Below are 72,089 nucleotides of genomic sequence, written 5' to 3' on the forward strand. Positions count from 1 at the left end.
CTAAGAAGTAGTTCATCCAAGGGCTCAAGGGTTGATTTCTCTCTATAAATTAGATATTTTACACGATCCAAACCAGTGCCTGGCTGTGTGGGGTATGTTAAGTTCAACATAGACCAGAGATCACCCCATGCACATAAATAAATAAAAACATAACATGCCCCAAAGTCAGATAAATTCCAAACATATAACAAGATAGCGTGTAATACTTGAGCAAATTTCAATACATGTCCATGAACAAATACCACCGCCCGGCTAAATAACAAACCGACACCACCCAATAACCACAGTAGTCCAAATAAAGCCTTTTAAACAATGATCTAGAACTGAATATCAATAAAGTATCGGGATATGCCCCCAGCAATAGCAAAAAATAAGTCTATACATAAGAGGAAATAAACATGAAATGTCAACTTACAAGCTGATCCTAAATCATAATCACTGAGTAAAATAAGTAGAAGTGTAACCAATTCCCGCATCATGTGGGGATACAATGCCCAAAGATGTTAAGTGGGGTAAACGCTAGCATGTAAATCAACGATAAAGATAACATAATAACATGATCAATAATTTAACATCATTCAAACCAATGCACATAATCAGATGCATATACATATATATCATATCCTAGATAGGGAATAAGGATTAACATGCACTTTTAAAAATTTATCCTGGATTGTGTAGCACAATCGTCATAACATATACCCACGGGCTATATGGGCCCTAATGCTTGTAGCTGTATGAATAAGAGATAATCTCATATATAGGCACACAGGGGACTCAAACCTCCAAACATATACTAAGGTGTCTTAAGAACCTAATCATGTAATGATTTACGGGGGACTCGAACTTCCTTAGTCATGAAATAACAATAATAAGGGGGATGAGAACCTCCCTGATCACTTTGAACCCCATGTCGGTAAATGTTATTTCCAGTGTCGGTCACCCAAACCTTTACTTTCACGACTCAGATACACAACCTTGATTAGAGCCCAATTAAAATATTTTTGACACAATCCCAATCATGAAATAAATTTCACATTAATGAATACATTAATGGTATCGTCATACTAACTACACTTACAAAGTAACATATCATGCCAAAATAATTTCCATTAAATTGGAGAAAACAACTCCCTTTGTTTATTATTACAAGGTGGGGGGATACAAGATCTCTTTGTTCATTAAATCATACCATTTTCTTTTAAATACCTCTTTATATAATGCAATACCACTAAGCCACTTAACCTATTATCCTTATGAATCAATGGCACCACTCGTAATAGGACCCTACGACTCGTAGGGTTCAGTCATAATAAATATTAAACCTAAATTGGCACATACATTATAAAATATCCTTACGACTCTTAGTGAGCCACTCATACACAGAGTTGAATCTAGCAAAAACCTTACTAGCTTGGTTAGGACTTATCCAAATGACTCGTTAGGACACCCTACGACTTAAAAGGTGAGTCATTACCAAGGCAGTGAGCTCAAAGCTTAAGAAATTTTGAAGGGCCAAAAATCTAGGGTGTTTCAATTCTTCCCTCTTGGATAATTCATCCTCAAATAATGGAAAAAGGCATTTATTAGCACGAATTAACTTCATATACATATGCTCTTACCTTTAATAAAGACAAAAAACAAATATGGTAAGAAAATCACTCTTTTCTTTAACAAAGTTAGAAAACAAAGATGTTAAGAAATACACATACCTTAAGAACGATTATCCAAAGCAGAAAACAAGAACGGATACTTGGACTTCATGTCTTCTTCAGTTTCCCGCATAGATTACTTTACCTTTTTGTTCATCCAAAGAACCTTTACCGAAGGCACGTCCTTCGTTCATTGCCGACAAACTTGTCGATCAAAGATTTCAACCAGGACTTCCTTATAAGATAAGGAATCCAAAATAACTACCTCATCTAAAGAAACAACTATTAAAAGATCACTCATGTACTTTGTCAGTATCAAAACATGTAACACTAAATGAATTGGGCTAAAACTAGATAGAAACTCTAATTCATATACAACATTACCAACCCTCTTCAACACCAAGTACAAACCAACTTATCGGGAGATGAGCTTCCCCTTCTTACCAAACGGCAATACTCTCTTCATGAGGGATACCTTTAAGAACACCCAATCACCAACATTAAAATCCAACTCTCTTTGCCTCACATCTGGATAGGACTTTTGGAGACTTTAGGCATCTTTAAGCATATCCTGAATCACCTTTACCTCCTTCATCTCTTGGTGAACCGAATCTATGCCAAACAACTCAGCCTCATCAACTTTAAACCACTATATGGGAGACCTACACCTCCTACCATACAAGGCCTAAAATGAAGCCATACCAATACTAGATTAGTAGTTATTACTATATGCAAACTCTCTTAGTGGAAAATTCTCAACCCAACTAAAACCATAGTCAATCACACAATCTCTAAGCATGTCTTCCAGTGTATGAATAGTACTTTCTGCTTACCCATCTGACAGTAGATGGAAAGAAGTACTAAGGCTCATCTTAGTTTCCAAACCTCTCTGAAATGAATTCCAAAATTGCAATAAAAACTGAGTACCATGATCTAACATGATAGAAAAAGGAGCCCTGTGCAAATTCATAATCTTTTGGAAGAACAACTTCCCATAGTCTTCTGCAAAAATATTTGTTCTCACTGGTAAGAACTGAGTAGACTTAGTCATCCTATCCACAAAGACAAAAGTCAAATCAAACTGATTTTGAGATAGAGGAAGATTAGTAATTAAATCTATATTATTCACTTCCCACTTCCACATAAGAAACTTAATTTCTTAATACAACCCTCTAGGCTATAAGTGCTCAACTTTCACTTGTTAAGATACTATACATTTAGCCACAAAATTGGCTATACCTCACTTCATATTGTTCCACCAATAAATCTCATTAAAATTGATAAATCTTCGTTGAACTATGATGAATGGAACAACATGACTTATGAACCTCAACCATGATCCTTTATCGCAACCAATGTACACCGGGAACACATAACTTGCCTTAGTACCTCAAAATACCATCACTACCAATCTCAAAAGGTACAACCTTTTCCTAAACCACATCTCCTTTAAGTTTGATTATGATAGGATCCAATACATGCTATTTCTTTATATCAATACCAAGAGATGACTATGCCACCTTTTTCACAAACACACCCCAATCCTCAGTGTCTAAGAGACGAACTTTATGGTTAGCTAAATGGTAAATATCTTACACCAATTCCTAGTTATCCTCATTCGTATGATCTAGACTCCCTATGGATAACCTGTTAAGATCTTCAACAACCACAGTAGCTTTACCTAGGTGGTAATGGAGACTCACATCGTAGTCCTTCGGTAACTCAAGCCAACTCTTCTGCTTGATATTTGACCCCGTCTAGGTGAACACATATTACAAGCTCTTATGATCAGAAAAGATATCTAAATGGAATCGATAAAAAAGTTGATGCCAAATATTCAATTGAACACCACAACTAATAACTCTAAGTCATGAGTTAGATAACTCCTCTCATGAACTTTCAACTAACTAGAAGCATAGGCCACCACCTGTAATGCCCCGAGATGTTACACGGTACTTTAGGCCACACGTGGCCTCAAGCTAACCCTCTAAGCCTGTCATTCCTTTCTGAACTCACTTTGATGGTAGTCATGGCAAAATAAGAAATGATATCATATAATGGACATATTCGAAAGCAAAGATATGCTGGCCTGTACAATCAAAATATTAACATTCTATACATACTGATACTCTAGTCCGACAAAGCCTCTATTATTTATCAAATCATAATCAATTTGTGGATTCCTAACTCGACTCAAATCAAATCAATCTTTCTGAATATCAAAATGTATCAATTCATTAAATCATGACAACCTCAATAACTTTGAGGAAATATCAAGAGTCATTGTAACAACTCAATCTCAAGAATCCATATACTCAAAAATCCAATTTGTCATAAGGAAACTTCAAGCTTGACACATATCTTGATATCACTTGAAATATCAAATCATGGTAGAAATATGAAATTCACAATATTAAATATCAAGTCATAACTTGGGAATAGCAAAATAATCATGTTTAACAAAGCTTGACCAATTTATATTCTCATAAACTCATGATGAAGTAATTTGGGTATAAACCCACTTGCAAAATCATATAAATCCATAATAGAAATCAAAGCTTTAGGCATAAGAATGAAATGATTTCTCTTGTTCAAAACCTCACATAACTAGGATTATACCTTTAAGATGAAAAGACTTGATTGGAAACTCTCCTTCACACTTTTGAGCTAAGTTTCTTGATATCTTTGACTTGGAGAACTTGATTCTTGAACAACTTGGTGAAATCTATGAAAAAATTATTGAATTTCTTACAGAAGATTTGATTTGAATTTGGAAGAGAGAAACCCTAGTTCTAGATATTCCTTGGAAGAGAAATAGAGAAGAATGGATTTCTCTTCTCTACTTGAATCTATATATAGAGAGCCAAACTAGGCGGAAAAACCAAAATTCCCTTGAGCAAATTCTAAAAATAAAGCTCGATTTTTGGTCCTGGCGCAACGTACCATGATCTCGTTCCTTCACTCGATTTTGGAAAACTAGGAAACTACTCAGTGGCGCGATGCGGTGAAATCGCATTTCCACCTTGGTTATGACTTGAAAGGGCACCGCAACACAATGAAATCACGTTGGTGCACTGGAATTTGACAATCCTGATATTGAGCCTTGGAGATATGTGGTAATATCGATGAGGCTCACTAGAAAGTGACAATTGTGATATTACTCATCTCTGCGATGCGCTGAGGGTCTAAATAACGATGTTTCATGACTGGAACTTCAGATAGTCATAACTTCTTCCTCTGATCTGTGATTTTGATGAAATTGGTATCGATGAAAATCTTATTTAAATCTCCACATGATAAACAGTAGAAATTGGGGAAATACACCACAGTTTAAGCATCATTCACTTTTGAAGTCTTTCCCATTCGTTCAAAAGATAAATTTAGGCTTACAAAATGGTCGGGGTATTACAATATCTCCCTTTAGAAACATTCATCCTCCAATGTTTCTAGTTAGACTCAAGGTCAAAGAGGACACTTGAAAATGCCCTACTGAAATAATCTATCCAACAGGCTTACTTTATGCTAGACTTTCAGATACTTCACCGAATGCACAAATCAAGATGGAAGACAACTATATAACTGAATACACTGGATAAGGAGGAAATTGAATTAAGCAAAAATAATACGTTTAGCTTGATTTGAACTTGCAGAGAAGAGATGGGTGTACTTAACTCGCATCTCTGTTTTTTCTTCCCAAGTAGCACTCTCAACTAATTGATCTCACCCTAGAACTTTAACCAAAGAAACTTCCTTGTTTATTAGTCTACAGAATTGATAATCTATGATTTCAACTGGAATCTCTTCATAAAAAAAGCTATCCCGAATGTCTAAGTTCTCCGATGGATAAACAACAATAGTAGAATCGCCAATGTGCTTCTTAAGCATAGAAACGTGAAAGACAGGGTGGACATCTGACAATTCCATAGGCAACTCAATCTCATAAGTTTCTTTCCCAACATGATTCAAAATTCTGTAAGGGCCAACATATCGGGGACTAAGCTTGCCTTTCTTACCAAATCTCTTGACCCCTTTCATGGGTAAAATTTTTAGGTATACTAAATCATCAACTTCAAACTCAAGAGCTCTTCTTCTCACATCTGCATATGACTTCAGACTACTCTGGGCTGTCTTCAACCTTTCTTGAATCAGCCTAACTTTCTCCATATCTTCAAATACAGCATCAGGTCCAATCATAATAGCTTTATCCACTTCAAACCAACCTATGGGTGATCTAATTCTCCTTTCATATAAACCCTCAAATGGATCCATTCCAATTCTAGCATGAAAACTTTTTTTATAAACAAATTCAATCACTGGAAAATAATCATCCCAACTTCCTTTGAAATCAAGAACACATGCCCTCAATATATCCTCCAAAGTTTGGATGGTCCTCTTAGCCTGATCGTCTGTCTGTGGATGAAAAGCAGAACTAAGATGAACCTGGGTGCCAAGACCCTTCTGAAAGGCTCTCCAAAACTAAGAAGAAAATTTAGTACCTCTATCGGAGATGATAGACAACGGAACTCTATGCAAGGTGACTAACTCTCTGATGTACAGCTTAGTATAGTCCTCAGCAGTGAAAGATGTATGAACTGGTAAGAAATATGCAGACTTAGTCAACCTATCTACAAGAACCCAAATCAAATCACGATAACGATGAGAGAGAGGTAAAACAGTCACGAAATCTATGTTCACCTCTTCCCACTTCCAAGTAGGAATGCTAAATTCTTGTATCATACCATCGAGTCTCTGGTGCTCTATCTTCAGCTGTTGGCAAGTTGCACACTTCTCTACAAATTTCGCTATATCCTTCTTCATACCATTCTACTAATAGATTTCCTGCAAATCACGGTACATCTTGGTAGCATCGAAATAAATAGAATATAGGGCACCATCCGCTTCAACCATAATTCTCTGTCTCAAATCATCAATGTCAGATGCACACAACCTATTCTGAAGCCTCTATACACCATCTACCCCTTGGGAGAAAACCTCCACCTTTTGGTCTTTAACTGACCCTTTTAGTTTGACCAAACGAGTCCATATCTTTCTTCTCTTTTACCTCCAAAACTAAAGAAGATTCAGAACTACTCTGGACCCAAACATTATCCTCAGCTGAATCAAGCAATCTAACGCCCAACCTCGCCAAACGATGCACTTCAGAAAATAACTCCTTCTTACCTTTCTTTACAAGCGCTACACTATCCATGGATGACCTATTAAGGGAATCTGCCACTATACTGTCCTTGCCCAGGTGGTACAATACGCTCATATCATAGTCCTTCAAGAATTCTACCCATCACCTCTGTCGAAGATTCAACTCTCTTTGAGTAAAAACATACTGCAAACTCTTATGATTCGTAAAGACATCAACACGAACACCATACAAGTAGTGTCACCAAATTTTTAAAGCAAAAGCCACTACAGCAAATTTGAGATCATGGGTCAAGTAATTCTTCTTATGCGGTTTCAACTTCCTGGAGTCATAGGCTATAAACATACCTTTCTGCATAAATAAGCAACCCAAACCAACTCTAGAGGCATCACAATACACTACAAAAAGATCTATACCATTAAGAAGGGTCAACACAAGGGCTGTAGTGAGTCGAGTCTTCAACTCGTGAAAACTTTTCTCGCAAGAATGTGACCACTGGAATTTAACTTTCTTTTGGGTTAATCGAGTCAAAGGAGATGCAATAGAAGAGAAGCCTTCAACAAAGCGACGTAGACCTAAGAAACTTCTAATATCTGATGGGAAAATAGGTCTAGGACAATTCCTCACAGCTTCTACCTTTTGAGGATCAACTCGAACACCTTTAGAAGAAATAATATGGCCCAGAAATAAAACTTTCCTTAGCAAAAATTCACACTTGCTAAACTTGGCAAATAACTAATATCCTCTAAGTGTTTGGAAAAACATTCGGAGATGATTTGCATGGTCATTCTTACTTTGGGAGTACACAAGAATATCATGTATGAACACAATAACAAACATATCTAAGTACTGTTTGAACACCCAATTTATGAGGTCCATAAAAGCTATTGGGGCATTAGTTAGCCTAAAATACATAACCCGAAACTCAAAATGACCATAATGGGTGCGGAGAGCCGTCTTTGGCATATCACACTCTCTAACCTTAAGTTGGTGATAATCGGATCTCAAATCTATTTTTGAGAAATAACTGGCACCTTACAACTGATCAAACAGGTCATCAATTCTAGAAAAAGGATATTTGTTTTTTACTGTGACCTTGTTGAGTTGGCGATAGTCAATGCACATATGCAATGAACCATCTTTATTTTGTATGAACAGAATGGGTGCGCCCTAAGGAGACACACTGGGCCTTATGAAACCCTTATCAAGAAGATCTTTGAGTTGCTCTTTCAACTCCTTAAGTTCTATGCGGGCCATACGATATGGAGGAATAGAAATAGGCTGTGTGTTGGGAAAAAGATCAATCTCAAATTCTATCTCTCTATTGGGAGGTACCCCTAGGAGATCTTTCGGGAAAACATCAAGAAACTCATTGACAACACTGATAGATAGAATAGTCGGAGTCTCAGAATTTGTGTCTTTAAGTTGAACCAAATAATAGATGAAACCCTTGGATATCAATTTTCTGTCTTTAAGGTAAGATATGAAATGACTCTTAGGGGATACAGAATTTTTGAACCACTCAAAGACTAGTTCATTGGGATATTGAAATTTGACTACACGGGTACGACAGTGTATAGATGCATAACAAGAGTGAAGCCAATTCATACCCAAAATAACATCAAAATCAAACATATGTAACTTAATCAAGTCTGCAAACATGACTCTGTGAAGGACAGTAATAGGACACTTCTTATACAGTTGTTTCGAAATAACTGATTCACCTACTAGGGTAGAAACTAGGATAGACTCAGGAACCTTTTTAGCACTGATCTGAAAATTCACAGCCACCAATGGAGTCACATAAGAAAAGCTTGAACCAGGGTCCATCAAAACATACACATCAAAATGAAAGACACAAAGCATACCAGTGATAACATCTGGAGAGTCCACCTACTCCTGGCGAGGTGGTATAGCATAGAAGTGATTATGGCGTGAACTGCCAACAGTACTAGAAGAGGCACCCTAAGGAAGAACTGGGTAGACTATGAGAGCGGGGGCCCTGGTAGCCTGACTCTGGGGATAAGCATCTCGACTCCCCTGTCTAGCATACGAACAATCTCTAAGTTAGTGGCCCAACATGCCACAACCAATGAAACCCCTCTGATCAACAAAACACTCGCCAAAATAATCTCTACCAACCTTGGCACATGAAGGAGAACGAGATTGGCTACCTATAATTTTCTGAGACCTGGATGGGATAGGCCTGTTCCCCTTCTCCTTCCTACTTTTAGGTGTAGGAGCACTAACCGAGGAAGGCGCGAGCACAAATGGACGTCCTTGGAATTGAAGGCGGTTCTCTCCATGGAATCTGGACTGGTCGGATCCCTGCTGCTCTGATCTAGCTTTTTTATTTTTTCTTACTCTCTCCCTCTCTTTTACCTTATTAGCTTCAATCTATTGGGCATGTATCATCAACCAAGAAAGGTCAATATCCCTATTTAGCGTAGCAGATCTACACTATTTCACAACATAAATCAACACACCAGTCAAAAACCTACTCATGATGGTCCTGGAGTCAGCCATCATACTCCTTAACAGTCATAGAGCCTTGTCTCAAATTCATGAATTCCTCTATCTTTGCTTCCCTCATTTAAAGAGGAAAGAATCTATCCAAGAACACATACTGGAATTACTGCCAAGTCATGCTCTTCCCCTACATCTCAACCCATTCATATGCAATATCTTTCATTCAATAGGCAGCCAATTCAACACTCTCCTCCTCAGTCACGTGCATAATTTGGGTGATCTTTCTCACTTCATCCAAGTACATCTATAGATTTTCATCTATCTTCGACCCATAGAACTCAGGCGGATTCATTCGTATAAAGTCATAAACTAGAGCTGTAGCAGAATTATTATCTTGCAGAGGTGGAATAGTAGGTTAGGCGTTAGCTTGAGCATTGGCGGTACTGAAATTCTGCACAAGACACATGCTTGTTCAAGGGATCAACAGGTTGAGGTTTCTCGTTGTTTCTTTAGGCTGGACGAGGAGGCATTTTCTGTTATAAGAGAGCACAGTTTAATTGTAGATAAAAAAATAGTTATAGGCGCGATAAACTTTAGAAAGAAAGAAATGACTTTTCCTAAAACATTTTGTAGCCTTTTGCTCGTAGATGTGGCACGCTACACACTGATGATCAAGACTCTAGGTAACGCAATTTATCAGACTCTCTAGGACTCTTTAAACCATAGGCTCTAATACCAAGCTTGTAATACCCCCAGAACCTATCTCGAGACGTGACACGGTACTTAAGGCCACACGTGGCCTCAAGATAATACTCTAAGCCTGTCATCCCTTTTTGAACTCACTTTGACGGTAGTCATGACAAAATAAGAAAGAATATCATATCATGGACATACTCGAAAGGAAAGATATACTGGCCTGTACAATCAAAATAATGACATTCTGTACATACAGTTACTCTAGGCTAACAAAGCCTCTACTATTCTAGACTAAAGAGCCATTGGGACAAACCTCCAACTAACTCAGACAGTACTAAAAGCCATAACAACAGAACGATATCACCAAACATATAGACATAGTCCTCAAACCATGAGGACTCACCATTGAGGAAAATGTAGTTGAGGCACTCAAATATCGCTAACGCGGCTGTGGCTGAGTTCTTGAACCTATATTAAAAGAAAATTTAGCCCATAGGAAAATATGTGGTTCAACACTTTGGAATGTACTGAGTATGTGGGGATGCATGCGACAATGTAAATATCATCATCAATTTCATGAAAATATGCATATGTACAATAATGGCTCACTTGTCTTGAGTTAGACATACTTTTCATGATTTTACAGTAAATAAATCATATGATAAAAACCTCATAAATCATCATAAACAACTCAACTCTTCAACTCAAGACTCGGAGTGACTCGGTAATTCAAGAAACTCAATTTTTATGGACATGGGAGGTTCTTATAACTGACATAAATCATGTGAGCTACATTGAGTCCAACATTTTGCCCTCCTAAGGAGAGAACCCCACATAGGTGAGAGCATCGTACTCTTGCTAGGGAGTACAACCACAATTTAGTGATCACAATCCCATACTCAGCCTCTAGCCCACAGATCGTAATACCAATCCTACGATGGTATGTATTTTCTGGGGAAATATAATATTTTTTGCTCGGTGCTAAATACTACTCCCAGACATAAGCACAGAACGCGTTATGAAATCCCCCACAAACATCACAAGGGTCTATCATAAAGGCCAAATCAAATCTCTTTCTCATTTATCAAATCATAATCAATTTGTGGATTCCTAGCTCGACTCAAATCAAATTTATCTTTCTCAGTATCAAAATATATCAATTCATTAAATCTTGAACACATCAATAACTTTGAGGAAATATCAAGACTCATTGTAACAACTCAATCTCATGAATCTATATACTCAATAATCAAATTTGTCATAAGGAAGCTTAAAGCTTGACACATATCTTGAAAGCATTTGAAATATCAACTTATGGTAGAAATATGAAATTCACAATATTAAATATTAGGTCATAACTAGGGAATAGCAAAATAATCATGTATAACAAAGCTTGAACAATTTATATTCTCATAATCTCATAATGAAGTAATTTGGGTATAAACCCACTTGCAAAATCATATAAATCCATAATAGAAATCAAAGCTTTGGGCATAAGAACGAAATGATTGCTCTTGTTCAAAACCACACATACCTAGGATTATAACTTTAAGATGAAAAGACTTGATTGGAAACTCTTCTTCACACTTTTGAGCTAACTTTCTTGATGCCTTTGACTTGGAGAACTTGATTCTTGAACAACTTGGTGAAATGTATGGAAAAATTCTTGAATTTCTTGGAGAAGATTTGATTTGGATTTGGAAGAGAGAAACCCTAATTCTAGATATTTCTTGGAAGAGAAATGGAGAAAAATATTTTTCTCTTCTCTACTTGAATCTATATATAGAGGGCTAAACAGGGCGGAAAGACCAAAATACCCTTGAGTAAATTCTAAAATTGGAGCCCAATTTTTTGTCTTGGCTTGACGTATCATGATAGCGGTCCTTCACTGGATTTTGGACAACTGGGAAACTGCTCAGTGACGCGACGCGATGAAATCGCGTTGCCACCTCGGTTATGACCTGGAAGGGCACCGCGACGCGGTGGAATCGTGTTGGTGCCCTGGAATTTGACAATCCTGATATTGAGCCTTGGTGCGATACAGTAATATTGTGGAGGCACTATAGAAAGTGACAATTGGGATATTACTCATCTCCGTGATGTGCTGAGGGTCTAAATAATGATGTTTCATTACTGGGACTTTAAATAGTTATAACTTCTTGCTCTGATCTCCGATTTTGATAAAATTGGTATTGACAGAAAGCTTATTCAAATTTCCACATGATAGAAAGTAGAAATTAGGAAAATACAACATGGTTTGAACATCATTCTCTTTTAAATTCTTTCCCATTTGCTTAAAAAATGAATTTAGGCTTATGAAACGGTCGGGGTATTACACTACCCTACCATGCTGCATCAAAACACAACCAAGTTCCACACGAGAAGCATTGCAATAAACCATGAATCCATTACTACCCTCAGGCAGGGTAAGAACTAGAGCTGAAGTCAACTTATCTTTCATCTTTGCAAAACTACCCTCACAAGCATCAAACCACAAGAACATCAACTTCTTCTGGGTCAACTTAGTCAGTGAGGTAACTATAGTCGAGAAACTCTCCACAAACCTCCCATAGTAAATGGCTAAACCTAAGAAGTTATGAAGATTAGTTGGAGTTGTGGGCCTAGGCCACTTCTTAACCACTTCAACCTTCAATGGATCCACCATGATCCCTTCCCTAGAAATGTCATGACCCAAAAAAGTATTGGCTTTCAACCAGAACTCGTACTTTGAAAACTTTGAGCACAAATGTTGAACTTTCAAGGTCTATAAAATAATACAGAGATGGTCAGCGTGATCCGCCTCACTCCTCAAGTACACCGGAATATCTTTAATGAACACTATGACAAATAAATCCAAGAATTAACGAAACACCCATTTTATGAGACCTATAAATGCCGCCAGGGCATTTATCAAACTAAAAGACATGACTAAGAACTCATAGTTACCATACTAGGTTCGGAAAGAAATCTTAGTGATATTACCTCCCTAATCTTTAGATGATGATAACCCGATCGAAGATCAATTTCAGAGAAACATCTAACACCCTAAAGCTGATTAAACAAATCATCAATCTGAGGAAGATGATACTTATTCTTCACTATAATATTTTTTAATTAACTATAATCAATGCATATCAAAAAGAAACTATCCTTCTTATGCAAGAATAAAATATGAGCACCCTACAGAGACACACTAGGATAGATAAAACCCTTTCTAAGGAGGTCTTTCAACTGCTCTTTAAGCTCTTTCAACTCAATAAGGGGGATAGAGGTAGGATGATTGTTCAAAACAAGGTCAATCCTAAAATTAATCTCCCTATCAGGAGGGTTACTAAGAAGATCATAAAGAAAGCCTAAGGGAATTCATTAACTATGGAAATAAATTAAAAGGAAGGACCTTCTGAGCTAGAATCTTTAACCCAAACTAAATGATAAAAACATCCCTTTTAAATCAACTTACGAGCTCTAAGATATTATATGAATCTTTCCTTAGGCACTAGAGAATCACTTTATTACTCAATAACCAACTCATTAGGGAATTAAAATATATCCTTACGAGTTTGACTATCTAAGAAGGTATAGCATGGGTGTTACCAGTCCATCCCCAATATGACATCAAAATCAACCATCTTTGATTCTATTAGATCTACTAGAGTTTCTCTACCACCAACAGATACCACACAATCCCTATAGACTGTTTTAGCAACCATAGAGTCGCCCACGAGGCAGAGATAGAAAAGAGATCAGGGATACACTCGGGACCAAAACCAATATACATAGCCACAAATAATCTTGATCAAGAAAGAAATACACATCATGATAAAATATTCATAACATGCCAATAATGACATCAGGAGATGCCTCAGAGTCCTAATGGGTAGCAAGCATTCAAGCGATTTTGGCCAGTGCCGGTACTAGAATAGAAGTAACACCATTTGGTGTAGGAGCTGATAAAGTGATAATAGGAATCTTATTTTCCCCTAAAGTAGCCTTAGAAGGACAATAACTCTGCAAATGACCAATCTAACCATATTTACAACACCTATTCCTCCCCTCTTCAAAAAAATTATGGTACACTTGGCCACAAAATATAAAAGAAGAATATGATGGAGCTGATTGAACCCCACTAGCCTGAGATTAAGCACCCTATGCCCTAAACACACTATCATACTGAGAATGATGATTACCCAATAACTTCTGATAAGGGAAAGTAGCCGTAGAGTAGGAACCAGAACTCTCTTATTTCTTCTTAGACTACTTTCTACAATCTCTACCATATTATTGCTAACCTCTACCTTGATAAAAAATCTAACCTTCTTATTCTACTTTTCCCCTATCTTCACCAGGTTTTTGTTCTCTTCCTTAACCTGTTGCACAAAAAGAACTAATATGGAGAGGTCCATATCCTTTTTTAACAACGCAGCCTTACTCTCTAGAATCAAATAATTAGATTACCTAGAAGCAAATTTTCTCATTATAGCCTTCATCTAGACACTAACTCCAGAGCATACCGAGACAACTAATGAAATTTCAAAGCAAACTTCTTGAACGTTATCCTGCATTGCTTTAGATAAACAAATTCTTCCACTTTTGCCTCTCTAAACTACTAAGGAAAGAAGCGGTCTAAAAAAGCACTACAAATATCACCCCATAGTGCAGATTCAACATCATCTCCCCTAGACTATTCCTATTCCTCATACCATTGGTATGCTAATTCCTTTAGGTCATAGACAGTGAATTCCACACCTTCCAGATTAGTAGCATGAATAACTTAGAAGGTATTTTCTATCTCATCTAAAACAATGATAATCCTTCTCAACCTTAACACCAGTGAACACATAAGGACTCAACCTCATAAACTGTCCAACCTATGTGGCCTCAGAAGATAGAGTAACAAAAGCAACATGCTTAGACTGAGAGGCTACTAACTGGGCAAACATATGAATAGACTAACGAAACTCCGGATTTGACATATCATCCTGAGGAGGACTAAAGGGAACTGGTGGAACTCCAGAATAGCAATCAAGAATTAGATGCCTAGATCAGGTCTATACCCTATAAGTAAGGCATATACCAACAGCGTTTTCCTCAAGTGGGACAAAGGAGTTTCTATGAGCTTCAGATCGCTTGATAGGTTTGATCTAAAAAGTGAACACACCAGAATTAGAGAGACTTCAAACCTTAGACTGTATAACTTGAAATAAGACAACAAAAAAGGGAAACATTCCTAAATTCCCTGTATCTTCTCCCTTATATGTGTGGTGTACTATACATCCATAAAGAGACTCTATGCGACACGACTTTATTGGACACTCAATGACACTAAAACTAGGCTCTGATACCACCTTAACACAAACCAAACCAGGACCTTGCTATGTAAGGTATCTCAAGTCCAACGTGGTTCAGAGAACACCCTCTGTACCTAACCAACCTAAACATAACATGCCCCAAAGTTGGATGAATTCCAAACATATAACAAGATAGTGTGTAATAGGAGGACAAAGGTTTCTTGCTTGGGAAATTTAGTGAATTTTTAGAAGTACCGCAAGTATGGTTATTATAGACGTATCAAGGTTGAGAAGGTCAAGGGGGTTATTCACAGGATGCATTCGGATTGGGCGAAGGCACCAGATAAGATTCCAGTGGATTTTTAGAAAAGCACTAGTGGGGTAGGTTTGGAGTGGTTGACAAGGTTATTTAACACCATTTTTATGGCGGCGAAGATTCTAGAAGTGTAGAGGTAGAGCATAATGATTACATTATATAAGAACAAGGGAGATATCCAGAGTTGCAACAAATATGTAGCTATCAAGTTGTTAAGTTATACTATAAAGGTTTGGTAAAGGATGGTATAGTTGAGGATGAGAAAGATCGTGACTAGATCAGAGAATTAGTTTGATTTTATACCAGGTTCCTTGACTACTGAGGCTATTCACCTAGTGAGGAGATTAGTGAAGTATTTTTGGGAGAGAAAAAAGAAATTGAACATGGTGTTTATTGATCTTAAGAAGATATATGATAGTGTTCCTAGGGACATTCTATTGAGGTGCCTGGAGGCTAGAGGGGTACCCATGGCAAACACTAGGATGATTCAAGACATGTATGATGGCGCAAAGATTCGTGTGAGTGTTATAGGTGGGGATATCATCTCAAACCTTTATCCCCCTCGTCGCTTAAAAGTTTGGGAAAATCATAATTCCTTTGTTCATTCACTATACCCATGCACCTACAAGTTCAAAACCATATTTAAATCTTGAATAATCATAATTAAACCATTGGAAAACATTGTTCAACATTAAGCATTCAAAACCCACAACCCTTGTTTTCAAAACCAAAACAATTCCATGTGAATAACATTTTAATTCATATACTTTTTAACAAATTAACAACGAGGGAAGAGTCATATGCCTGTAATAGTAAGATGTACAGAGAGAAATTAGCCTTGAGAGCCCAAATTGATCAACCTTTTAAAAACCCTAAGTGTTCTTGACCTTAAGAAATTTTATAGTGTTAAGAAGTTATTTTGATGTGCTTATGAGATATAATGATACCCTAATGGGTTTATAAGACGTGGATTTCAAGTTTGGTAAGAGAGGAAATATCTAGAATGCCCTTAACTTAAAAGCTAAAAAAAGGGTCTAGTCAAACCTTGATTCAGAGTCAATCCTTGACTCATAACCACTTCTTACTACTTGTCGCCCTGAGTAATAACCAAAACAATACCACATAGTGGTACAACCTGAGATGGGGCCCTGGCCGTGATGGGCATCCCAAACCTTCAAGGCCCGAGAGGCCCCTGTAACTCCTTAACCCACTAGTGATATTATCCATTCTATGCTTAGGCCCACACGACTTTAAAATGTATTACTAGGTAGTAAGGCTTTCTTACTTATATACCCAACATACCTCCTGTGTTTTGATGATATGGGACTTCTCCCTAAGTTGAGGTGTTAAATATACCCCACCTTATAGACTTAGTGTCCTCGCTGAGGTTTGCCTCATCGAATGGGATTTTTCTACACTCAGGACTGAGGTTTGTCATGACCCGAACTGAGGCCCTGGCTATGACAGACATCCCAATCCATGAAGACCCGACTGCCCCTTCTAACTTACAATAATATACATCATTTATATACTAAGAGGAAATATAGAAATACATAAAAAGATAGAATCATGATCAACTTTTATTTGAAACTACTCCATAAAGAAATGAGTTTATACAAATAAAAAATATCTAACACTAGTCTACAAATACTCTTCTAACTAAAAGAAAATAACCTCTGTATGAAGACTGGGATAAGGCCTCCTGTCGGACCATGAATCAAAATAAAATAACAATGACGTGCATTAGGCCTTCCAGAATAAAGGAGGCTCACCAACTACAAATCTCTAACCAATCAATCTATGGCCTAGTGGCCCCCCGGGACTGAGCCTATGATCCTAAAATATAGGGAGTCAATACAGATGTACTGGTACGTAGAGCAATCCAAAATAATGTTACCATATATAATATAAGTAAGAGAAATTCATAAAATATTTTACATATAATATATGAAAACACATGGGAACACTTCAAAGACTTTGATACATTTCTTTTAAGTCAAGACTCACTCTTTATTTTACTTTTGAGCTAGGTGGTACACCCTACAACTCTATAATCCCACGGGCTATATGGAATACTCCCTTTACTCTGCGGCCAAGCCCCCAACCCAAGTTTTCCGCAAGGGTTGGAGTCTCTATCTCTAATATGCCAAGGCAAACTAGGCCAGTGTACGGTCCCTCTTGGGGACATAATAAACCCATATCGGTGAAACACGATTTTGGGCTATGAGTTATCTGAACTCAGCCTTCTTCGGGTAACCACCTAACTCTCTTTCAGCCTATTTTAACTCTTTAAGGTATGAATTCTTTGAAATCAAAATCTCAAAATCTTACTTTGTTATGACATTCATCTATTTTAGTATCGTCATACCAAGACTTGCAAGTCCTATCTCTAAGCCATAAAATATCAAGTTCCAGTCTCTTCTTTGAAAACATAAAGTTTGGACCACCATTTCATTCAAACAGTTCAAGAGAATTCATATTTCAAAACATATGTCAAATTATGCAAAGACTCTCTCTTTTCAACATTTCAACAAACATGTGGTGGTCAAGTATTTAGTAAAAAACCATGCAATATTTTTGAATCACAACTTTTCATTTATATCAGCAAGAATCATCCTCTCTTTAGTTCATATCCAAAATTAAGGCTTAAAATAGTAAAGACATTTGAATCATGCTTCTCAATATGCAATTGAATAATACACAACATATGAAAACAAGGGGTTTCATAACAAGAGACAACTTATAATTCTTCATGCTCTCAATTCAAGTTTTAACCATCAAACTACATGCCTATATACGTATATATATATATATATATATACAAACAAAATAGAGTTTAAAGGGGAAGTCCTTAAGACTAAAACGTTTATATCAAGAAGGTTTCATAATGCATAATTATAAATGTAAATTCAAACCCCATTGTAAGTTCATGATTTCTCAACCTTTAAACATAATTAAGAAGATTTAACCATTCCCATATAGTTTAGGAAAATCCCACATACCATAGATTACTTAGGTTGAAGGATGGAATCCAAATCTTGATTCATTTCTTGGGAATCTTGGATTGACATGATTAGCCTCTTGATTTCTTATTCTTGGAGAAAACCCTAATTTTTTTTGTTCTTGAGAGTAGAGAGGATTGAGATGTTGTAAAACTGATAAATATTGACTATAACGCTTAGGGTATGATTTGAATTCATGGGGAAGGAATTTGGGATGGGAAAGTATCAAAATATCCCTTTAAAATGATACTTTAATGTTATTCAGCCCTTACCGGCGGCCTGGGTAACGGACCGTCAGTCCCCTGACTGGTCGCCACCCAAAACATCACAAAAAAACCAGTTTTTGAGTTTGCTATTTCAAGTTGACAGCCTAACTTGATGGGCCATCACTGGTTTGAAGGTCCGTCAGTCTGGTCGTAGTAATTTGATAGACTGACACCTCTCTGTAAAATAGGCATAATATTTTACTTTGATATCAGATTAAGGAGAAACTGCTGGCATTGGAAAGAAGACTCAAAGACATTTAATTTGATATATAGAAGACCCTCTAAATTCCTATATACAAGAAGTTATGGTCGATGTAAGTGACCCAAGTTGAGACATTCACCAAAACTTAATCGATAGAAGAGTTTTCAACTCGTCTTTGAGTTAGGGGATTTTTGTGATTTCAATTCAAGTTCAAATGTATTACCACACTATAGGATTGATCACCACACACATATTTATAATGACTCATTTGGTTTGGGTCTATACATATAAGAATGATGGTTTAAATTCTAGCCCGATATAACGCCCCAAAATATTATCCCGAGATGCCAAATGGTACCCGAGGCTACACGTAGTCTCAAGCTAACCCTTTAAGCTAAAACACTACCCTTGGGTTCCAACACCATAATATAAATCCTGCGCTAAGGATATATATATAAGTACATATCATATCACTTCACACATGGCATGGAATATCGTTAGACTGTACATATATGGTATGTCTATACACAAACCAACCCAACAATACACTAGTCCGACATAGCCTCTATATAGAAAAATCAACGAGCCATTGGGACAAACCCCCAACTGAATCAATAGACCAAAGGGATCATAAAACAATAGCACCAAAACTGGCAACTTGGTCCTCGAACTATGAGGACTCATTACAGAAGGAAAGTAGATGCGGCACTCAGATATAACTTTTGCAGCTGCGGCTGAATACCCAAACCTACATCATGGTAAGAATGTAGCCCATAGAGAAATATGTTGGTCAGCATAAGATACGTACTGAGTATTTGGGGGTGCATGCAAAATATAAATAGTATCATAAATTTCATAAAAACGTACATACGGACCATAATGACACACCTGGCTTGAGTGACATTGAATCATGCAACTCATAACATCTTAGATAGGAAATGTAGGAGAAAAACCTCATAAATCATTATAGATCATCATAGGCAACTTGAATTACTATATCAAAACCAAGAGTGACTCGGTATTTAAATAAACATGACTCTTATGGACAAGGGAGTTTACTATAACCGACAACCCTACGTGAGCTACGTGGAATACCAACGTTTGAAACACCCGTGGGCGGGAGCGTTATACTCTTTTCCAGGGAGTACGACCTTAAAACTGCAATAATCACAATTGGGCTCTTTGGCTAATAATATCATCATCAAACAACCCTACGGTGGCACATAAGTTTGGGGAAATACCAAATTTTCCTCTCGGTGCTAAGTACTACTCTCTGACAAGATCAGAACGCATTAGAAAATCCACCACAACAACACAAGGGTCTATCATAAAGACCAAATCAAATCTCTTTCTCATTTATCAAATCATATCAATTTGTGGATTCATAACTCAACACATTTTAGCTCAAAACATTTTAATCTTCCTTACATCAACAAGGTATCAATGAGTTGAACCATAACCGACTCGACATTTGGACAAGGATATGAAGACTCAATACATAATAATTTCAACAATTTAACTCATCAAAACCATACGGAAAATACCAAGACTCATTGCAACTTTAATATCAACATTTCTCAATTTGCCTTCCAACTCTCATTTAAAGGTACTTGAGACATCAACCTATAGTAGGGATATAGAATTTCCAATATCAATTATATATTCACAATAAGGAAATAGTGGAATGAAAGTATAAATCAAGGCTTAACAAATTAAATCATCATACTCTCATAATCAAATACTTTTTGGATATAATTACATCTCTACATCATACACATATCGGATGACATAATCCCATAGCTCATGGATAATAATATAAGATATAAAACCATCTTTTCAATTCATGGTAAAACATGTAAAATCTCATGTCAATGTAATTCAACAAAAATACCGGGAACAAGATCGAAAGGATAATCTTGTTCAAAGCCCCACATACCTAAAAATGGAAGATGCATATGAACTTCCGACTCCAGAACTTTATTTATGAAAATAAAAGGTGCTTCTCAAAGCGCTTAACATGATCAACTCGAATCCCAAATCAATTTGAAATTTCTACGGTTCAATGAAGAGACATAGAAGAATGAAATTTGGAGTAGTAGGGTTGGGGTTTGAGCCTTAGGAAATTTTGGAGAAAAATGAGCTATTGAATGTAATGGACTTAAATCCATGGTTTACCCGGATGGATTGGAGTGGGAATGACCAAAATACCCTTAAAAATCAAATAATGTCAAATATGTTCTTTGGTGGACTATTTTGATAGGCTGAAGTAGATCGACCATAACCTTTTTATCCGATTCCCAAATTGGATGAAACCAATTTCATTGGAAAGCGGACTTTCAGAGCTTTCTGTTGATATATAGTAGCTCACCCAGATCATTATGTACAAGGAGTTATGATCATTTGAAGTTTACCCTAAAATTCGGCTGGCCTCAATATTTTTTTCCTGCACATTTTCTGTTCATCACTATTCACGGTTAGATCAGAATGATCATAACTCATCGCTCCAGTATCCGTTTTAGATGATCCATATATCGTTGGAAAGCTTATTCGATGATCTACGCGATGACGGGCCGTATATCCAGAAATTCCACACAAAAAAATTATTAATCACAATAAAGAACAAAATTCAACACATTTTCGTCCGAGATCGTAACGGAAAATTTTTTTGGGGCATCACATTATCTCCCCCTTGGAAATATTCATCCTAGAATGTTGATAGGTAGGTCAAGAATAATATGAAAATGAGTATATAGAGAAAAATCATCTTGCCCAAGCATATACTCCATTCTAGATTTTTTTGGATATCATAAAAAACACACAAGCCAAGATAAACATAGCAATAAGGATTAAATCAAAAGAGAATGATACCTTTGACATGCTCAAGATTCGTAGGAAAGAGTGGGGATATTTGGCGCGAATATCCGCTTCAGCTTCCCAAGTTGCACTCTCCACGAATTGATTTCTCCAAAGCACTTTAACCAAAGGAACTTCCTTATTTCTTAGCCTACGAACTTGAAAGTCAAAAAACTCAACCGAAATCTCTTCATATGAAAGACTATCTTGAATACCCGATCTTTCGAAAGGATCAATCACAACAGAATCACCAATAGACTTCTTAAGCATAGAAACATGGAAAACCGAATGGAGGTTAGATAACTCCGCGGGAAATTCAACCTTATACGCTCCCTTCCCAATGCGATCCATAGTCTTATAGGGACCAATGTAACGGGGACTTAGTTACCCTTTCTTCCCAAATCTCTTCACCCCTTTCATGGGTAAAACTTTTAAGTACACTAAATCACCAACATCAAATTCAAGGTCTTTCCTCCTTACAACTGTGTATGATTTTTGACGACTTTGGGCAGTTTTTAACCTTTTCTGAATTAACATAACCTTCTCCATGGCCTCAAAGACCGCATTCGGCCAAGTCGCGACAGCCTCACCAACTTCAAACCAACCAATGGGTGATCTACACTTTCTACCATACAAAGCTTCAAACGGGGCCATTCTAATAGTAGCATGAAAATTATTAATGTAAGAAAACTCGATTAATGCTAAGTTCTCATCCCAACTACTTTTAAAATCAAGCACACAAGCCCTCAACATATCTTTTAAAGTCTGAATGGTTCGCTCGGCCTGGCCATCTATTTATGGATAGAAAGCAGAACTTAAACAAATTTGGGTACCGAGACCCTTCTGGAAAGATTTCTAAAGCTGAGAGGTAAATTAAGTACCTCTGTTAGAAATAATAGCCAAAAGGATTCCATGAAGTTTGATGAGTTCCTGAATATATATTCTAGAATAATCTTCAGCTGTATACGATGAATGCACAGGCAAGAAATGAGCTGATTTCGTCAGCCGATCTACGACAACCCAAATTGAATCATGATGGCGATGAGAAGGAGGCAAACCAACTATATAGTCCATATTTACTTCTTCCCACTTCCAAGTAGGAATGCTAAAATCTTGCATCACACCAATGGGCCTTTGATGCTCTATTTTAACCTATTGACATATGGAACACTTCGCCACAAATTCTGCTATGTTTCGCTTCATACCGTTCCACCAATAGATTTCCCACAAATCATGGTACATCTTGGTAGCACCAGGATGGATGGAGTATCACGTACCATGCGCTTCCGCCATAATTCTCTGCTTCAACTAATCAACATCAGGAACACATGATCTTTCTTGGAGTCTTAAAATGCCATCTCCCCCTTGTAAGAAAACCTCCACCTTTTGGTCTTTAACTAAATCTTTTAACCTGACCAAGGTAGGATCCCTGTCTTGCTTCTCCTTCACTTCCGAAACTAAAGAGGATTCGGAATCGTTTTGCACTCCTATACTACCTTCAGCATCACCAAACAACCTAACCCCCAATCTAGCTAAACGATGGCCAACTCCTTCTTACCAATCTCCATATGTGCTACGCTACCCATGGAATCCCGACTAAGGGCATCTGCTACTATATTGGCCTTGCCCGAATGATATAGCATGCTCATATCATAATCTTTTAACAGTTCTAACCATCGTCTCTGCCTAAGATTCAACTCTTTTTGTGTGAATACATACTTCAAGCTCTTATGTTCCGTGAAGACGTCGACATGGACACCATATAAATAATGTCTCCAGATTTTCAAAGCAAAAACAACGGAAGCTAATTCAAGGTCATGGGTAGGATAATTCTTCTCGTGAGGCTTTTGCTGCCTGGAAGCATAAGCTATAACCTTGCCCTTTTATATTAATACACAACCCAAACCGACTCTGAAAGCATCACAATACACCACAAAACCATCAACACCATCAGGCAAAGTCAACACAGGGGTTGAAGTAAGTCGAGTCTTCAACTCCTGAAAACTCTTCTCGCAAGATTCAGACCATAGGAACTTCACTTTCTTTTGGGTCAAACGGATCATAAGAGACGCAATACATGAAAACTCTTCAATAAAACAACGATAATAACCAGCTAGACCCAAGAAACTTTGGATATCCAAAGAAGAAATAGGTCTAGGCTAACTCTTTGTAGCCTCTACCTTCTGAGGATCAACTCTAATACCTTCGGAAGAACCAACATGACCCAAGAAGGCTACAGAGTTCAGCCAGAACTCACACTTACTGAACTTAGCATACAACCATTGAGTTCGAAGAGTTTCCAAGATGATTCAGAGATGATCCGTATGATCACCCTCACTTGGGGAGTAAATAAAAATATCATCAAGGAACACTATTACAAATAAATCTAGATATCGCCAAAATACACGGTTCATAAGATCCATGAAAGCCGTTGGAGCATTAGTGAACCCAAAAGAGATCACTAGAAATTTAAAATGACCATAACGGGTTCGAAAGGCTGTCTTGGGGATATCACATTCCCTAACCTTAAGTTGGTGATACCCGAATCTGAGGTCTATCTTCGAAAAGTAGCTCGCACCTTGAAATTGATCAAATAAATCATCAATTCGAGGAAGCGGATATTTATTCTTGATAGTAACCCTATTAAGCTGCCAGTAGTCAATACACATCCACAAAGAACTATCTTTCTTATGCAAAAATAGGATAGGTCCACCATACGGGGACACACTAGGTCTGATAAAGCTTTTATCTAAAAGATCTTTCAATTGCTCCTTCAACTCTTTAAGTTCCGCGGGAGCCATGTGATACCAAGGAATGGAAATAGGCTGAGTATCTGGAAGAAGGTAAATCTTGAACTCTATCTCTCTATCAAGAGGTACTCCAGGGAGATCTTCTGGAATGATATCAAGAAACTCATTAATAACATTAATTAACTAAATGGTCGGGGTTTCAGACTTAGACTGTTTAACCCAAACCAAATAGTGGATGCAACCCTTGGAAATTAACTTCCTAGCTTTGAGATAGGATATGAAACGACCCTTAGAAATCACAGAACTCTCAGACCATTAGATGATAAGTTCATCAGGAAACTGAAACTTGACCACACGGGCATGACAATCAATAGATGCATAGCATGAGTGAAGCTAATCCATACCCAGAACGATATCAAACTCAACCATATCTAGCTCAATCAAATCACCATACATAACCCGATAAAAGACAGTAATGGGGCATTTCTTAACGCAGCTTGTCAGACTCCCTAGGACTCTTCAAAACCTTAGGCTCAGATACCAAGTTTGTAAAGCCCTCAAAAATCATCTTGAGATACTACACGGTACCCAAGGCTACACGTAGCCTCAAGCTAACCCTTTAAGCCAAAACACTACCCTTGGGTTCCAACACAACAACATACACGCTATGCTAAGGATATATATATATAGGTACATATCATATCACATTGCACATGGCACGAAATATCGTTAGACTTGGAATGTCTATACACAAATTAACCCAACAATACACTAGTCTGGCATAGCCTCTATACAACAAAATCAATGAGCCATTAGGACAAACCCCCAACTGACTCAATAGACCAAAGGGATCATAAAACAACAACACCAAAACTAGCAACTTGGTCCGCGAACCATGAGGACTCACCACTGAAAGAACATAGATGCGACACTCGGATATCACTATCGCGGCTGTGGCTGAGTACCTAAACCTACATCATGGTAAGAATATAGCCCATAGAGAAATATGTGGGTCAGCACAAGATACGTACTGAGTATGTGGGAGTGCATACAAAATATAAATAATATAATAAAATTTGTAAAAACATACATACGTACCATAATGACACACCTTGCTTGAGTGACATTGAATCAAGCAACTCATAACATCTTAGATAGGAAATGTAAGAGAAAAAACTCATAAATCATTATAGATCATCATAGGCAACTTGACTTACAACATCAAAACCCGAAGTGACTCGGTATTTCGATAAACATGACTTTTATAGACATGGAAGTTTCCTATAACCGACAACCCCACATGAGCTACGTGGAATACCAACATTTGAAACCCCCATTGGTGGGAGCGTCATAGTCTTTGCCAGGGAGTACGACCTTAATACTGCAATAATCACAATCGGGCTCTCTGGCCAATAATATCATCATCAAACAACCCTACGGTGGCAAATAGGTTTAAGGAAATACTAAATTTCCCTCTCGGTGCTAAGTACTACTCCCCGACAAGCTATGAATGCATTCAAAAATCCACCACAACATCACAAGGGTCTATCATAAATACCAAATCAAATCACTTTCTCATTTATCAAATCATATCAATTTGTGGATTCCTAACTCAACATATTTTAGCTCAAAACATTTTAATATTCCTCAATATCAATAAGGTATCAATGCGTTGAACCATAACCGACTCGACATTTGGACAAGGATATGAAGACTCAATACATAATACTTTCAACAATTTAACTCATCAAAACCATCCAGAAAATACCAAGACTCATTGCAACTTCAATATCAATATTTCTCAATTTGCCTTCCAACTCTCATTTAAAGGTACTTGAGACATCAACCCATAATAGGGATATAGAATTTCCAGTATCAATTATAAATTCATAATAAGGAAATAGTGGAATCATAGTATAAATCAAGGCTTAACAAATTAAATCATCATACTCTCATAATCAAATACTTTTTTGACATAATTCCATCTCAACATTATACACATATCGAATGACATAATCCCATAACTCATGGACAATAATATAAGATATAAAACCATATTTTCAATTCATGGTAAAACATGTAAAATCTCATGTCAATGTAATTCAACAAAAATACAGGGCACAAGATCGAAAGGATAATCTTGTTCAAAGCCCCACATACCTAAAAATGGAAGATGAATATGAATTTCTGACTCCGGAACTTTATTCATGAAAATAAAGAGTGCTTCTCGAAGCCCTTAACATGATCAACTCGAATCCCAAATCAATTTGAAATTTCTATGATTCAATCAAGAGACATAGAAGGATGAAATTTAGAGTAGTAGGGTTGGGGTTTGAGCCTTAGGAAATTTTGGAGAAATATGATCTATTGAATGCCCTTAATGGAATTAAATCCATGGTTTACCCAGATGGATTGGAGTGGGAATGACCAAAATACCCTTAAAAATCAAATAATGTCAAATCTCTCCTTTGGTGGACTGTTTTGATTGGCTGAAGTAGATTGACCATAACCTTTTATTCTGATGGCCGAATTGGATGAAACCAATTTCATTGGAAAGAAGACTTTCAGAGCTTTCTGTTGATATATAGTAGCTCACCCATATTATTATGTACAAGTAGGTATGATCAATTGAAGTTGACCCTAAAATTCGGCTGGCCTCAGTATTTTTTTCCTGCACATTTACTGTTCACCATTATTCATAGTTAGATCGGAATGATCATAACTCATCGCTCAAGTGTCCATTTTGGATGATCCATATATCGTTGGAAATATTATTCGATGCTCTACGCGATGACGGGTCGCATATTCAGAAATTCCACATTGAAAAATTATTAATCACGATGAAGAACAGAATTCAACACATTTTCGTCTGAGATCTTAATGAAAAATTTTTCCAGGGCATCACACTCGAAGGTGAGGGCTGTTATCTCCCCCTTAGGATCATTCATCTCTGAATGATGGGTAGGGACTTGTTGAAGCTCCAAAAATATGGAATAAAGGACATAACATTACTCTAAGAATTACCTTTGAAGGAAACATACTTATACCTCAACAAGTGTATTCATGACATCGCCAAGAGAATTGTCTAAGCTTAAAGCATGAGGTAATGAAACTTTACATAGGGTTGATCTTGCACTTGAGTTCCATGATTCATTATCATCACAACCTAAGTTATGAGTTTATTTGGTGATCATGGGCCTGAACTACATTGTTACTAATCATTAAGTAGAATTTCGTGGAAGATAGGATTAGAAGTATTCTCTACCTTACAAGGTACCTCGAATAGACTTAAACTTAGAGACACTAATCGTCTACACCCCAAACAATAAATAGCATACTTCACACTCTCCAACTTACAATTCTCCAACCACACAACTAGCCACAAGAATTTCAGTCCCACTACTTAGTACTTATTTATTGAATCCTAACTTGAAGTTAAAAGGTGTTAACTTTTGCTATGGGATCCTATACTTTACATCCCTTTAAGAATATTTCTTCACCTTATCACTACCATCAAACACCCTTGGGTTTTTAAATCAAAGAGTACTAACCGTATATCGCATTGGTTTGTGTTTTCAGCAATCACAACAATCAAGCCTACCATTCCTACATCCACTCCGAGGATCTCCCACTAAGACAAACAATTTCAATCAATCTCACATAGAGTTTCGCCACATATCTCCTTCCTAACTATTTCACATAACAAAAGTTCATCTCCTTCTCTCCCCCTCTCTCCTATAATTTTTTCTAAAGAAACCACATCAAAACTTTCACATTCAAGATCAGCTACTCCCCCTCTTAAAATATCACCATGATTCCACAACAACAATTATACTAACATACGAAGGGTCATTGAGGGACCCGAGCAGAAAACATCATGAATGGAAGTAACACTTATCATACCATAATTTATACTTACTGCACTACTCAAGGAGCGACATAAGGTGAAGATACAGTAGAATAGACACGAAGTGCTTCATATATCAAGTGTATGGATCATATGTAAAGAGTCGTTCGGCACGAACACAACACAACATGATTTCCTTAGGACAGACCACAATGAGAAACATGGATGCACATATCATGAGGTATATGGCATAAAATTAAAATTTATGTAGTTAACAACTAAGACTAGGATTGCCACTTGGAGCGATTGATCCTCATTTAATGAACTGAAATTTTCCATGAGTTAGCATAAACTTTATCACTTTGGCTAATCCCGGCATAAAATGGATCGGTAACGTATAGACAGCATAGTTTCTTAGAACCAAGCATTATGTGAGACATGGATTTTCATGGATCATGAGCAACATAACATAGAGCTTGGAAAATTGGAATATTGGATCATCAAGGGACATTATTGCTTCTAATTTTGATGTCAGAACATGACATGAGTTACATAGTGATCTCAAACCTTTGACATAGGCAAGACTTGATTACCCAAGATATTGTTAGATATCCATTCAAATCAAAGTAGGAGGAGCTTGCTTGGATAGGAAATGATTTATCATGATTCATACTTGAAACTTGACACCACAAGAAAATTTGGGAACCACTATAATCCATCATCTCCCTATTAGATCAATGTCACACTCTTAGACCTGCAAACATAACCTCACATAAAAATTTATAGCCACAACTCTTAATGCAAAACAGACGTCACCGTATATTTAAACTCTACACTTTCCCTGATGAACTATAATCTAAATGCCCCGCTTTTCGAAAATGTTGCTTTTAACTTTTGCTAGCCTCTATAGCCATCACTCTACAACTCTCACTTTTATAAGTGTACGCATTGACACTCCTTATCACAAAGGGGGGTATCAATATATATAAAAACACAAACTCCTCTCAATAATTATATAAAGATACTAAATTCTTTCTAGAACCTCTCCCTTTCAGGGACACTAATGTAATTTCCTCCAACCCTAAGGTCATCAACTTATGACTACCATCATCATGGGCATAAACACCCATGCTTCTAAATACTTAACACTTCATCTTCAATTCCTTAGAATACTACCCTTACAACTCTAAACACACAACTTACAAGTTAACAAAAATTTATGAAACTATACAAAAGGCACATATTGCGTACCTATATTTTCTCAATTCAGCTATAAAGAACACCATACAAAAACTCCTTAAACTTCCCTAGATGTCTCCAAACTACAAATTTCGAGAACATGGACTAGGTACACCATACACTTATACACATAACACTTTATCTAACAGCATGCTACCTGGGGGTTCAACTTATTCTTATATACCCATGCTCTTACCCACTTAATGATTTAACCACAACTCATAGTTTTAATACTAGTCCTCATGTACATACATACCTCACAATTACCACTTAAACTTTTCATAAATTATCAACCTAGGCTTTTTTACAGATAATATAAAGGCTGCAAATTCTTCCCACAAAACATACATCATTAATCATAAGATACTATTCTTACCCCCACATTCCACATGTAAACAAGCCTATAGTCTAGCAATACCAATTATATAACACTGATTAAGCAGGTCACACACTATACTGTTCCATCAAATTGAAGTATCAGCCCAGCTATACCATTTAACTTAACTACTGCCCACAATTTCATTCTCTCAACAACATTATTACCACACCTTAGAATCCACGACGCATCTTATCATGAGTAGTACTATCTTACAACTACCAAAGAAGAGACAATCAAAGGGAGGGGGAGTCACATAATAGGTACAGTTGATCTTAATATTATAATATACCCATTATGATTTTATCTACATATTCCACTTCCTCACATCATATTTACTTTCCCATACATACACCACCACTACCTCCAAAATTCCATGTACAATAATGAATTTCTACCCATAACTGATTAACTAATCTTCCCTTTTTTATTTACAGCAATAATTTCTACAACCACCATAACTATCCATTCTAATATGCTTCCCTATTCTAGATAAATAATAATCATATCCCGACACTTCTTTCACATACTACCATACAATCTACAAATATTGCTACCACATTAGTCTATCACTTTAAAATGGCAAACCATCCCTCAATCAATAGTTATGCAACTAAAATTATTTACTTACATATAAGTCACCTTCACTCTAACTTCTAACCTTGTGACTCCATATCACCAACTTTGTGGCCCATCTCACTACCAATAGGTCATGAAACTTTAACATATACTACTATTTGGGTGGAAATATAGTTCCAATATTCTACTATACATCAATAACCTTATGCATGACATCTACAACACGAATTTTGAAAAAGAACTTCATAGACTTTGTACTTCATGTTTAAAAGCACTATTTTATTAGAATAAAGGTGTATCTCAAATCAAAACACCTTGACGAACTAATGGACTCCTCTTAAGTCCTTGTGCTATCTCATAACTTTATGGATAACTTTATGGATAACTCAACTGTGACCTCAGTTCATATCCAAAAGTATTCACACACTATAGGATTGAGCATTACAAATATTTTAATAAAGAATCATTAGGTTCGAGTATATACACATAGGAAGGACAGTTCAAACTTTAGCCAAAAAGTGTGGGGTGTTACACCAAGTCACCCTACACTATTATTCTTATGACAATGTCACCACTCGTAATGGGACCCTACGACTCATAGGGTCACTATAGGAAATTATCCTTGTGGTGACGGTTGCAAAACTATTGCAATTGATAACAAAAGTGTTGTCATAGATCTACCATAATAATTCAGTAAACATCCTATATGTGGATGTTGTGATAGGTCTATGGCAACGGTTTATGCGATGGTTTCTAAAATCATCGCCATTGGGCAAGCTATGGAGACGGTTGTCTGATACCATTGCCATAGGTCAAGTTATGGCGACGATTATTATTTGACCTATTGAGACACCTATTTTCATCTATTGCAATGGTTACTAACTATTGCAATAGATTCTATTACAACGATATTAAACCATAGCTACAGTATCTATTGTGGTTCTTTTGTTATTCTATTGCAACGCTTTTTGAGTACTTATTACAACTATTTCATTACTTATTTAAACACCTACTTTTATCTATTTCAACGGTTACTAACCATTGTAATAGTTTCTATTGCAACGACATTAAAACCATTGCAATAGCATCTATTATGACACTTTTTTTATTCTATTGCAATTCTTTTTGACTACCTATTGCAATGATTATTGCCACATATTATTAAATTAAAATGATTTATATAAATAGTGACTCGTATTAATGTATATTTTATTTACATACATAATAAATTATAACATATTAAATACACATCACAAAACAAAATCATTCACTAATAATCTCATATTCAAAATATGTAACAAGCTAGTAATTTAAAACAAAAAGAAAAAGAAATCAAGTCCAAATGATTAGTTAAGTTTTTACATACTAGAAAGTTTATGTCGCGATAAGTTTTAAGAAATTCAAAACAAAACTATTGATATTAGAGCATTTATCCCAACCCAAAATTCTTCTCAAGTAAGGTCAATGTGTTCATCACTTTCTTCATCTTTTTTTTTCATTTTGGACACCTATAAAAAGAGAACAAATATAAAAAGATTAGAGTCACACTGCAACATGATATAATGGGTCAATGCCTCATTGGAATTCTACTTCAAGCATTTTTTTGAGTTCACATCGGGAGGATTAGGTCAGGCTCTTAGTCATATATAGATTCTCATATAACATATAATACAATGATTCTACTAGGCAGACATAATTCTAGTTACTCACAGTTTAGTGAGCATATAAAATCTACATTTACTACCAATTGTGTTCAAGGGGAAGAGTTTAGGGACTTATTTCAGGAGTGGCTTTATACTTCTAAGTCCTACTTGGAAAAGGCAGCAAAAAGATTAGAAAGTTTGTAGACCACAGACACTATCTCATGAATTATAAGATTTGGGACATGATTATATATAGTAAAGTCTAAACCAAGAGAGTTTACAAGACGACGAGGCATACAACATAACTTATGAGTTTATCACCCAAAATAAATATAGTGAACATTCTAAAATGAATAGATGTTTATCACACACAAATCCAAGTTTATATACTACACTAAACCCACAGTTTTATCGTCTATACATACTATATATATGGGTGTTCATTACACTAAGAGCTTGTTATTGAACAAAAGTAACATACTATAGTAGTAGCTATAGTAGTACGAGTAAAATAAATATAGCTAGGGGTCTCATGGCAACGTCAATAAAAGTGAATAGCAGGACAAGAACATGTCTTTATTCCCTAACCAGTCATCTAGGCTCATTTAGATGCAGCCTTCATTGAAAGCATCAACATACTAAGTTCATAAGCACATCAATGCCACACAAATCCGATAATGTCTTTTTCAAGAATACTAGTTATACTAATACAACGGACAATATGTCAAAGGTGAACTTGTTCCAAGCCTTTCTCATGCACTTTATTAAGCCAACAAATTTAAATCATCAACTGAGGAAGAATAATTTTCAGCCTAGACCTACTAGATTTTGCATTCTGGATGCCAATTATACTCACTTGGCTAGCTCTTGATCCTACCTCGGCCTTTTTTTGTCTCAGTTTCCTTTTTAATATCCACTAGTCTTTCTTTTGTGAATAAGAAATATGTAAAAATAGAGTAGTGTTTCTTTATCTTTTCTACCAGAATTTTATAATGTAGTTCTATTAGCTATGCAGGTGCTTTTTGAGTATTTTGGGAATGCAATGTGTCTTTCCCATCTTCATCTCTTAAGTAGACTCCAGTCCAATGATAAAGCTAAGGAATCGTAACAAAAGATACAACAATAATAGCATACACAATATAATTTTCAGTGTATAAGATATTACAATTATTTTTGGTAGATCATTCACAAGCTAAGAAATTCAAAAATTAATGTTATACTTCAAATTCGAATATATGATCGACAAGATGTACTCAATAAAACCTTGTCAAAGAAAATTGATAGCTTAGACTTATCATGAATTATTTTTTTTTTCAATCTATTTACTAGTAACATACCAAATTACTTGAAAATGAAAAGTTTACAGTCACTTAAAATTGGGAAAAGAGAAAAAAACCATGACCAAACTACCTTCATGAAGCAAGATCTTGCCAAATCAAGGGGGATGCAAGGTTCTTGAAATGATTGGCACCTTTATGTATACACAATGTCAATATTTCATCAATCTACACTAATTGTCACTACAACCAGTGATTTGCACTCACTGTGACTATAACAATAACATATCTAGTGTTACCTCACAAGTGATCAATGTACACTATAAAGTGTTGCTAAAAGTAATGGAACCATTAGAAAAAAACCAACATCTAGCAATATGGAAATAAGATATATTGTAGTATGACAAGTAGTAAGCAAACTATTTATAAAAATATATCATTAATGAGTTTATGCAAACTGATGAACCTATAGATCACACGCAATATTCTTTAGTCACCAGGTAAGAAAGAGAGATACGCCTAAGTAGGAAGGTAAGAAATAGAGAAGTGCCTTTTGAAATTTAGTTCTTCCTTGGATAAAATGGATAACTTAATGAAACTAAACTTCAGTCCTCTTTTGGTAATGTACAATCCAGAATATAAAGTTAGAGGATCACTATACCATATTTATCAATGTAGAATCAATAAAATTTAGAATTATTTGATGCATCTTTCATCAGCATTAAGCTTTGAAATGGTACCAAATGATACATTTAGTTGTTATAAAAATAATAATTTTGAAGCTCACGTACAACACTAGGTAACAATGTCCCCAGAATATAGGCGAGAAGTAAATGCATATTATCATATGAAAATGCAAGAAAAAAACATACCTGGAGATGTGACTTCAAATGGTATAGAGTCAGACCTTTCACCCCCATTGTTCTCATAATTATTTTTGGTGTTGCTTCTATATAACAAAATGTAACACCCCATACTTTCGGGCTATAATGTAAACCGTCATTCCTATGTGTAGTATCTCTAAAGGCAAATAAATCCTATGAAAATTTAGTATGTTAATCAATTATATAGTGTGTAAATCTAGTTGAGAATGAATTGAGATCATATAGTTTCCTTAACTCAAAGAAGAGTAGAAAGTTTTCCTATAGATTGCGTTTTAGTGAGCGTCTAAACTTGGGTGAACTTTCATTGACCATAAAATTTTGTATATACTGAATTAGGGGAACTAATATATATCAAATAAAAGGTCTTTGAGTCCTCTTTCTAACGATACCAGTTTTGCCTCAATCCGATACTTGAGCAAAAAGTTATGTCTTTACAAAGTGGAGTGCGTCGCCTAGCAATTGCCTAAGGCTATTAGAATTGTTGTGCCATGGGAAATGCATCGCCTAGCCCATTTTGGGAAATGGGAAATGCAAAGCCCAGCCTATTTTACGCGACGGACAATGCGTGGCACTACCTAGCTTAGGCCATAGGCAATGCTTCGCATGTCATATGGCCCAAGGGTATAAAAACTTCGTTCTTAAGTCATTTTAAGGGTAACCAAGTCTTTTCACATTCCAAAACCATCCCTAATTAGCCTTAAATGAAATTAAGCTTATTAGTAACATTTTAACTCTCTTAAAATTCCTAATTCATCTTTCATGAACACAATAGGAGAAAAATAACTTAGGGCTAAATATTCATGCTCAAGGGATCTACTTTTCCACGAATTCATCAACGATTAAGGTACGTAGGGCTGTCCTAAACACTCTATGGGAATAAGTTATGATTTTATCTATGTTTTTATGTTCATAACAAGGGTTTGAACAACTGTTTTGAATATCCAAATCATGAAACCCTTTTCAATAATAGACATATTCTTTTGGTCTTGAGGCCTCCCCTTAAAAATTATTTTTTACTCGTGTATATGTAAGTATGAGTTTTAAATTTTGTAAACATTAAATCGAGAGCATGAATTGCGAAACCCCTCTCTTGTTATATTACCTCTTGATTTCAAATGTGGTAGGTTGTTCAATTGTATGTTTTGAAGCATAGGATAAGTGTTTTACTATTATTTAGAACTTGATATTGGTTATGAATTGAAGAGAGGGTATTTTATTATTTATAGATGTTTCAAGTGATTATTGAAATAGATTGCATGGTTTGTTTCGTGATACTTGACCACCACGTACTTGTGAATTAAAATTGAGGATCTTTTCCTAAGTTTTCATGAGGTTAACAATACGCATCATCAAATATTGTTTGAATAGTTTTGTGGTACGAGTAAAAGGTTTTGAAAGAGAAGAATGTAACATAATAATGTATGGATTAGAGATACAACTTGCAAGTCTTGGTATGACGATACCAATCAGATGAATACCTTACCGAAGTAAGATTTTTAGATTTTGATTTCATAGAATGTATGTCTTAAAGAGTTAAAAATTGGCTTAAAGAGAGTTAAATGATTACCTGAAGTATGCATGAGTCATACGATTCATTGCCTGAAACTGTGTTTTGCCGATACGGGTTATGATGTTCCCAAAAAAGGATTATACGTTAGCCTAGTGCTATGTGGCATATTAGATTTTGAAACTCCAACTCTTGAGGCAAACTTGAGTTGGGAGCTTGGCTGCCGAGTCAAGGGAGGGTTCCATACAGCCCGTAGGATTGTAGGATGTACCACCTAGCTTAGACGTAAGATAAAAAGTGAGTTAGAGTTTTCAAAGAAATATTTCTAAGTCTTTTAAAGTATGTCCATGTGTTTTCATATATTATATCAAAAATATTTTATGAACTGCTCTCACTTAAGTTAAATATAGACACATTTTTTGGGATTGCTCCATACCAGTACAATTGTATTGACTACTATATATCAGGATCTGAGGCTGAGTCTTGGGGTTCCATTAAGCAGTAGATTGACTTGACATAATTTGTAGCTAGTGAGCCTCCCTTACTTCGGAAGGCCTGGTTATGAAACTTATCATGGTTATATTATTTTGATTCATGATTATACTAGGAGCCTTATCCCAGAGTTTAGACAGATGTTATTTTCAGTTAGTAGAGATTTCGAAGACTTGAGTCATGTACTTTGAATATTATGAACTTCATTTCGTATTGTCCAATTGAATTTAAAAAGTGACCATGTTTTCGTTTATTACTCTTCCGCATTTCTTTATATTGTATGAATATTGAGTATGATTACTAGATAGAATAGGGGCATTCGGTCCTTCACGGTTCGAGATGTCCATTGTGGCCATGGCCTCGGTTTGGGTCATGACACGAAACAACAATCCCATTATTAAAATTATGCTACTAACATACCTTATTTTAAGTAGGAGTGCATAGAAGTTTGATAATGTTAACACTATTAAAGTTGAAACGTAAAAACTATTTCTAATTAGAAAAATATCATGTAATGAGATATTAATGCACTAAACATTTCCTTTATAGATCAATTTACAAGTTGTGTCATTCTAATATGTACCACATTGTATTTTATCTGACTCTATTTAGACAGATAAAAAAACAAAAATTTAAAGATCCAAAAGGCTCTTTTAAAATGTTTCCTGAGGGAAGTTTCCTCAAAAGAGCAGGTCAGAAGGACTGTCTTTCTTATTTAACATACAATTCTCACATGTACTGATAAACCAACAAGACCCTTTTATGAAAAAGTTGAAATTCAACAAGCGATAGCTGAAAATCAGAGTTCACTGTACCAAAAACTAAAAACAATAAATACATATTAAATAATATTATAAGAAAAATATTGGAAAAAAAATGTATGAGAAAGACTAATATGTACTGCATCAAAAACTTCTTTCTTTTTTGCTTACCAATCTTGGAAGTAAATTTGACATAAAATATCAACAAAACTGAGATGATCAAGTAAAGAAAAATGAGAACATTTGGATTGACGTTACAAAAGGCTTGGAAAAAAAGGAAATATGTAGTGATGGGGAAGTGGATGTAGTATTACTGAGTTTTCACCTCCTTCGTTCAGAGCTGTATTGTATCCTCTCAAAATAGTAGCAGGTGCAAGTTATCTCCTCAGAAATATTACTAACAAACATATGTATCATCATCATTTACTTTCATGATAATATGATTAAATGTTACTCAATTGACATCCAGTAGGCGTAGACTGTGCCAAAAAATAATAATACAAAAGAAATACAAGAACCATACACCAATGTAGTTGGCGTCGTATAAAAGAATGTTGATTATCAACATTATACCATTTTAATATATATGCAATCAGCAGTATAAATAAATAAGAAAAGAAAATGACTATTTTTCTTTAATAATACACTAAAAGTTCAATATAACAACATGCCTTTGCTCCAGCCATTGAAAAATAAGCATAGACCATCGTATTGACATTTTTTCCAAAATAGAAGCTTAATGCCTCAGGTTGCTCTTTTTATCGTATCGACCTTTTTACACCAAAAAAATAAGTAGATGCCATTCCTTAATTGCCTAGTTTCCCCTTTCCTAAGTGACAGGGTCAAAACCTACATACATAAATATTTATCAACATGACTTACAATAATCATGTACACTATAATATTTACTTAATCACATTGTTAGGAACATTAAAGCTTTGTGACAGGAAAAAGAATCCAACTTAATAAAATAAAAGTTCCTTAAAAATAAGAAGATAGGTGTGGAACTTTCTTGCTTTTTAAGAGCCAAAGTAATTAGGTGGAAGATATCTAAAATAAAAAGAGATACACAGAGACAAAGGGAGGTAGAATGGAAAAGCAACAAGCGAAATAGCCATGAAAAGTTCAAAACATTATATAGAACAAAAATTTATACATAATACACAAAAACTGTGATTATAAAAAAGGAAGGAACAACTACTAATGCATAATGTACAAAATACAAGTTCTCACATATCCCCCTATAAAAAACTAAATAAGAAAGTTCTAAGCTTTATAAAGAAACAAAACCATAATTTCAGAAATTATGAGCATGTAAAGTTACAACTACTACAAAATTATTTACAACACATAAATGCATAAAGTACTCAAATAAATTCAAAAGAAATACAGTACTTGAAAATGAAATATATTGTTGTTGGGGGTTTTGGTTACAATGGTTAGTTATGGTTTTCCAATGTCTTTTACTTATGGTTTTCATATTATTATGGTGGTTTGAATATTTGGTTTCATGGGAAAGGTTCTTTGGTACTTGGTTTTGACTTTGGAAATACTATGCCCCCAACATGTTTTATAAAATTCCTATGAAATATTTTTGGTTAAATTGTTGGACTTTTAATATACTATGCCTGGTGTAAATTAGTAATGGAACCCTAAATGGTATAAATAGTTTAAATGGTTTGGAATGGTTAAATGGTAAGGTCTTGGTGATTATAAATGGTCTAATTGAAAGCCTTGTGGGGTACAAGGGAATCCCCCAAGAAAACTTAAAAAGAAACATCTTGTGGGGTACATGGGATTTCCCCAAGTCAACTTAATAATGAAATCTATGGGTACGTGGGAGTCTCTTCTTCTATAAAGGTTTGGCTAAGAACCTTGCTTGAAAACTATAGTCGATATGACACTACCATTACTTATACCCTTGGTTAATAATAAATGGAATGGTGGTCTGGTTATGGTAATGGTTTTAATTGTGCAATAATGGTAGAGTGTGATAGATAACTGTGAAGGTGTGGGTCCAATGGAAGAAAACTAGAAACTCATTTTTTCTGATATGAGGATTGGTCATGGTGACTATCTATAATACTTATGGGGTACACGAGAATCCCCTAAGTATACTTATACATATGTATCATAGAGAATTAATGGTAGGGAATCCCATACTCCTATGGTATATGTGGTTCATGTAGATACACACATTGGGGCCATTCAGGGGATGACACTGGACCCATATAGTCCATGGGTGGTTATAGGACAGTTAAGCTACACATACCCAGGTTAATGGTTTGGAAGGCATGCTAAACCTATTCTCTTTCCTAACATAGTTATAATATGCATATATGGTTATGAATGCATATGGTTGGTATACTTGGCCCTAAAGTTTGGCATTATTTTATCCTTATCTTGAGTTTATGCTTGAGTGCACCCGCTAACCCATCTTCAGGCGGCTCTATCTCAACGCGAAGAAGGAATCGACTGTTCTACTCTTCCTGCTTAGTGATTAAATTTTTAGGATCAGTTGTTGGACTAAAGTTATGATTATATTCTAGAAGGCTAATTTTATATCATGGATGTCTTTACATATTCTGGTTATATTATAGACATTGGTTTTTGCTATGGTTGGGGGTATGTCCCAATCGGCTATTATTTTACATTTGGTTAGAGGCTTTATGGGACTGCTATGGGTTGGTATGGATGGTGTCGGCAGTGGCGTCAGCTTTAGAATTGGCATTGGCATTGGGGCTGATACTAGATAACTATATTTATGATTGTTCCATCCTATTATGTTATGGACTCTTACTTGGTTATTATTTGATTTTGTCATGGTTATTAGTTGGGTATTGGATGGTTGAACTTTCTTGGGTTTGTCACTGTTATGGAATTATCCCAGAGTCTAGAGTTATGGTTGAGTTGGGTAATGAGGGTGGTCCCCAATCCTAGTTGGACTTGGGATACCTATTACGATAAGGCCCCAGTTTACATCGTATCACTTAGCCTAAGCTTTGTGTAATTGTTTTTTATTATCTCCTATAGGATCCTCCACTAATTTAAACTTTATTATCTTGATAGTATCTTTCAGTGTTTCAATCTCCTATAAGACATGTCCAAAGGTCTCCGTACTTTATTTTGTACGAGCTTTCTTCACTTTCTTTATTTTATAATGAAATACAATAAAGGGATTCCCTATAAAGTCTGCCTTCTAGTTTTATCTAACCACCTCTTTGACAAATTCTTCCTTGACCAAAAAGTTTAGAAATTTGAAATCTTTGACCACCTTTTCTCTACTGCTTCTAAGATTAATGAAAAGTAGATCATGATCCAATCCATTTCTGATTAGATGTTATACCTCCTTTACTTTATAGGATGTAGGCATCTTCTCATTATAAATCAGCCTATATAGTCTTTTCAAAATACAACCCTTACCTGTTCTACTATTCCACCAAGTATACTTACTCCCTCTATATCGCATATATTCTAATAGACAAACATTTTTACAATAGTGGAAGTTTATCACCTTATCATATATGACTAGTAATCCCCCAACTTATCTTCATTGTTACTAATTACATTGAAATCTTCACCAACTAACCATGGAATATATTCATTGTTAGTAGTTTTCTCTTAGGATCCCCATAACTAACATCTTTCCTCCTATGTACACTTTGCATATTTCAAAGTTAAGAGCACTAACCCACCTTAATTCTAATTAGATAACTGCAAAGTTGAAAACTGCTCCTCATCCTTGATTATAGTAACTTTAAGCATTACATCTATGAAGGCCCATATCTTCCTATTAGCAATATGTATTTTATGTTATAACCCAATTTCCTTCTGTACCTTTCCAATTCACTTGCATCTTGAAGAAGTTTCATAAGACCAATAAAGTATAACCGATATTTCTGGTGCATATTGATTAATCTAGTGAATGTCTTCCATGTATTCACTGATATGACATTCCAAATTATGGCATTCATGATTGATTATTCTTAGTTGTTGCACCCCTTGTTGACTCTTGATAAAGCTTGTGTGGATTTTTTATCCCCTCCTATCTTCTTGTTTTACTTACCTTGATGTTCCTTTATACTGTCAATTTTCTTAGGAGATAAATCTTCCAACCTAGCAATATTCCCAATATTTCTCTCTAAATATAATATGTCCATGTCATCCATTTATATCACTTCTTTTTCACCCTTATTAAAATTATCTGTTACTGCTAAGGGAAGTACTTTCTCATTTTCTACTTTAGATATAACTAGTTGACCTGCCCTTTGTTCTTGATCCTTCACCACTTTTACTATTACTTGCCCATCAATAAATTTTTTACTCTTCTTTTCCTATTTGCTTTTGATAACGCTCAACTTACATATCAATTTAAGTAAAAGGAAATCGTCGCCATTATGCTTACCCAACTTTGAATCGGGGTCGAACCATGAGGAACAATGTGAGTGACGATCAAATTAGCTCAAAATAATGGATACTTGCTAAAATTCAAACCTAGAGTACAAAAATGTAAAAATAGGGGGGGTGTTGGTTGAATGGTAACATACCTAGTATTTATTTGTAGGATTTTCTAGTATTAATTTAGGGTTACAAACAATTAGAGTTTAATCAATTAGACTCATATCTTAGGATTATGCTTTCCTAAGGGAAACTTATGCATGGGGGTGTGAAGACTTGATGTAAATTCTAAATGTTAATGATGAGGTATTCTAGGTTTAAAGTCCTTGAGGCTAGTTTATCAACAAAACCTCTAGGGTGTCACTCATTAACCCTTTCGAGTACCTAAAGAGTGCGTCAATAAAAATTACCCAATACCAAAATTAGGCACCCCTATTTCTAGGATGGTTCCCTAAGTATAGTCAATTTAATAATCACCCTTAAGTCTAAGATAGTGAAAGTTATCCAACCATGCTCATAAATTATCTATTATTGACTTGGTTCCCACCTCCCTATTTCAAGGATGATGTGGGTTCCTAAAGTTCACCTAAACCCCTTCTTCAAGGATGGTTTATGCTTTCAAGATCTTGGGATTTTAACTTACAAACCCAATTTAGGTATTTAAGGATTTTACACACAAATCCAAACCAATTTAGTCAAGCAATAGTAGAACCCAACATCACAAACTAGTAAATGCACAAGTAAATCACATCCCACTCATAATTGCACCCTAATCTAGCATAATCCCAAGAGGAAGAACTAGTTACACATAAAAATAGTAATCAAGATACACCCAATGACCTCCATTAATTAGATTTATGAAAGTCTAAGTGAATCTTACTTCAAACTTTGAACATCCACAAATCTTCAATGGGATTTAGCTAATCCTCCACTTGGAAGCTATTCCAATGTATTCTTCATCCAAAATTAATACAATATTTTCTTCTCCAATAATGGAGGCTAAGCACTATACAAACTTCAATAATGGTAATTGAAAGATTTAATGATGGAACAATAAGGTGTGATTCTTCTTTAGGGAAAATTTAAGATTAGATTACTGAAATTACATGTCTACCCCCGGGCGAAATCCCGTACTTCTGCGATCATACCAGCTTTTTTACAATCATGGCTATGCGATCGAGATAGAACTTAGACAATCGCATTAGACGACTAATCTTAAATGTTGTATTTATTCTTCCTTATTTTTTTTCCATGCCATTCTATTCTGGTTATTTTCTTCTATCTTACCACTTGCCAAAACTCTTCTTTGGGTTGCTATTGATCCCACTTGCCCTTCTTGCTTTTGATCCTAAACTTATTTTTCTTCTAGTATTTTAGGATGAATTATTCGGTATGTAGAGGTTGTGGCATTTAGCAGACATGAATCTAGTATTCTCAAAATCTCATATTTTGTGGCTGAGTACCTGTAAGCAACACGATTTAGACCATCAGTCGCATTCTCACATGAAAACCATGTTAGCTTAATAAGATAAACCTATATGGAAATGTCATAGAAAGTTTTGGGGTAAGAAATGGATGTGAAGAATTTTTTGTTCTGTATAAAACTGCTCTCAGTTTTGGCTACCGCAGAGCCTTAACCGCAGTCATGGTAACTGAGACCGTTTTTGATAGTTATGCAACATCACCCAAAACACCAAATTTTAGCCCCAAATCTGTGTTCCAACTAGTCATATAATCACTATTTTTGAGGAACTTACTTGGAATATGCGATTATACCTCAAAACTCATACAAATTAACATGGAATTTCTTGGGCACTAAATCAAACATATGGTGTACATATTGATTTTAACAGTTTTCGGCCTAAATTTGGGTGCTCAGGACATCCCCGATAATATGTACACCCACTACAACAACTAACCACAATAATCAACACAAACATCCATGGATTTGGCATTACAAACACTATTTCAGGACTTATCCTAAAAACAAGTGTCAAGCCTAAAACAAACATACAAACAAGGGATTTGAGACTACATACCAAATTAGATGATGAAAATGGAATGGAATGGTCACTTGGACACTTAATACAAAGCTAAAATTCAAAGATAATTTTCAAAAGGGTGCGTGTGGGGAAAATGATAGTTGAATGGTATTTAAAGCTGATTCGACCGTGATCGAGGTCATAGTTTCGTAATCACAAATACTCAGCTACCGCGATTCCTAAAATAAGACCGCAATCACGGTAATGAGACAAAATTTTAGGTCCCCTACACTCCCCTGTTCAGTCTAAAACATGATAACTTACACTTTCGCTTTTTCAATTTTAATCAACACTCCTTATAGCACCACCATTTCAAGGATTATGCATGCACAAAAAAAAATCCACTCTATCTTGCATAAATAAGAAAATATGTGCCACTTTAGTTGCATGATGGGTTGCTTTCCATCTTTTCAGGTAAGGTACCCCTCCTACTATTATTTGTGTTTCCACTTAGAAAATATGAATATCCATCACAACCTTCGCTCACTATAAGTTGAGCGACAGAGGGACAAAAGATTCAAATCTTCCAAGGTGAAGTAAATAGAGGTGGGGTCATGAAAATGAAGGTTCTAGCTCGCCACTTTGATGACTTGGACCTTTTACCTAATTTTGCATCAAATTTTTTGTTTGACCTCTTGGGTAAAGGTGGGAAAATCAACTAACCATTAGTTGTTCATTGGAAGTTGAGTTCCTTTGCCTTTGATGGTGGGATTTCCATATGCTCTTTTGGAGTGTCAAATTTAAAAATGTACGAATGGTGTTTCTTTTCCCCATAATCCACTGTTTGCCTAGGTAGATCGATTCCCTTCACATCCTCTGAGCACAATGTTGAGAAGTGGTTTGAATGAGATCCATCCCTTAATTTCATAATTGCATCCTTAGTAGCACCCTCACTCCAAAATGGACTAGAGTCTTCATGGGAGATATGCTTTGCTTCTTCTTTTGACTCTTGTACCATCTACTCGATCTTGGCATCTTCAACAATATGTGGTTTGGTTGGGTTGGAGATCTCCGAGGCTTCTTTTATACCAAGCTCATCATCATATCTTAGTTTCTCTTCTTGATTAACCTCTTCTTGGAAAGTGGGAAGGGTGATGGCATTTCCAAGATTTGTTTCCTTGCCCATTTTCTCTATCATGGAAATCTCCCATCCAAATTCTTCAAGAGATTGATGCATGTCGTACGCATTCTCCCCTATTGTATGTACTCGATTCAATAGTTTGAAGCATTTCTTCGAGACTTTTTGATCCAGTATGTCATTCTTCATTCACCGCATCATAAGACCTATCAAACTCATAAGAAGAACATGCATTAGGGTTAGCATAATGAGGGGAGGGGGAATTTGGACAATAACTCCAATGTCCATATCTACCACCACATAAAGAATAACCATACTCTCAATAGGATCGAGATGGTGATTCCATCTCTCTCCAGGGAGCATATCTATAATCTCTCAGAAATTGGGGTTCATAATAATATGGACATAGATCGTCCAGGTATATCATTGGGAAACACTTCTAGGAAGTCGTTAACTACTGGAACTGGGTTAAATTTTGGGTCTTACACTTTGAATCCCTAACCCAAAGAATTTGATCGACACATACCTTGGAAATAATGCTTCTAAATTTAAGATAAGAGACAACTAACCTATAGGCACAAAATTACTACCCTTCATCTTTATAACTATTTCATTCTAAATCTTATACTATACTAATTATTTTCTAAAATCAACGAAGGCATAGCAAGAGTTTAGCTAATCCATCCGAAGAATGATATCAAAATAGATCATGTCTAACTCTACAATATCAACTAAGTTGACTGTTTGAGAAACTGTGTTTCGGCAATTTTTTTAATACCCATCTAGCTATGATTTAGTAAAGACTAAGAGACGTTTAAAGAGTATTTTGGGACTAACACCAAAGTCTAATGCTACATAATGAGTCATAAAAGAAAGTGTGGCTCTGATATCTTAAAATGCTTAGACATTAATATGAAATACCTATAACATACCAGTGACTACATTATAAGAACCCTCTTGATTTGTCTTTTTGAAAGTGCATAAAACCTTTAGTAATGTTGCCCGATACCTGTATTTGATTAAGCACCCCACTGAGTTGTATGACCTAGTAAAGCTGATGAAGAGTTAGACTGATTCTACTAACAAGCATCCCTGTCTTTCTTTGAAGCCACTATATAATCAATGAACCTTTGACCGGGGCCATGCACTAATCAAACTTTTTGCACACCAGATGAGTATGGCCACTAGTAACATTTTCTTGGGACTTAGAGCCTAGTTCTATATCCCTATTATTATACTTGAACATGGGTATTGGAGTACTAGCAAAATATTAGGTTGGAGCTAAAGATTTCTGACAGAATTAGGATTAATTTTGTCACCACCCAAACTAGGGCTTGGCTGTGATAGACATCTCAAGTCCAACAAGGACCGTAGAACACCCTTGCTCCTAACCAAATAGGATACCATACCCCCAATAGTGATTGAATTATGCACATATAACAAGATAGCATAAAATAAGCTCAATGAATTTAAGATATTTCTATAAACGATAATTGTCTACCAACAAAAACAACCAACACTACTACCCAATCCATAGTAATCCATGAAGCCTTCTAACAAATCAAAATCAATAAAGTGTAGGGATATTCCCCCAACTCTGACAATGACAATGACAATGAAAATGATAATATTAATGTGAACTCTTCAGTTCTAGTTTATGAAAGAAAACATATGGAATGATCATGTGTTTTGGAGGATTGAAGTTCACCACTTCATCTTAAATAGCCGACTAACTGAGTCGATCCACCTAACACTGTATAGGAAGCTTAGAAGTATCTGCAATGGCTACATCGTGTGGGGATATAGAATCCAGAGATGGTTAGTGGATTGATCACTAGTATGTACCTCAAGGATAAGGATAAGGTAATGCCAATTCAAAATTCATTTCAACTTAATGTACATATTCACAAACATGTGTGTACACATATATGTATACTTATAGCTTAATCGTCATTTAATAGTACCCATGGATTATATGGGCCCTAACAATCAATCTTTGGTGGGCCCCAGTGCGTGTAGCTATACGAATCGGAGAATAATCTCATATACAAGCACGGGGACTCGAACCTCCCAATCATATACTAAGGTCACTTAAGCACCCAATCATGTAAAGTAATATCGGGACTTAAACCTCCCAATATTAATAATAAGGTGGACTCAAACCACGTGGTCATAAGTGAGGCGACTTGAAGCCCAGGACATTTGAACCCCTGCGTCGGCAAATGCGATGCAGTAATTGTCTCTCAAGACTGCCATTTTCATGGCCCAGCTACATAACCCTCTTTTAAGCCTGATAAAAATATTCACATTCCTATTCCTTGAACCATGAGACACATTTAGGAATACATTGTCGGTATCCTCATAACAATTACACTTGCAAGGTATTATCAACATGCAAAATTAGTTTCATTAACTTGGGAGAACAACTCCCTTTGTTCATTAATACAAGTTTGGGAAACACTGACTCCTTTTTTTTATTAAACGAACCATCATGTTTCAATAGCATCTTTATATCATGAAATTTCTCCAAAAATAGTGCAATTCAACTTTTATTCCTACTTAAAACCACTTAGAAAAAGTTGGGTTAGGGTTGTTAGCGATTCAATTGTCAATATTCACCAAATTTGGGGAAATCACAATCCCCCAGTTCATTCACCATACCCATACATAAAATTTATTTCAAAACAACATTTAAACATAAATATTACATGTGTAAACATGAAATATCTCATAAACAACAATCATTCAAAATGCTCAACCCATGTTTCAAAACCAGCATCAAAACCACATGGTTTACTATTTTAAACTCATGCTTTTAAAATGTAGTAGTTGGGGAAGAGTAACATGCCTGAAATATCAAGAGTTATGGAGATAATTTACCCTTGGAAGCCCTAATTGATCAACTCCTTGGAAACCCTAATCATCTTGACATTGGAGAATTTAGAGAGATTAAGAAGTTATTTCAATTACTTATAGAGTAATAATGACACCTAAAAGGTTTTTATGTCTTGGGTTATGATTTTCGAAAAGAGGAAATGTCCAAAGTTCCCATAATGAAAAGATTGAAATTTGTCACCCAATCGCTACAGGTGACCTTATGACTCGTAGGTTCACCCTGCAACTCATATCATCTAGTTGTAGGCTGGATAGGGTCTTTGGGCTCACACACTATTGACCCTACGACTTGAAGTCTATGCCTCATAATGAGACCCTACAATTCATGGGGTCCAGTCATAGTCAACATAGAAATAATTTGGGCAGACACTGGACACCCAACGACTTGGACAACACAACTTATAATGAGTCTTTACGACACTCTAGGGGCCAATTACAATCATAGCAAAACCCAAGGGAAACCTCCCTTAGTCACCTTATGACTTGGATTTTATGTTCCACAATGACACCCTACGACTCCTAGGGTGAGTCGTAGTTAGTTTAATAAGCCCAAAGATCAAGAAAGTTTTAGGGACCAAGAATCCAGGGTGTTATAATCTGCCCACCCACCCACCCCCCAGGATCATTCATTTATGAATGATTAGAAAAAGTATCCCTTAGCACTATTTAACATAGAAACACACCCACTCTTACCTTTAACAAAGAAAAAAAACAAAGAATTCTAGGAAATCACAATTTCCTTTAACAAAGTTAGAAAACAGGGATTTTAAGGATAACAAATACATTATGCACGATTATCTGGGAGGGGTAACAAGAAGAGATACTTGGACTTTATGTCCTCTTTAGCTTCCTAAGTGGGTTCTTCAACCTTATGGTTCCACCACAGAACCTTCATCGAGGCCACATTCTTAGTCCTCAAATAACATACTTTCTGATCCAAGACGTCCACCAGGACTTTCTCAAAAGATAAGTAAACTGAAACACCCATACTTTCAAATAGAACCATAAATAAAGGATCACTCACACACTTCATCAACATTGAAATATGAAAGACCAAGTGAATAGAACCAAAACTCAAAGGCAATTCCAATTCCTAAGCCATATTGCGCACTCTCTTCAAAATTAAATAAGGTACCACATAATTGGGACTGAGCTTTCCCTTCTTTCCAAACCACATCTCTCTTAATGGGAGAAACCTTTAAGAATATCCAATCTCAAACTTCAAATTCCAAATCCCTTCGCCTCATGTTTGCATAGGACTTTTAGAGACTTTGGGCAGTGTTAAGCGAATCTCAAATCATTGTTACTTTCTCAATAGACTGATGAACTAAATTAGGACAAAACAACCTAGCCTCACCAACCTCAAACCACCCAATAGGCGAATGACATCTCCTACCATACAAAGCCTCAAATAAATATATCCTAATTCTAGAGTGGTAGAAAATATTATTTACAAACTCAATGAGGGGTAAATGATTAACCCAACTACCACAAAAATCAATCACATAGGATAAGAGGGTGGAAAGTGGTGCGAAGGTTCACCGTAGTTCCTAAATCTATCTTAAAGGAATGCCAAAAGTGTGAGGAGAACCAAGTACCATAATTAAATATAATAGAAAAAGGCGCACTATGCACCTTGATGATATCTTAAAGGAATAACTTTGCATAATTCTTAGCAGAGTAATTAGTTCTCATATGTAGGAAATGGCTGGACCTAGTCATCCTATATATGATGACCCAAATCGAATCAAACTGATGTTGGGACCATGGAAGACCAGTAATTAAATTTGTATTAATCACTTCCCAGTTCCATTTGGGAAACTCAATCTCTTAAGACAACTCACCAGGTCTCAAGTGCTCCACCTTCACTTGTTTACAAACCACAGAATCATCTGCAAAATTTTCCATATCTCGCTATATCTTTTTCCACCAATATATCTCTTTCAAATCATGGCACATCTTCATCAAACCAAGATGAATAGTGTATCATGACTTACGATCCTTATCCAAGATCATCTCTCATAGCCTATTAATATTGGGAACACATAACCTACCTCGGTACCTCATGATACCATCACCGCTAATCTTAAAAACCTTCACTTTTTGTTAGCCTATGACACCCTTAATCCACATTAATATAGGATCCAAAACCTAGTTATATTTCACCTTGGCACAAAAAGATGACTTCACCACCTTTGCACCATCACAACACCATCCTCAAAGTCCAAGAAACAAACTCCAAGATTATTCAATCGATGAATGTCTTTCACCAACTCTATCCTTTTCTCCACCATATGAGATAAGATTTCCATATATAACCTACTAATAGAATCAACAAGCATGCTAGCTTAACCTGGATGATAGTGAAGACTTATATCATAGTCCTTGAGCAACTTAAGCCATCTCCTCATCCGGAGATTCAACTCCTTCTGTGTGAACACATATTGCAAACTTATATAGTTTGAATATATGTCAACCCCATACAAATAATGGTGCTTCTCTTAGAAAAAACCATAAATAATAGTTTTAAGTCGTGTATCGGGTAATTCTACTCATGAACTATGAATTGTCCTGAAGCATAGGCCATAACCTTACTATGATGCATCAACACATAGCCCAGTCCTACATTGGATGCATCACAAGAAACCATAAAACTCTCGGTACCCTTAGGTAGGGTCGAAACTAGAGCCGAATTCAACTAGTCCTTCAACTTGTCAAAGCTACCCTCACAAGCATCAGACAATAGAAACTTACCTTTTTGGGGTCAATTTAGTCAATGCAGTAGCAATCGAAGAAAAACTTTCCGTGAAACTCAAATAGTACCCATCTAAACCAAAGAAGATTTGAATGTTGGTTGGTGTTGTGGGTATAGGCACTTCTTAACTACCTCAACTTTTTGTAGATCCACTATGATCCTCTCACTAGAAACAACATAAACCAAATATGTCACTACTTTTAACTATAATTTGTACTTGGAGAATTAAGCATTTAATCATTGATCCTTAAGGGTCTACAACACAATGTAGATGTGATTGGCATAATCCACCTCACTCTTAGAATACACCAAAATATCATCCATAAACACAACACAAATAAGACCAAAATCTGATGGAATACCCAATTAATAAGATCTATAAATGCTGCCAATGCATTAGTTAAATTGAAGTACAACACCAAAATCCCAAAATGACCATATCGGGATTGAAAAGAAATTCAAAGGGATATCCTTATTCCTAATCTTTAGCTGATGATAACTCATTCGAAGATTAATCTTAGAAAATTACTTAGCTATCATGTTCCATTACATTACCTAATTAGTAGTAATCTATGCACATTCTAAGAGACCCATCTTTCTTAGGCATGAACTATATAGGACCACTCCACGAAGATACACTAGGACAAATAAAACCCTTATCAAGAAGGGTTTTCAACTTCTCCTTGAGTTGATTAAACTAAGTTGGAGACATCCTATAAAGAGGGTTATAGATAGGGTAGGTATCTGAAATAATATCAATCCCAAATTTATTTCCCTATCAGGGGAACACCAGGAAGGTCATCATAAAATTCTTTGGGAAATTCATAAATCACGGGAACATATTTCAATGAAGGACCCTCGGATCTAGAATCTTTAACATTCATTAAATGGTATAAACACCCTTTGGAAATTTATTTATGGGCTCTAAGATAAAATATAAACCTTTCCTTAGGCACTAGGGAACTACCTTCCCACTTAATCACTGGTTTATCTGTGAATTTGAAAATGAACCTATGGGTCCAAAAATAAAGAGAGGCATAACATAAATATAGTCAATCCATTTCTAGGATAACATAATAATATAACATATCCAACTCTATTAAATCTACCAAGGTATCCCTACCAGAAATAGATACTACACAACCCCTATAAACCTTTTGTTTCACTACAGAATCAGCCATTAGGGTAGACACAAAGAAAGGATCAGGAATATAATCAGGACCAAAAACAAAATGAACAACTACATATGGGGTGACATAGAAAGAGTAGACCCCAAATCAAGTAGATAATACACATCATAGGAAAAAAAAATGTAAATTACAAGTGGCACCATTAGGAGAAACATCAGATTGAGGATGAGTGGCATGAGCATAAAGGCAGTTTCAACTAGTGAAGGATCCAGAAGTAGCACCCTTTGGTGCAGGAGCTGAAGATGTGGCAATCGGAACTGTATTATCCCCTGTAGCAACCTTGATTGATGAACAATCCCATTGTTTGTCGCCTAACTCACCACACTTAAAAGTACTTATTTCTTTTCTTCTCACAAAATCTGTGATGCACCTACTTACAAAAATGGTAAGGGAGATAAGATAGGGATGACAAAGCTTCACTAGTTTTAGACTAGGCACCCTCTGCCCTAAACCCATTGTTGCTCTAAAATCACCAATCACCAGATAACATACGATACAGAGCACTACCAGTAGAATAGGAACCAGAATTGCCCCATTTTGTTTAGACTATTTTCCACTATCTCTACCACACTACTGTAGACCTCTACCCTTGTGTGATTACCAAAACTACTTTTTCTATCTTTTACTCACCTCTACTTGCTTTTTCATTTCCTCTTCAACTTGTTGCATATACACCATAAGTATAGAGAAGCCCACATCCTTGTTCAACAAGACAGCCTTGCTCTCCAAAAATAAAATTACAACACAACCCAAAAGAAAATTTCCTTATTCTAGTCCTCATGATAGATACTAACTAAGGAGCACATTACGATAGGTGATGATACATCAAGGAATACTTTATTACTCTCATCCTATCTTGCTTCTAATTAACAAAATCCTCATTATTTTCCTGCCTCAACACTTGATTAAAGAAGTAATTAAGAAAAGCATTTGACATATCAATCTATAAATCAGACACAACATCATCGAACCAAGACTGGCCCCACTCCACATATAACTGATACGCTATATCTTTCAATTGATAAACAGCAAACTCTAAACCTTTCACATTAGTATCATCCATCTCACAAAAAATATTCTCCATCTTATTAATAAAACTTTAAGGATTCTTCTCGACCTTTGAACTAGTGAAAGTCGAAGGAATCAACATCATAAATTGGCCAACTCTAGTGACCTCAGAATATGGAGCAACAGAAGCAACATGCTCATTCTGAGAGGCTACAACCTAGGTAAGCAAATAGGTCGACTGGCGAAACTCAACATCAGACACATCATCTTGAGGTGTTCGAAGAGAGCTAGGGGGAACCCGTGGAACTATATATGAGGTAGAATAATATGGAGCTAGAGCTCTAAACCGAGTCTAAACTCCATAAGTAGTATGAGCTATATCGACATTATCCTCAGGAGGAACATAAGAGTTTCCATGATCATTAGATCTTTTAGGTGGCATGATCTGAAAAGGAATCATACGAAAATTTAATGAGATTTTAGGATCTTAGATTTTATATCACAAAATACAACAACAAGAAAGGGAAATATTCAAAAATATCTCGTAGCCCCTCTCTTATAAGTGTGTCATGCTACACACCCATAAAAGAAACTCTACTTGTCACTAATTTTTGGATAGCTAATAACACCAAACATAGGCTCTGATACCATCTTTGTCTCGGCCTAAACTAGGGCCTAGCCCTGACGGACATCTCAATTCCAAAAAGGACTGGAGACCACCCCCTGCTCTTACTTAAATTGGATACCATAACTACAACAATGACTTAATTTTTAATATATGACAAGATAGCATAAGATAATCTTAACGAATTTAAGATATGTCTATATCCAATAAACATTAACCAACAAAAAGAACCAACACTACTACCCAAGTCCACAGTAATCCATAAATCCTTCTAACAAACCAAAACAAATAATGTCTCAAAAAGGCCCCAGACTGTGACAATGATTATGTTAATATGAACTCTTTAATTCTATTTTATGATAGGGAATTGATGAAATGATCATGTGTTTTAGCAAATAAAATCTCACCGCTTCACCTTAAATAATCGATGAACCGAGCTGATAAATCTAACACTTCATATAAAAAGTAAAAGTCTTTTTGATGCCTGCATTACATGGGGATACAATATTCAAAGATGGTTAGCCGATTGAGCACTAGCATGTAACTCAAGGATAAGGATAAGTTAAGGACAATTCAAAACTCAGTTCAACTCAATGTACATGTTCACATATATATGTATACATATATATACATATATATATATACACTTACATAACTTCCTAGTGTAGGGAACAAGGTTTAACATGCACTTTAAAATACTAGCCAGGATTGTATGGCTTAACCATTATTTAATAGTACCCATGAGCTATATGGGCCTAATCTCTTACCCTCGATTGGCCCCAGCATAAGTAGTCTCACAAACCAGAGAATAATCTCATATATATGCACGGGGGACTCGAACCTCCCAATTATTTAGTAAGGTGACTTATGAACCCGATAATTTTCTGTAATATGGGGGACTCAAACCTCTCAATCACAATAATAAGGTAGACTCAAACCACCTAGTCATAAGTACAGGGACTCAAACCCCAGACCATTTTGACCCTCGTACTGGAAAATATGATTTCCAGTATTGGTCCCTCTAAACCACTACTTTCACGACCCAGATTCACAACCCTTTCTGAAGTCCCATTAAAATATTTATCACACATTTCCATTCATTTAACCATAATACACACTTAGTCATATACTGTCGGTATCGTTATATCAACTACTTTTACAAGGTATCATCAACATGCCAAATTAGTTCCATTAACTTGGGAGAACAAATTTCTTTATTAGTTAATACCAGGTGGGGGAACACTGACTGTCTTTGATAATTAAATTAACTATCATGTTTGAATAACCTCTTTATATCATGAAATTCCTCCAAAAATAGTTCAATAAAATTTTTATTCCTACTCAAAACCCCTTTCACAATGTTGGGTTGAGTTGTCGCCAATTCAGTTGTCAATATTTACAAAAATTCATGAAATTAAACTCCCCTACTTCATTCAACATACCCATGCATAAAATTGATTTCAAAAACACCATTTAAGAAAAAATAATGCATATGTAAACATGAAACATTACATAACCAATAATCATTCAAAATCCTCAGCCCATATTCCAAGACCACCATCAAAACCACATGGATAACTATTTAAAACTAATTCTTTTACAATACAATTGTTAGAAAAGTGAAAATGACTAAAATATAATGAGTTATGGAGAGAATTTTCCGTTAGCAGCGTTAATTGATCCACTTTTTGGAAACCCTAAGTATTTTTACCTTGGATAATTAAGAGAGTTTAAGAAGCTATTTCAATTGTTTATGGAGTCATAATGACACCCTATAGGGATTTTAAGTGTTGGGTTATGATTTGGGGAAAAGGGGAAATGATCAAAATAACCTTAATGAAAAATTAAAATTTATCTCTCAATTTCTATGGGTGATCTTACGACTCTTAGGGTAATTATATGACTCATATCATCCAATCGTAGGATAGATAATTTCCTTGGGCTCACATACTACTGACCCTATGACATGAGACCTACAACTCGTAATGACACCCTACGACTCATAGGGTCCAGCCATTGTCAACACAAAAACCATATTGTACAAGCATTAAACACCCAATGACTTGGACAAAATAACACATTATAAGTCTTTACGACTCTTTAGAGGTTAATTGTAATCATAGAATAAACCAAGGGCAACCTCCACTATTCACCCTACGACTTGGGTCCTATGAAACAAAATGACACCATACGACTTGTAGGAGGAGTGAAAATGAGGACAGCAAGCACAAAGATAACGAATTTTTTTGGTACCAAAAATCTGGGGCGTTATAAATTTCCACCATCTGACCTCTCCTAAGAAAATTTAAAACTACCTATCCTGGCCCTCTTATTCTCACCTTCTCTACTTTTTATCTTCTCATTATTAATATATTAGAAATAAGTAATCAATATAGATATATCCATCTCCTTGACCAACATAGCAATCCTTTACTATTTAACCATATCCTTAGAAACACCTGTCGTGAATTTAATCATACAGTCTCTGGAGTCACCACTCATTGTCAAGGGCATACTTAGAAAGTTATGTAAACTTAAGAGAATGCTTATTGACACACATGTTTCCCTACTTCAAATTTTTTAACTCCTAGACCTTTCCTTGTCTTAACTTAATCGGGAAGAACATGTCCAAAAAAGTTGCAACAAACTCATCCCATTCTACTATAACTATATTTGCACTTAAATCCTCCTTCAACTAGTTACACCAAATTTAAGCCACTTCTTTTAATCTAATAAGCAATCAATTCAGTGTTTTCAACTAGAGTAACACCCATGATATCAGTACCTACAATATCTAGGTATTGGAACCCTAGAAAATTTCCAATTTTTCATACTTTTGGTTAAGATACGACTAGCGGGTATGGGTCAAATGCTGGGGTATAATTGGTAAAGCTTGGTTGTACACTAACAAATGGTGGTTGGTCGGTTAGATTTATTTTAGGAATGGGTATGACTTTGGTTGGTACGAGTCCTATGGTTAGATATGGGTCATATAGTTTTAATTTCCTTTACTTAATCTGAGAATTAGTAAAGTAACTTAAATCTGAGTACGAGTAGCTCACCATGGGTTGTGAGATAAGGTAGAAGTTATATTGTCCAACTTGTATGTTGTACAGTGTTAAATCTTCTTTATTCTATTATGGGTACGAGTTGAGGGTACTAGTGGTACCCTTGGATATATTTTGTACTACATGAATTTTATGTTGACCAGTGTGGGGGTCTAAAAAAAGATGTGACTTGGACAAAAAGAAACGAAGTAGCTTAGACAAATATTTTTTATCGGTAACCTTAGACCAATCAATCGAATAGTGATTAATACATAATCGATCGAACATTACTTGAAAATGGCTCTTCTGCTCCAAAACGATCTGAGGGAGGTCTAGGGTACAAGTGGTGGGTACCACACTTATTGGAGGGTACGACCAGTATGGTTGAGTCATACCCACCTGTGAGATTTTATATAGTTAAGTTGAGGGTAATCTAGATATTTCCCCTCTAAACCCATTATGATCCCACAATTTATTTCAAATTAGGAGGTTATATGCCCTATTATTCTAATCAAAACACTTAGAAATACTTTTTAATTCTCTCTAAGGCTCTTGGGTAAAGGAATGCTAAGGTTTCCTCTAGAGGAGTAATTTGGGGCTAGTTTGGGTGATTTCTCTACATCATCTTCATAATCTACAATCAGATACTTGTCCCTTATTGTTATATCCAACTAAAGTATTGATTTATACCATTTTTTCATGGTATGATTATTATATGATTTTGGGGTTTTTAAATATATGTTGGTATTTTTGTATTATATGATTTGTTATAGTTTTCCCATGTTTTGATTATGTTTTCACATGCTTTAATAGTTGTTTTAACAATTGGTTGCATGGGAATGGTTAATTTGTAATTGAATTTGGTTTTGGAAACACTATGTCTTCAACATGTTTAAAAAATGCCTATGATAATGCTTTTACTATATTATTGGACTTTTAATAAAACTATTGCATGGCATGGTTTAGTAATGGAACTCTAAATGGTATAAAAGATTTTGAATGTGTAAAGGTAAGGTTTGTGGTCATATTTATGGTTAATTAAACTTCCTTGTGGGGTACCAGAGAATCCCCCAAGTAAACATGTTAATAAACAACTTATGGGGTACATGGGATACCCCTAAGAAAACGTAATAATGTAATACTTGTGGGGTACATTGGAATCCTCCAAATTAACTCGATAATGTAATCTATGGGTACACGAGAATAACTTTACATATAAAGGTTGGATAAGGACATTGCTTGCAAGCTATAGTCGGTATGACAATAACACTACTTATTGTCTTTATTAATAATAATGGAATAACGGTTTGGTTGGTTGGAAATTATTTTAATTGGGAAATAATGATATGGTATGATAGTTAACCGTGAAGGTGCTAGTCTAATGAATAGACATTAGAAACTCATGTTTTCCGATACAAAGGGTTGGTCATAGCAATCGTATATAATACTACGAGTTATATAAGAATCCTTAATGTGCACAGTACATATGTATCATAGAGAGCGAAGGGTACTCAAGAATCCCATACTCTAATGGTATCTGTGGTTCATGCGGCTACATGCATTGGGGCCTGTTCAGGGGGTTACACTGGACCAATATAGCTCATAGGTTATTCTAGGATGGTTAAGCTACACATACACAGGTTAATGGTTCTAAATTTATGCTAAACTCACTTCCCTTTCCCGGCATAGTTATATATATATGTATGGTTTATATGCATATGGTTGGTTAACTTGGTTTTACTAGATGGCATTATATTATCCTTATCCTAGGTACTTTTCAGTGTTCACCCACTAACCCATCCTCGAGTGGCTATTTCCTCATACGATACAGAAATCAACCATTCTACTCCTCCTGCTTAGTAATCAAATTTAGGGATAAGCTTGATTAAATTAAACTTGTGAGCTTCCATATTTCAATAGTATCCATTTCATATCATGGACATCATTATTTATTTTGGATACTTTAGGGATATTGGTTTTAGCTATGGTTAGGGGCATATCCCAACAGGATATTAGGTTTTTTTTTATTAGAGGCTTTTATGGAACTACTGTGGGTTACATAGGGGATTAGAAGTGGTGTCAGCCTTATTATATGCATTGATATTAGGCTGATATTGGTGGACTAAATTTCTTACTGTTCTATCCTTTTATATTATGTAATGGATAGGAACTAGGTTTTTGTTTAGGGTTTTAACTTACGTTTTAGGTTTGGTTAAGGTTATCAATTGGGATTAGGACAGTTGGGATCATTTGGGCGAGTCTCAATTATAGATATATCCCATAGTCTAAATTTATTAAATTATATATTATCTTGTTATATATTTGGAAATTATTCGACTTAGGGTGTGTATATTTAGAGATTGGGTTAGGTAACGAGAGTGGTCCCTAGTCTTAGTTGGACTTCGGATGCCTATTATGACAAAGTCTTGGTTTGGGTCATGTCAAGTTTGTATCAGAGCTTTATTTTCATAGTCAATTGGGAGTCCACAAACCCTTATCGAGTAGAGTCTCTTTTAAGGGTTTGTAGTATGTCACACTTATAAGGAAAAGGATACAAGGCATTTAGAAATGTTTAACATTCTTTGACTTCTATTTTAAATATTGGAGTCTATGTCCTAGGAACTTTCCTAATCCTTGTTTGTTCGCTTGTTAGATCATGACTTGAAGATCTAAGATAAAAAATAACTCTTCTATCCTAACTAGGGATAATATTGAAGGGGTATGAACTACTCAGGGGATCTATACTCAGTCTAGGGGTTTAGTACCTGATAATTTTGTAGTTCCACCAGTTGTTACTGGTCCTTCTCAAGATAAGGTAACTAATACAGAAATTTGCTAATTGATTCATATTATTACTCAGTTAGTTGTGGCTCAGGATGAGTGGGATGCATTTGGTGTTCCATCTATTTAGATCACATTGTTGGCTAATTTATAAAGATGAGTCCTCCTACTTATACTGGTGTAAAAGTAGAGATGGATCATCAGGGTTTTTTGGATGGGATGGGAAAAAATTTAGGGTGATGCAGGCCATGAATATAGAATAGGTGAATTTTGTAGCTTACCATATTAAGGATATGGCATACCAATAGTACGAGGAGTGTGATAAGGTAAGAGGTGATGTTGAGGAGTCAATTTTGTTAGAGAATTTCTCTAATTCTTTTCTAGACTTCTTCTTACCTCAGGAGCTAAGGAAAATGAAAGCGTAGGAGTTTTTCAATCTAACAAAAGGAAAAATATTTATCAAGGAGTATTCCTTAAAGTTTCATCAGTTGTTAAGGTTTGCTTTGGATATAGTGTAGGATATAAGGGCAAGGGTAAGAAAGTTCACTTTTGGAATATCTCGAGAGTTGATCCATAAAAGCAAGACTGCATTAATAGTCAATGATATGGATATGTCCAGGTTGATGGTTCATATGCAACAGGTGGTTGAAGAAAATAAGGAATAGTCTAAGTTTGGGGAAAGGCTTGGAAAGAATTCAGGTCATCTTAGTGAGGTGGTGCTAACCAGCAAAGTGGTTGGGATGGCACTAAGTGGCCAAAGAAAAAGTGGTGGAGTCCTTATTTCTTTTCTACAGCTAGTGCTCCTTACCTAAAATAGTTGAGTGATCGGTGTCAATATGATGGTGATAATTTTTAAGCATAGGATGCCTAATCTCAGACAAAAAGGGCTCAGTCAGCTTCATTGTGTCCTCCTTATGGGTTTTGTGCTAGATTGCATAGGGGTTTTTTTTTATAAAGGGAGGGATATATGTTTAAAATATGGTTAGTAGGCCATATGCTCAGAAATTTTTCGATAGGAAAGGGTGCTTCGGGAGCGAGTAAAGCTACAGTTTCTTTATCATCTACTTTTGCACCAAAGGGTGTTTCTTCTGCATCTGTTTCTGCTTCTAGTAGTAGTATAGGTCAGAATATGTTGTATTATCTTGCTACTCGGTAGCAATTTGAGGTATCGCCTGATGTCATAACTAGTTTGTTACAGCTCTTTTCTCATTACATGTACTGCTTGTTTGATCTAGGGTCCACTCTTTCTTATGTGACCCCACTTGTGGATGTGTATTTTGGTTCAATCCTAAGGTTATTTTTGATTTTTTTTCTACAATGGTAGGAGACTTTTTAGTTTCTAAATGAGTGTATAAGGGGTGTGTGGTATCTGTTGGTAGTAGAAAGGATTTGGTGGATTTATTTTATCTTTGATATGGTAGATTTTGATGTTATTTTGGGGATGGATTGATTGACTCTTGTTCTGTGCCCTTGGATTATCAAACTCGTAAGGTTGTCTTTAGGTCCCTTAGTGAGCCGGTAATTAAGTGGGAGGGTGGTTTCTGAACTCCTAGAAGGAGATTTATTTCTAATCTTAGAGCATAAAGGTTATTCTCTAAAGGGTTTCCCTATTATCTGGTTTGGGTTAAAGATTATAATTAAGAAGGTCCTTCTTTTTATTTGGTTCTGATGGTGAATGAGTTTCTTGAGGTCTTTTTGGATGATCATCCTAGTGTTCCTCCAAATTGGGATATTGAGTTTGGTATTGATTTTGTTTTAGAAACTTGTCCAATATCTATTCCTCCTTATAGAATGGCTCTGTCTGAGTTGACGGAACTCAAGGAAAAACTTAAGATTTTTTTGGATAAGGGTTTTATCTCTCCTAGTGTATCCCTATGGGGTGCACCATTTTTATTCATCCACAAGAAAGATGGTTCCATTTGAATGTGCATTGACTATCGATAATTGAATTAGGTAACAGCCATGAACAAGTATGCTCTTCCAAGGATAGATGACTTATTTGATCAGCTGCAAGGTGCCAAATTCTTTTCTAAGATAGATCTTTAGTCTGGGTATCATCCTCTTAAGATTAGGGAGGACGATATCCCTAAGATGACTTTTTGTACTCATTATAAGCACTTCAATTTCTTGGTTATGTCATTTGGTTTGACCAATGCCCTGGTGGTTTATGGATTTGATTAATAGGGTTTTCAGGAAGTTTTTAGATTTTTTTCTTATTATGTTCATTAATTACATCTTGGTATATTCTAAGAGTGAGGTGTATCATGATAAACACCTCTGCATGGTGTTCCAGACCTTAAAGGAGAAGTAGTTGTCTGCCAAGTTCTCCAAGTGTAAGTTCTGGTTGAAAACTGTGACTTTTCTTGGTTATATTATTTCTAGTGAGGGATCATGGTGGATCTACAAAAGGTAGCTGTGGTTAAAAGGTGGCCTAAACCCATGAATCCAACCTCCATTTAGAAATTATTGATTTTAGTTGGGTATTATACGGGGGTCCTGGAAGTTTTCTCGATAATAGCTTCCCAATTAACTAAGTTGACTCAGTAAAAGGCAAAGTTTTCTTGGTCGAATGCTTGTAAGGGGAGTTTCAAGAAGATGAAGGATAAGCAAACTTTGGCTTCGATTATGATATAACCTCAAGGTAACGAGGGGTTGTAAGTTTATTGTGATGCATCTCGGGTGGGACTTGTTTGTGCTTTAATGCAGTATGATAGGTGATTGCCTATGCTTTCAAGAAGTTGAAGGTGTATGAGAGGAATTATCCTACTCCTTATTTGTAACTTTTAGCGGTGGTCTTTGTTTTAAAAATCCAGTGGCATAATTTGCATGTAATGCACATGGACATTTTTCTTATCATAAGAGTCTACAACATATGATTACTCAAAAAGAGTTAAATCTTAGGCAGATGAGATAGCTGGAGATTCTCAAAGACTATGATATAAGTCTTCACTACCACCAAGGTAAATCTAATGTGGTTGTTGATGCTCTTAGAAGGTCATCCATGGGGATTTTATCTCATGTGGAATATGAGAAGTGGGAATTGGTGAAGGATATTCACTTTTTATCTAATCCTAGAGTTCTTCTATTGGACTTCAGTAGTGTTAGTGTGATAGTTCAGGAATAAATTAATCGTATCTTAGTGCAGAGATCAAGGTAAAGAAAATTCTAGATCCTATCTTGATCAAAATCAAGAGTGATATTAGTGGGCAAAAGGTGATGATGTTTGATATCAGTGGTGATGGTACCTTAAGGCACTAAAGGAGGGCATGTGTTCCTGACGTCTATGGTTTGCGACAAAGGGTTTTGGCTGAGGAGCATGAATCATGCTATTTTGTTTATCTTGGTTTGACAAAAATATATTATGTCTCAAAGAGATGTACTTGTAAAATTGTATGAAGAGGGATGTGTATGATTTTGTAGCCAAGTGCATGGTATGACAAGAAGTCAAAGTTAAGTACATGAGGCCTGGAGGGTTGTATAAGGAAATTGAGTTGCCTGAATAGAAATAGGAAGTAATCAATATGGATGTCGTTACCAATCTTCCTCGGTCTTGAAAGCAATTTGATTTGATTTAGGTCATCCTAGATAGGATAGAAAAGTTTGCTCACTTCTTCTTGGTGTCAACTAACTTTTCGGCAAAGGACTTTGCACGACTTTATCTTCGTAAGATTGTAAAGCTGCATAGGGTACCTATTTTCATTATCTCTGATTGAGTTACTTAATTTTAATCTGACTTCTGGGAGACTTTTTAGAAGGGGTTGGGTACTAAGGTCAGTTTGAGTTTTACTTTTCATCCGCAGATGGATGAGTAAGAAGAGAGGACTATTTATACATTTGAGGACATAATGCATGTGTGATTGATTAAATAGAAATTGTATTAAGCATCTACCTTTGGTAGAGTTTGGTTATAACAATAGCTACCATTCCAGCATTTGGATGGTCCCTTTTGAGGCATTATATGGTAGGAGGTGTAGATCTCCTATTGGGTGGTTTGAGCTCAATAAGGCAGATATGTTCGGTCCAAATTTTGTCCATCAGGTTATGGAAAAGGTGAAGGTGATTCAGGATAGGCTTAAGTCTTCTTAAAGTTGCCAAAATTCCTATGTAGATATGAGGCGTAGAGATTTGTAGTTTGAGGTGGGGGATAAGGTGTTCCTAAAGGTATCTCCCATAAAGAGCGTGATGCAGTTTGTTATAAAGGAGAAGCTTATTCTGCGGTATATTGGTCCTTATGCGGTTTTGCGGAGGGTTGGTAATGTGGCACATAAATTGGACTGGCCTTTTAGTTTAAGATCCATTTATCTAGTATTTTATGTCTCCATATTGAGAAAGTGTCTTGGTGATCCTTATTCAATGGTTCCTTTGGAAGGATTGGATATCTCGGATTCTGTCTTATAAAAAGGTACCGATTGGGTTATAGGATTGGAAGGTTCATTGGTTATTGACCAAGGATATGGCCTCAATTAAGATTCTATGGCAGAACCGTAAGGTGGAAGAGGTTATATTGGAAAGGGAGGAGGACATGAAGTCTAAATATCTACTTTTTTATGCTCTAAATATTCATGTAGAAGGTATATGCTCTTGCTCAAATCTTTATTTTCTAACTTATTTAAGGGTTAGAATAGATCCTTTCATTTTTATTTTCTAACTTGGTTAAAGGTTGGATTGATATTTTATAATGCAAATGAATCGTGCTTGTGTTTGACCTAACTTTTTCATCATTTGGAGATTCTCCTAGTGGGGCAGACTGAAACACCCAGGGCTTTTTAACCTTAGAAAATTTCCTGTATTTCTGGTTTCAACTCAAGATACGATTAGTGGGTATGGGTTGTATGCTGGGGTACGATTGGTATAGCTTGGTCATACATTAACCAGTAGTTGTTTGTGGGTTAGATTGGATTCTAGAATAAGTACAACTTGTGGTGGTACAAGTCGTATGGTTGGATACAGGTTGAATGGTTGGGATTTCCTTCTCTTAATCTAGGACTTCATAAAATAACTTAGATCTAAGTATGAGTAGCTCACCATGGTTCATGAGATAGGTTACGAGTCATATTATCCAACTCGTATATTGGATAGTGTCTACTCCGTTTGGTTCTCTTATGGTTACGGGTTGAGGGTACTAGTCTGAAACATCCTGAGTTTTTAACCTTAGAAAATTTCCTAGAATACCTAATATGACTCATTAGTACGAGTCGTATGTTGGGGTACGAGTGGTATGGTACTATCGTATTCTAAATAGTGTTAGTTGGTGTGATAGTTTTTGTCATTAGAATGGGTACGAATTAGGGATATTAGTTGTAGGGCTTGGTATGAGTCGTACCTGGGACTCGTATGGTGGGTAATGTTTGATCCTCTTGGTATTTTACTCTGCTAGGGATATGGGTTATGTATATTGATTATATGTTGTGGTTACGACTTGGTTAGATGAGTCATATTCTTGATAGTGTTTGGTCCAAGATTTGAGGCTCGAATACGAGTGGTGGGTACCGATCATATTTGGAGGGTATGACTCATATGGATCAGATGTATCCTTGTGATGGGATTTTGTGAAACTTAAGTGGGGTATTCTAGACATTTTCCCTACATACCCTAATTATGACACACGACTTCTAATACACTAAGGAGGTTATTTACCTTATTATTCTATTCATTAAAACTTAGAAACTATTCCAAAACACTCCATAATTCTCTCAAGAGTTTTTGGGGCAAGAAGGCTAGGTTTTCATCTTGAGGATTTCTTTAGGGATTGTCATGGTGATTTCATTCCATCAACTCTTTGGTATAAGGCATAATTCTCTTCCTCATTGTAATTTCAACTAAAGGCATGGTTTATATAATTGATTTCATGGTTTTACTATTTTATGATTATGTTTTGCAACTATTCTCTTGAGGTTTTGATCTTAAATGCATGGTTATAGTTTCCTATAGTTTTAATTATGATTTTATATGCATTAATGGTGGATTTGGACAATTGGATTTTATGGTAATGGTTTAATGATCTTTGAAATTAGTTTTGGTTATATTATCCCCAAATGTGTTTGATAAAATGCTTATAAGGATATGTATATTGTAATGAATTCTTTTAATAGAACTCTTCCACAATTTAAACTTGGTAAAGGAATCATACATGGTTTAAATAGTTTTTAAAGACTAAAGGCTAAATTTTTATGCTTTTGGGTATCATGGAAGTTTTCTAAGTGGTTTAATATGGTATATTGACTGGCAATCAAAAGTCCCCTTAACCTAAATAGTTGGCTATGGATATTACTTGCAAGTAAGGGGTGGTATGACGATACCACTAATATTGGCCTTAGTTAATAAAATGGTAAATGGATTTTTTGGCAACGATTATAATTGGCATTAATGGAGGGATGTGTAGCAAAGCCATGGAAGGTGGCGGTCCCAGGGGACCAAAAATAAAAACTCATACTTATTGATATGAGGATTGGTCTTAGTGGAATGTATGCATAATGTCACATTATTGGGGGATGTACTAGTCATCCCATGGGATATTTCCCTAGTCGTGTAGCTATACTCACTAGGGGCCTTTCAACAGGGGGAGCTGAACCCATATAGCCCATGGGTGGTTTAGGACGACCAAGATACTAAGCCTAGGTAAATGTTTTAAATTCATGCTAAACCCAGATCCCCTTTCCCGACTCTTATATCCGTATGATTGTGTGCATTGGATGGTTTTAGTTGGTTTTATAACTGGTATTATTTTGTCCTTATCCTGAGATTCATGCTAGCAGTCACATGCTAACCCGTCTACTAGTGGTTGTATACCCACGCTATGTAGGAACCGCCCATTTGACTCCTCCTTTATATGATTGACTTGGGGACAACATTTGGAAAGAAGTGGTGAGCTTCCATCCTTTCGAAAGGCATTATTTCATGTTATGGATATTGTTAGATTTTTTATTTTATTTTGTATATTGGTTTTGGTCATGGTTGGGGGCATGTGCCAACTGGATTTATTTACTCTTTTGGATAGAGGCTCTTCTGGGAGTTGGAATGGGCGGGATTGGTATTGGTGTTTTCTTTGGCATTGGTATTGGTGTTGGATCTTACACCCTTGGACGATATTGTTGGTTGTTTTATCGTTTTACGTTTTGGGATTATCATATTATATATTAGTATTCTTTTGATTATTTTCAGGTTTATGGCCTTTGGTTTGGTCGGTCAAGTTGGGCAGTTGATTTGGTATGGCTGGACTCAGTTAAGTCGGTCACGATTGTGACCCTATCCCAGAGTTTTCATGAGAGAATTTATGCTATCTTGCTATATGCTCAAATTTCAACCCATCTAAGTCTAGATAGAAGTGATTGGGTTGGGTAACAGGGGGCGGTCCCTGGTCCTAGTTGGACTTAGGTTGCCCATTACAACAAGGCCCGAGGTCAGGTTATGTTAAGTTGGTATCAGAGCCTAGGTTCATGGTCAACTAGGAATTCCACAAAGTCGTTTCAAGTATAGTCTCTTTTAAGAGTTTGAAATGTGCCACACTCATAAGAGAGAGGTTGCAAGACATTTAGGAATGTTTCATTTTCTTGGTATTCTATCTTCAAGCTTGAGTTTTCAATCCTAGAATCTTCTCTTATCATTGTTTTCTTGTCTTTCAGATCATGCCTCTTAGAACTTGAACACAAGAAAATTCTTCCATCCCATCTGGGGATAATGCTGAAGGGGTACGTCCTATATCTGGAGAACATCTTCGATCTCATTGTCCTATTCCTAATGGTGCTAGAGTTCCCTCTATTCTAGCTAGTTCTTCTCAGGTCCTTCAGGGCAACATGATGAACGCAGAATTTTTTTAGTCTATTCATGTTATTGCCCAACTGGTTGCTGCTCAGGCTGAGCGGGGTGCAGTTGGTTCTTTGTTTGTTGAGGCCACAAGGGTTGGCCAATTTATGAAAATGTGTCCTCTTAATTTTACTAGACTAAAGGTGGAGGAGGATCCATAGGGCTTCTTAGATGAGATAGAAAAACTCTTTCGGGTAATGCACGCTACTAATGTAGAAAGGGTTAACCTTGTAGCTTATCAGCTCAAGGATATTGCTTATCAGTTGTATGAGGAGTGGGAGGGGGATAGATGTTATATGGAAGAGGAATGGTTATGGTAGGACTTTTCTAGTGCATTCTTGGATCGGTGCTTTCCTCGATAGTTGAGGGAAGCTAAGATGGAGCAGTTTCAGAAAATGCAATAATAAGCCATACCACGAGAAAATTTGTGGCGGTTTTATAGAACCTCCACTACCAACCGCCACAAAATAAAATTTTAATTTGCAGCAATTTTAAAATTGAATTTTGTAGCAATTTATAACCTCCACAATTTAATTATTGATTTTTAATAACTTCAATCTTTGAGGGTTTATAACCCCCACAATATAGTCTCATATCTTGTATAATTTTTTTGTAGGCATTTATAACCGCCACAGATTGTTTTAAATTTATTTTTTAAAAAATTAGAATTATATTCATCCATACAAATAATTTTACTATACTACCATTTGTAGCATAGACTAAATAGAAAATATCCAGCATACAAAACAACACAATTACAACATATACAATCACTTATAACATAGACTAGACAAAAAATATTTCGAATACAAAACACTACAAATCTAAATTCATGTCATACATAATTAACAATCTCGGTTTTGATAACCTAAAGTTTACAACTTCAGCTCCATAAAAATCTAATATGAAAAGATACCAAATATTTGCCTGGTGATTCTCCATCCACAGATGACGCAAGCGCATTTACGATTTGAATCACTTGACTGAAATAATTTAATAAATGTATTAGATGACAGCTTATAAACCATTAAATACTTAAAAAAACTGAATGCAATGTGGTACTTAGTTGATTACAAGAAACCACAACAGTTATAATCCATTACTAAATTACTATATTCATTTCATATTACTTGATTTATGCTGACTTGACACAAGTGCAGGAAAAATTTTTATTAGGAATATTTCATTAATTAGCATTATTAATAATACTTTAAAATCTAAATTTGACTAGTACTATTTTATACAGTTATTTAACATTAAGGATAGAAAGGAAAAAACTATAATAAACTCTCTTAATTTTCTGAAGTAGACAAGTAAGCTAAAACATACATTTTTAATATGGAGACCAAGTAATATGAAAAATATGAAGCAAACAACATAAAAGTTGGGGAAGGATGGATATGAAAAGAAAGCAAAACATGAATATATAAACAAGAATCTGACCTTTGGATCGGATAATGTAATAAGGAACAGTTGGTATTCATCGTTTTCCAATTCATTCAACTTGTGAAGTTGAAAACCAATATCAAGGATGGCATGTGAAAATGAAAAAAAGAAATGATGAATACAAAATACCGGAGTTCAAAATAATGAATACTATTAACTAATATGGTCTGCCAAGATACTATAATCATGCATCAATGAAGAAGATCATTCATCTAAAGTTCCCATAAGTCCATAAATAACATTATAGTAAGAAAATGAACATAAGCACATGACTGAAAGAAGAGAGTTAATTAACAAGAAAAGAGATACAAGTTGATATAGTATAACTAATCCCACTAATTAAATTTCATGCATAAACATGGATCACTAGCTAACACTAATTAATATAATAGAAAAGAACTCTTCTATGTATACTCTCCAAATTTTGTTGCTACCTCAAGCTTTACATTATCGATTAGATTAGATAGATATCCCTTTCAATAGGGTTTCCTTTGTTTGGTGTCCAAGGAAGAGAAATGAATCTATTCAGGAAACATTTATCAACTCCTTTACCAATACCAAGGGAAGCAGGAATTAAACCAATAGGACACTATTCTCCATCTGTCAAAACAATGACAAAATTCCACACCTTAATTTCATTACCTTAGTCCTTAAACATTAAAATGGACATATTGGTTTAACAAAGGCTCGATACCTGGAACGCAATATATGTTACCATCAGAGAGACTACCTTAAACTAATATTCTAATGGGATATTTAGCACTTAATTAATTAAATAGAAGTCACAACTTAAAAGAAATTTTTAAATAGTAGATGCATAAAAGCTCCATTAGATGCCCAAAAATTAGAAATGCAATCAACTCCAACAAATTTTAAATAAAAAAAAAAATCAAATTCTCCATAATTGGACTAATAAAACACTTGCAAATCTTATCCATTTTGGAGATAAATCATTTGAAGCAAAGTATTGACTCTCAGTTGTCAAATATACTAAGACCTAAGTATTGCATCACCCTATCAGAGAATTAAACATGATATGATACATTCAAATTTAGTAAAATTGAAAGTATTCATTAATAACTTAACAAGAAACTTTGACAGACTAAGCAAATAAAACTAATGAAATAGCAATGAGAAAAATAATGAAAAATGACCCAAAATAGAAACAAACTTTAATGTTTGAGAGAGAAATTCCAGGAAATTCAGTTTCTATCATTTATGTTTAAAGATCATTGCGCAAAATATTACTCTATAACCAAGTGAATGAACATAATTTCAATCCCACCAAAATTCAAGAACGATAATTGTAGCTTAAGTAAACAAGAAGATAGGTAATACTCAATTTAGTCTTATGTCAAACTTTGTATGAATTTGACAAAAAATTATAGCATCCAAAACTGCCAAACTAAACTAATTCACTTCAAAGTTACCAAACTAAACTAAATTCAAAATGAAAAGTACACATTTCAAGTACCTACACCTAAAAATTTCAAGTCACTAATTCACTTCACAAGTTACCAAACTAAACTAAATTCAAAATGAAAAGTTCACATTTCTATTATCTACACCTAAACATTTCAAGTCACTAATTCAAGATGTTGTGATCCTAGGACCCAAATCCTAAATAGAGCATCTCTCAGCATAGAACCTTAAGCAATTGTCAGCCAATGAATTGGGAAGTCATTGCTATATTAAAATCGGAAATTTATATTGTTTACCTCAGTGTTTTGTGCTACTTTAAGCATAGAACAATATGCTCATCAGTAATTAGTGTATCTAGAAGATAACTAGATGGAAAACCCAATAAATCATGAATTTGTAGTCGAAAATACAGTTCCCCAGAACACATCAAAAACAATAGCAACAATATACCCAGTGTTGCAACTATAACTCATTAAGTGAAATCCTACAAAACAAGCTCAAAGGAATCAGATGGCATCGATACTCCCCACTGAATAGTGGATTTTCTCGCAATTACCATAATTTATCAAGGGCCAGTCAATGTTGACTAACAAATTTTTTGTCTTACAGTAGATGGTTATAAAAGGGCTCTTCATATTTGGACCAAAAATCAAAGAGAGAATGATAGTAAAGGATTCCAAATGGTAAGACTAGCTGGCCTGATTAACTACGCAACAGAGTACAGGTATCCCATACACAAGTATAAGTCGTTTTCTATTGTTTCATAGAGCAATAATTATTCAATCAATCAACTACAAATAACTATACACAAGGTAATAGTAATTCTAATTCTTATATAAACTGCATAGTATATTGATGTCAAGTTACAAAAATGATTCATACTAAGCAAACATCAAATTCTTCCTCTGACTGAGAAAAAGTAACTACTCAAAACAATAATTTACACCACCATTGACCTTGTAATAATTACAACATAACAGACTTTACCTGATTATAGTTAACCTTTTTAGATGAATTATCTAGTGCAATAATTTTCCCAATAGGTTGTCCACAAAAGTACACCAAGATACTCCCTAAAGAATCCCAAGCCTCAGCAATTATAGGATGTGGTCCTTGCCCAAAAGGTAACCTGGGAGTAGTGAACTCAGATTTTTTTTATGGAGAAAATATACTATCAAAATGCTCCAAAGCACGGAAGAAATTTTCAACTCTAGAAGGAGGGTGGGGAGATTTCTTCCATGGTGGCTGGCCGAGTTTCTCCAGCTGTGGCGGCTGGTCGGCGGCGGCAGCGATGGTTATTAATAGAGAGGGAAATAGATATAGAGAAAAGGTAGAGAGAGGATGAGGTGGATATTTTTGGAAATGGATTAGGGTTAGAGTGTTGTTTGATTAAAAAGAAAGGAAAATTTAACTGGTCTCAGCCGTTGGATCAACTTTGATCAACAGTTGCGATTAGAATAATTTAAAAAATAGGTCAAAAGTTCGAATTTGATTTCATGGCCACATTGATGTTAAATTTGACCACAATTGACACAAATTGAGTACAACAATGGCTAGAAATTAAACTACATAGGGGAGTAAATTAAAATTGACTACTATTTTAATAAATTTAACACAACAACAATAACAACAGCAACAACAACAATAATAATAATAATAGACAATGTATTTATAAATTATGAATGTGCACATGTACATGAAAAAATAATTTAATAAATATTAATAAAATTATGTAAAATATTGTATTTGAATTAATAAATTTTTAAAAATGATACTAAAAATAATAAAATACTTTGTATATTCTTAAAATGATAAATTTATCTTGTTGAAAATTATTTGATACCAATAATGCGTAAAAATATTAATACTAAAGGTTAAATAATTTTGACAAAATAGCAACCTAGGATAATATACATCAATTAGTTTATCTTATGTTATTATATCTTCAACAGTATACTATATATCACCTTGATCGATCACATGATATTAGTATATTCAATATATAACTGGATATATTTCTTTAGCTTTAATTTTGACTACGTATTACGTACATTACTACACAAGAGATGCAAAAGAAAGAAAAAGACCAGTGCCGCCTATTCACATACGTGCCTGGAAGCGAAAATGCTTTAGAATCAATGGCTAACAGCCCTGCTAATGCTTTTCCATTCTGATTCAATAGCAAACAGAGCATTCTTTGCTTCGGATTCCATTCCTTCAAAAAATTCTATCACACACGGCGAATCGAGTTCAAAGAACTCTCCCCACAGCTAGGGAAGCATGCATTGACAAACTATTCGACATAGGACGGACCTAGCTGATTGATCTCTTTTCAACCGAGGAAC

The sequence above is a fragment of the Capsicum annuum genome, chromosome 9, assembly GCF_002878395.1.
Source record: "Capsicum annuum cultivar UCD-10X-F1 chromosome 9, UCD10Xv1.1, whole genome shotgun sequence".
In the NCBI taxonomy this organism is placed as follows: Eukaryota; Viridiplantae; Streptophyta; class Magnoliopsida; order Solanales; family Solanaceae; genus Capsicum; species Capsicum annuum.